This window comes from Solanum lycopersicum, chromosome 1 (genome assembly GCF_036512215.1).
Source record: "Solanum lycopersicum chromosome 1, SLM_r2.1".
Taxonomy (NCBI): domain Eukaryota; kingdom Viridiplantae; phylum Streptophyta; class Magnoliopsida; order Solanales; family Solanaceae; genus Solanum; species Solanum lycopersicum.
In genome coordinates, this window is record NC_090800.1 from 91,710,483 (window position 1) to 91,782,069 (window position 71,587).

At 30.7% G+C, this 71,587-nt stretch overlaps 7 protein-coding genes, 2 long non-coding RNA genes and 1 other non-coding gene across 11 annotated transcripts; 8 read left to right on the top strand and 2 right to left on the bottom strand.

Annotated features, from left to right (window-relative positions):
* Positions 1 to 6,297: 6,297 nt before the first annotated feature.
* Positions 6,298 to 8,987, top strand: LOC101243935 (Myb family transcription factor). 2 transcript variants are annotated; one of them, XM_004230748.5, is made up of 5 exons: positions 6,298 to 6,781; positions 7,143 to 7,387; positions 7,493 to 7,892; positions 8,264 to 8,340; positions 8,436 to 8,987. In XM_004230748.5, exons 1-5 carry the CDS (start codon positions 6,568 to 6,570, stop codon positions 8,718 to 8,720), a joined length of 1,221 nt encoding a protein of 406 aa, XP_004230796.1. In that variant the 5' UTR covers positions 6,298 to 6,567; the 3' UTR covers positions 8,721 to 8,987.
* Positions 8,988 to 14,033: 5,046 nt separating this feature from the next.
* LOC101261175 (la-related protein 6C) lies at positions 14,034 to 16,337 on the top strand. The gene is made up of 10 exons (XM_019213372.3): positions 14,034 to 14,462; positions 14,544 to 14,625; positions 14,729 to 14,823; positions 14,906 to 14,977; positions 15,056 to 15,135; positions 15,234 to 15,312; positions 15,406 to 15,453; positions 15,537 to 15,605; positions 15,688 to 15,780; positions 15,854 to 16,337. Exons 1-10 carry the CDS (start codon positions 14,127 to 14,129, stop codon positions 16,106 to 16,108), a joined length of 1,209 nt encoding a protein of 402 aa, XP_019068917.3. The 5' UTR covers positions 14,034 to 14,126; the 3' UTR covers positions 16,109 to 16,337.
* Positions 16,338 to 17,679: 1,342 nt separating this feature from the next.
* TRNAI-AAU (transfer RNA isoleucine (anticodon AAU)) lies at positions 17,680 to 17,753 on the top strand. Its single transcript has one exon. It is a non-coding gene; the product is annotated as a tRNA-Ile (tRNA).
* A 966-nt stretch (positions 17,754 to 18,719) lies between these two features.
* LOC101244233 (peroxidase 10) lies at positions 18,720 to 20,288 on the top strand. Its single transcript, NM_001317932.1, has 4 exons — positions 18,720 to 19,079; positions 19,187 to 19,378; positions 19,474 to 19,639; positions 19,762 to 20,288. Exons 1-4 carry the CDS (start codon positions 18,861 to 18,863, stop codon positions 20,175 to 20,177), a joined length of 993 nt encoding a protein of 330 aa, NP_001304861.1. The 5' UTR covers positions 18,720 to 18,860; the 3' UTR covers positions 20,178 to 20,288.
* Positions 20,289 to 24,657: 4,369 nt separating this feature from the next.
* LOC101244813 (uncharacterized) lies at positions 24,658 to 25,815 on the top strand. The gene has a single exon (XM_004230751.5). It carries the CDS (start codon positions 25,223 to 25,225, stop codon positions 25,670 to 25,672), a length of 450 nt encoding a protein of 149 aa, XP_004230799.1. The 5' UTR covers positions 24,658 to 25,222; the 3' UTR covers positions 25,673 to 25,815.
* Positions 25,816 to 32,275: 6,460 nt separating this feature from the next.
* LOC101244531 (peptidyl-prolyl cis-trans isomerase CYP40-like) lies at positions 32,276 to 36,998 on the top strand. Its single transcript, NM_001329878.1, has 8 exons — positions 32,276 to 32,637; positions 33,873 to 34,373; positions 34,497 to 34,584; positions 34,725 to 34,777; positions 35,213 to 35,317; positions 36,011 to 36,086; positions 36,359 to 36,396; positions 36,506 to 36,998. Exons 1-8 carry the CDS (start codon positions 32,467 to 32,469, stop codon positions 36,560 to 36,562), a joined length of 1,089 nt encoding a protein of 362 aa, NP_001316807.1. The 5' UTR covers positions 32,276 to 32,466; the 3' UTR covers positions 36,563 to 36,998.
* Positions 36,999 to 38,710: 1,712 nt separating this feature from the next.
* Positions 38,711 to 39,326, top strand: LOC101245101 (uncharacterized). The gene is made up of 2 exons (XM_069295309.1): positions 38,711 to 38,969; positions 39,064 to 39,326. Exons 1-2 carry the CDS (start codon positions 38,711 to 38,713, stop codon positions 39,324 to 39,326), a joined length of 522 nt encoding a protein of 173 aa, XP_069151410.1.
* A 1,006-nt stretch (positions 39,327 to 40,332) lies between these two features.
* LOC138339027 (glu S.griseus protease inhibitor-like) lies at positions 40,333 to 40,786 on the bottom strand. Its single transcript, XM_069290318.1, has 2 exons — positions 40,722 to 40,786; positions 40,333 to 40,630 (listed from the first exon to the last, which is right to left on the bottom strand). Exons 1-2 carry the CDS (start codon positions 40,759 to 40,761, stop codon positions 40,437 to 40,439), a joined length of 234 nt encoding a protein of 77 aa, XP_069146419.1. The 5' UTR covers positions 40,762 to 40,786; the 3' UTR covers positions 40,333 to 40,436.
* Positions 40,787 to 43,894: 3,108 nt separating this feature from the next.
* LOC138339028 (uncharacterized) lies at positions 43,895 to 44,732 on the top strand. The gene is made up of 2 exons (XR_011212040.1): positions 43,895 to 44,180; positions 44,279 to 44,732. It is a non-coding gene; the product is annotated as an uncharacterized lncRNA (long non-coding RNA).
* A 6,287-nt stretch (positions 44,733 to 51,019) lies between these two features.
* On the bottom strand, positions 51,020 to 51,507 carry LOC104645475 (uncharacterized). Its single transcript, XR_011213720.1, has 2 exons — positions 51,440 to 51,507; positions 51,020 to 51,348 (listed from the first exon to the last, which is right to left on the bottom strand). It is a non-coding gene; the product is annotated as an uncharacterized lncRNA (long non-coding RNA).
* Between the last annotated feature and the right edge of the window lie 20,080 nt (positions 51,508 to 71,587).

The following is a 71,587-nucleotide window of genomic DNA, read 5'->3' on the forward strand; positions in this document are numbered from 1 at the left end:
TATAATAATTTATAAACATCAAACTCTTAATCGATTTATAAATTTATGATAATCCTCATCTATGAGCTAATTTTTGTATTGAATTAGGTCCCAATATTTATTTCTTACCAAAATACTAAAGTTAAACTCATTTTAATTCTTACTTCATATATTAAAACGTTGATCGACCCAATATTATACTATCCACGCTCTTGTGATGTGTGTGTTAAAGTCTCACAACTGTTCTTAATAATAGGTTTTTGATCTTCTTATTTGATATTTGGTGTAATCCTCACTTCATACTTTATAAGCTAACGTTTAAGGGTTTTAGACTTTAAGTTAAGAAGATTTATTTCTTTACTAGTGTGATGAGAAGTTCCAATAATTTTGAGTCTCATAGAGATCAATAATTTTACCTTTAATAGTGTGTTTATTTATACAAATTCAAATTAATTTGAATCCATAATTTCCACCCAACCACTACTGGTGGTGGCGGCTTAATTAATTTAGTATAATCAAATGACAAGAAGACCCTCATGAGAAGACAAATACTAGGGATAAAGAATAGAATAGAATACTATATAATATAATAATAAAGTAAAAGGGAGGAATTAATGTAGCCAATGAGGATGAGATAGAGATGAGTCACAAACACATATAATGAATAAATAAATAAATAATAGTAATAATAATAAATATAGATGATGATAATGATAAAAATGGGAATGAATGATAAGCTTGTCATCACGTGAAAGATGCTTTGACATGATAAGGACTTAGTTGTTGTCCTCCTCTTCGTTTGCACCATTGAATAAGAGGGCATCTTATTCTTTCTACAAAAATTATAAATGTTTGCATTAAGACGTTTCCTTTACATGAATCTTGGGTAGCAAATTAATCCAACCAAACAAAACACTACATGTATACCAACCCTTTTCCACTTTTTTTCTTTCCTTCTTTTCGCTTTAGTCGTGAGAATCAGGATCGCGATAAAGTGATAAATATCTTTTTCATCTTTAGTTAAAAATTACACATTCAAGTTATAAATATGAAGTCAGATATCTCCTGATTTGAGTGTATATGTAACTGAATTTAATATAAGTAAAAGACACCAAATAAAAAAAAAAATTTACTTTTCCCACTTTCTATAATTTTCCTTCAATAGTTATTTAGTATTCGAAATTTATAAAGTATAAATCAGACCATACAACCATTAGTTTGATGATACTTTAAATGTGACAAGTTAATTATGATTTGAATTGTCTCAAAAACTTTGATATGTTTATGGATCGAATAATTGGATGATCTGTTGAGACTTAAAATTTCCTTTAGAAGAAAAAAAGAACCTCTAAAATGAATTTGTTTTGATCAATTGTTCCAAATTTAATTTCGAGATATTTTTTAACAGACAAAACCCTACTTTCTACAAGACCTCTTAGAATGAGTCATTGAATAGACCATCTAACAATTAAAAAAAAAATTATCTTTTAAAAAGTAGTATCAATTTTAATTTTTTTAAAAGTCAAGGTAAAATTGTAAAGAAAAAATAATCTGTCTTAGGTATGTTTTGTAATTTAGGATAATTATTTTTTAATAACGTGGACAATATACGACGGATGGAATAATATTCTCTCTTGAAATGTGTGCACACCAAACCCTTTTAAAAATATATTTTTTCAAAGTAGAAACAGAATGCTAATTTTAGTAGAAAAATTGTGAAGAATGGAGGGCGCTTAAGATAAGATACCATTTCTTAGATTCTAAAGGTATAATTGAGATGCCATTTTCTTCTTGGCATCTCCCCTTTTCTCTATTTTGATTGATACTTATATTAATTAATTATATTTTATATAGTATTAGTATACTCAATAGAGAAATGAAAATGTGGAATCACAAGTTTAATATAAAGTCTTTATTTAATTGTTGAGTTTTTTTTTTTTTTGCTTCTTGAATTGACTAAAATTAACAAGTTTGGTGGGTGACCTTTTGACGTGTGTTTTTTTTCCATCATTAGGCTTGTGCTGTTTGTGTGGAATGACAATATAATTAAATAGCACTGTAGCATAGTGGCAACTTTCAAAGGAATCTAATGCTCCCTTTGCTTGACCAATTTAATCTCATGACTTTATTGCCCCTCATTTCAGTATCCACAAAATTCAAAATATCTTTTTTCTTTTTTGAAAAATATTTCTTCATCAAATAAAATGAGTCTGCAATATGCTAATTCATGTGAAATTATGGTTGAGGACGATAAAGTTAAATTTAGAATTCATAAAGTTGAAATACGATAAATAAAAATAAATAAGTAAAAATCTATTCGTATCGAGTGTTTACATCAAATATATATATATATATATTTCAATTTGTAGTTCATTTTATTTTATTAAACTATATAATAAAAATAATTGTATTAAACTGATATAAACACTCGATGCGAATAAATTTTTTTCAAAATAAAATAGATAAATAAAAGTAAACTAGGAAGAATTAATATGAGATTACTTTTCAAGAAAGAAGGTGGTGTGGGATTCTCCTTTGTTGTATTAACTCATAGAATGGGAATCTAATTGGTGTAAAGATTTGTCATTAAAAGTTTATTTTTTTCAAAAAAAAAAAAACAGAAAAGGACGTGTCATTTAATATTAGACGTGCAAATTAATTTGAGCTAGGGTTAGGAAATGAAAATTTTATGGACATATGTGTCCCACCCTATAATTATTAATCTAAGATTCCTTATTCCCAGGCTGCACACTATTTATACTCACTTTTTTAAAAAAACAAAATTAATTATGATAGGTTAATTTTTATCATAAAATAAAGTAATTAATTAATAAAAAATATATCGGTAATTCTAACATTTAGTAGAAATAATCAACTAAGCAACTTGTGTAACTCTTTTTAATATGTATGCAATTTCTTCTAATCAAAATGCTGTTCTCACTTCTCCAAAGTTATAGCAATATAAGAATATAATAATCCTCCTCAAAATATTAAAATGGTCTAAGGGTTACTTATTTTGTTATTTATTTATGGGGGTGTCAGTGTAATTATATTATAAAGTATAGGTGTATGAATAAGATTCTTTGTGTACTACAACTAGAAATGTGTACTACTATATTCCCAAGAAAAATGGATGATTAAATAAAGAATAAAAACATGGAGTGATCTAAACGTCAACACATAATAAACGCCGTTACACTTAAACGTTAAACCCCACCTTCTTCCTTTTGAGGATCACCCCCTTAAACAAAATTCTTTTATCTTGAGAGAGTTAGACATGTTTGATATGGAGAAAAATATTTTTTTTTAAAATTATTTTTGTATATTTAGTATATAAGTAAAAAAAAAATTAAAAATATTTATGTGTAATTTAAATAAATAGAATGAAAGATAGAAGTGATGGAGTGATCGGATAGAGACTAAGAACATGAATTGAAGATAAGATGTGTTGTTATTTGACAATCAATATGAGATTGTTATTTGTAAAATTTATTTTTTTTACTCATACTGAGAAAATTATTTTCTTTATTTTAAAATTTTTCATTTCACTAAATATAATTGTGTTTCATAGTAAATTTTATGTTTGTTATGGAGTTTTTTATTTGTATAATTCGCTACAAACATTCAATCTTATACAAATTGTTTAGTTTTGTATAAATTCATTTATACATTGTAATTTATATAATAAGATCTGTGTAATTTATATAATTATAAGTGTATATGACGAACATATATGTATTTGTATTTGTATTTGTATATACGTTTTTCTCTCGCTTTCTACAAACATAAACACATTTTATACATTTTATACCAAAATATATAAAATGACTGATTGTATATCGAATCAAATGACAGAAAAAAAAATATTTGATGCAAATTACAATTAAAATAAACTTTGACTATAACATTTAATTTGAATTAATAGTTTGTTAATTCATATAATTTTCCCAATAAAAGGTTGTTAGTTGGATGGGGTAGCACACTAGGATTGTCATTAAAGGATGTAAATGGTTGTAGTAAAAATATAATTTATGAGACTAGTAAAACTAGAACGCAACCTTAAAATTTTTTTGTAATACCTTAACCACTAGATTAAACTTTTACGACTAGATTAAACTCGACAGCCCTTGGCTAAGGGTGAGTTCATCCTGCCTGTTGGAGGGTCCACGTCAGTAGTGTCTTGAGCCACATCCTAGATTCCATCCCTGAATAATAATATCACTAGAGATCTATTTTTAAAGTCATCTAATAAATTGAATTTGCTGTAAATCTATTTATTTGGACAGATAATTATTTGATTCAGCAGGTAATTGAATATAATTTGTAAAGAATAATTACACACTCCAATTCTCAGATAGAAGTTGTGTATTGCATGTAATTACCTTGTATAATTACAAGTTAATTGCTTTTCAATTTTATTTTTTTTGTTTTAATTTTTTTTAATTCTATTATTTTAAATTGTAGTTGTTATTATTATTAAAATTTTTTATTTTTTTATATTTCATTTCCTTCTCATATTCTCAATCTTTACTTCCCGTGGTTTGATGCAATTTTTAGTATTGTCTATTTTATGCCATATTTTTTTATTAGCATAAGTTTGTTTAGTATTTTAATTTTTAAATTAAAATAGAATTCATTATTGAGTAAGGATATAGACTTACATTTTACTTTTCTTCTAAATCATGTATGTTACGCTGAAATTTGACGTAAGACTAATTTATATTAAGAGCCTGTTTGGCTCAGCTTAAAAGCTGGTTAAATTGACTTAAAAATTGGTTTTTGACTTATTTAGCTGTTTGACAATACTCAAAACAGCTTATTTTAAGTTAAAAAAAACTTATTTTAAGCCAAAAGTTAAAAGCTGGGGTAGGGGTGCTTTTTTATTTTTAGCTTATAAGCTGTTTTAAGTTGACCACATTTTTATCTTTTTGTGCTTAATATTTTTATACAATCTCCAAATTACCCATATAACCCTAACATTTCTTTCTTCCATTTATCCCTTTTCACGTTTGACATAACAACTTCAGCACTTTTATCCAAACGCATAACTGCTTATTTTAAAAATAAGTTTCAGCACTTTTAAAAGTACTTTTTTAAAGCTGCTTTTATTAAGCCCATCCAAACAGGCCCTAAATTTAAAACTTATGTTATATTTTCAGTTTCGTTTGTTTTAGTAGTATTGACTTGAGACTTTCCATTGAAAGTCATTTATTTTTTTAGTTAGACTTGATTAGTTGTATTTTTGCCATGTATGTTAATAACTTATGACATTTTATTTATAATATAAATATTTTTTTTCAACATACATTTCATGGTGTTTATAAAAATATTGTACTTATAGTTTTTATGATTAAATCAATTGAAATATACTAATTTTCAAATATAAATCGATTATTTTTCACAATATTAGTTAGAATATATACTTATTAATCAATGTATTTCATATATATAAAATTTAGCATCATTTATAAAGTTTTTATATGTGTAATATAAATTTTAAATAATTAACTTTTATTTTTAAAATTTAATACAATCTTATTATCCAAACAATATATTTATAAACACATTGTAAACCAATTTGAGTTAATTATCATATTAATAATTATTATCCTACTAAATACACCAATTATAATTAAGACAACGTTTTCTAAATTCTCTCCAGAAATGTTAATTATTTGTTTTCCAAGAACAAACAAAACAGCTTTTCTTTCATCATTCTTTTTTGCTAGTTTATTAGTTAATTTATTCTTCGTATTGAAATTACGCGAAATTTTTGAATTAGACTTAGGTGTGCTTAGAATTATCCAAATTTTATTTTATTATAATAGAATTGGTAAATAGTCCAATAAATTCTGGGGAGAAAAATATAGATTATTAAAGTTTTTGTTTGAGGTTAAGAGTCCAAATTTTCAAAATATATTCTATATTTATCGGATAAAAATACGTATCGTAAAATTTTTTTATGCATAGTAATATTATATGATTTACTATATTTTATAAGAATGAAAAAAAATTAACTTCAAAATTCAAATTAACAAGATCTCATCCATTTATTTTAATATATCATCTTGATTTTTATTATCAAAAATCTTATTAACAATTATAAAAATTCAAATAATTTAATTTAAAGTTCTAAATTTTTTTTAAAAAAATGTCTATTTTTGAATAAAAGATTTAGTTTGGTTATGGTATATAAAAATAAAAAATTTAATTATAGTAACTCATATAATTAAGATACAATTTGGAGGGACAATTTAGACCATTGAAATTGGGGAATCTAAAGAGATAAAATATGCGACGACACGAAATATACCTTTCAGGTTATTTATATACGCATTTCTTTCTTTTCTGTCAAAACCCGGCGTTGTTTAACAGAATCTTCTCCTTCTTACCCTCCACCCCCCTACCCCTCCACTTTCCCTTCTTTTCTTTTCTCCACTCTTCTTTTCTCTCTTTATATATATATATATATAGAATTTATCCTTATAATTTCTTGGGGTTCCATTTTTATCCATTCTGAGTGCAACTGAAGCAAAAAGATTCAATTTTGTTGTTGTTGTAAAGATCTAATCTGGAAGATCTGGAGAAATGGGTTCGATCCCAGCCGAATTGAGCTTAGATTGTAGACCTAGTTTTATTCCCAAATCTATTACTGATTTTCTTCGACAACTTTCTTTGATCCGTAATGTTCCTGATAAACTATCACAGATTGACGATTATATCACCAGACTTGAAGATGAAATGAGGAAAATCGATGCCTTCAAACGAGAGCTTCCTCTTTCTGTTCTTCTTGTTAAAGATGGTTAGTTTCTAAATTTTTGTTTCATCAATTTTTAGTTATGGGTACGATGTTTACTGTGTTAATCAACTTCTAATGCTTTTGGGTATTGATTATTTTGTGGGTAATGTTTTATTTGTTGTGTTTCTCGTTATTTAGACTGTTTTTTCTTTGAGCTGAGGGTCTTGATAGTGTGTGTATACTTTGTGAGATTACGCTGGATATGTCGTTGCTGTTGTTTCATTTGTCAATTGTCATGTAGTTTGGGGGAAAATATTGAGGTTTGAAGGTTGTAATTGTGTTTTAGTACGTTGTTGTTTGCTATTGTGAATGGAGAGATTGGGGGTGTTAATTATTTTCCCCTTGGTGATGGTTGTTATTGCAGCTATTGTAGCTTTGAGAGAAGAATCAATGCAATATAGAAAATCGAGAACAGAACCAGTATTGGAAGAATTTATTCCACTGAAGAAGAGTTCCCGTGAAGATACTAAAGCTGAAATTACTAAAGATAAGGATAGTAGAGAAAAGATGAGCTGGATGAGCTCTGTGCAGCTTTGGAACAGTGAATCTCACTGCGAAAATACTGATGAAGCGATTAATAAACAACAGTCTAAATCAGAATTGAAGGTGGTGAGAACATAACTGACTTGCTTTTCTTATTATAGACAATGAAAATATCAGATTGTTTCGTGTTCATCTTTGCTGATCAGCTACTTGCGTTTAACTCTTTGTTAGGATACTCAGAGATCCCCTGAAGAAGGAAATAGTTCAGTAACTGAAGATCCATTCCAATCTTGTAAAACCATGAATGCAGCGAAGGCATTTTCAGTACCTTTCAAGGGGTATTCTGGTTTCTCAGTGACAGCAGTTAGGAAGGACAATAAAGATGAACTGCCAGGACTATCACTTCATACTCCTGGAATTACGAAGCTGAGGGAGGATACTGTGACTAGTGGTTTGAATTCGAAACACAGTGGTAGCAGAGGTGGATTATCTAGTGTAGCTGGTTGCCAATCAAATATGAGGACTGGATCATTGGCTCAGCAGCAGTCTTCGAGAAAGCAAAGAAGATGCTGGTCACCAGAATTGCATCGGCGATTTGTTGATGCATTACAACAACTTGGTGGTTCACAAGGTTAGAACTTTATGCAATTCTTCAAGTGCAGGAATACTACTATAGAAAATTATGATGATGTGACTTTGTTTGCAAGAATCTGAATCTTTTGTTTCCAAAATTGATGTTTTACATTTTTTGAGCATAGGAATCCATGGTGTTTAGCTTAGACTCAGTGGTTGATGACGGAGCCATGTGAACAGTTTAATGAATGCATGATATAGTGGAATTAGGAAATCGGTATCTTTACTATACTGAAAGTGTAGTCCTCTAGCGAAAATATGTATAAAATGATTCCCCATTCACTGCCAAAATCTTGAACTAAACTTTTCCAGCTTAATTGTTCCGCTAATTTTCAACTCTCGCTCATATTCATTTTGACTTCTTTGCAGTTGCAACTCCTAAGCAGATTAGAGAGCTCATGCAAGTGGATGGCCTAACCAATGATGAAGTAAAGAGTCATTTGCAGGTGAATTTAAACTCAGACTATCAAGTGAAGTAGTATAATTGTGTTGTTTGTTTATGAATCGACCATATTGATAAATGTGTTTCATATGATTACAGAAATACAGGCTTCATACACGAAGAATTCCAAATTCGCAGACTCAACCAGCAAATCAGTCTGGTGTGGCTCTAGGAAATTTATGGATGTCCCAAGGCCAATATGGGGAATCCTCAAAGCAGAGCAGTTCACAATCTGGTTCCCCTCAGGGTCCTCTACACTTGGCTGGGAGTTGCGGAGGTACTTCCACGACTGTGGGTGATAGCATGGACGAAGAAGATGATGTAAAATCCGAGAATCACAGCTGGAAAAATCATGTTCACACCTCTGGAAAGGTTGATGTATAGATCTCCACCATGAATTTTGCAGATAAGATTATACATTGGAGAAATTAATTACCATAAATCGATACCTTATATTATACTTATATATAAATCTTGAGAGAGATGTGAAATTTTGCAGGATTAGAGCTCCTTTTTTTTTTGCTTGTGCATTTCGAACCGTGTTCTAGTTATTTGTTGTTTCAGCATAAGGAACTTGAATTTAAGTCCCAGCACTTGAGAAATGAAAGAGCAGTGCCTCTGTGGTATCAAATACATCAACTACTATTACTACTTGTTTTATGTTTCTGTTGACAATTCTTATCATTGCACTTCAATTTCTTGATGTTTTGTTAATATCAGGTCTAGTTTACTTAATCTTCTCCAAAGACTTCTAACATATTCAATATTATCTTTGTGAATAGATTTCTTTGATCTAAAGAAATATTTTTTTTTCCTTTAAGAAAGTGGAACATAGATGCCTTCTAAGATTAGGCAAAGACCAAAATCACCAAACAATAGCTTTTGTCTTCCACAAGACAAGGTCTTGGTCTATATTAAAATCTTTGTTTAGACTCTGCTCGTGAGATTACGTTGTTGTTGTGTCTTCTAAAGTCTAAAGTGGGGTTTCAGTGTCTGTGAGTTGAGAAAATCAGACTAGTTACTCAATTCAAGAATCAAAAAAAGAAAGAGAAGCATCTTGTATTAGTTTAATGTCAAATTTTAAATATTGAAATTCATTTGTCAATCATGAATTCAGGGGGCAGTTTTATGTGGATCAAAAATTAATTTGTGTAGCAGGTATGACCTGTTAGGGATATTTCCAATTATATCTAACTAATATAATAATTATTAAATAAATATCTAGGTTCATGTTCTTGAAGAATCATCAGATATCTTGTGAAGAAAAATAGACAAGGCAAGATTTGGTCTTATCCTCTGTGAGATACTCCCTATTATAAATATATCTTAAATTAAGTATGCTGTCTGTTTTCTCATTTATTACAAACATTAGGTAGTTCCTTTATTTTCTATTCTTTTCTATTTAAAAAAATAAATAAATTATATGGACCACTTTTAGTCCTCCATGACAGGTGTAAAACAAACACATGTAGACATCAAGAAAGGAATCTAGCATTTTATTTTTTTTGAAATTCATCATGCAACTAAAAAAGAAGAGGAATCAAAGAGAAAAAGGACAATAAGAAAGAAGCAAATTGGTGTAGAAAAAAAGGAGAATCTATATACATACATATAAAAGCAAAGAAAGAATAGTCCAAATTAATTTGATGGAGTTTAGTTGAAGCATCTTTGATTCTATTAAATGTTCAACCAAATATCCTAAAAAGAACAATTTTTTCTTGGCTCGAAAATATTCCCTTCCTCGAGTCAGAGCAATCACATGAAATTAATGTGTGTTGTATGAAAAACAGGGAGGGTGATAATTACCCTTCTAGACATTTTTACTTCTATACTATTTTAAAATGTTAACTATATTTGTCTAGTTTATAAAATTAATAAATAATTTATCGCGTTCTGTCTTGGTATATTATTAAATATATTATTATTTATTTTTTAATATTTAAATAATTTATATCTAAAAAGGTGATTAGATAAAAATATTCTTATCATTTACGACTTCTTAATCTGTATGTCAAATTAAATTATTATTATTCGTTTCGTTTCGAATTAACCGTCACTTTCCAATGAAATTTCTTCGGTTAAAGTTTATCTCAAGCATATAAAATAAAAAAAATTCTCACTTTCCAATGAAATTTCTTTGGTTGAAGTTTATCTCAAACATATAAAAAAGAATCTCAAAAATAAAAAGAATTCGAAAACTAGGATGTGTGACAAAAAAAGGTCAGTTTCAACAGCAAAATAATAGAGAGAGAATCTTTATGTACAAGATTTGGTTAGTGTGCCCACATGGATTTTGTTAATTATTTACCACTGTTTGGTGAAAAAGATGCGAGTGAAAATATATAATCCTCTAATAAAATAACCGACTCTTATATACTTTATTAAAGTATAATTTACTATCATATTTATGTAATTTTTAATAAATAGTATAGTTGTTTTTCTTCAGAAATATCAAGAAAACGTTATATGGATTCTCACAATCAATTAAGAAGATGTATAAAGTAATCTATTTTTTAAGTGGATGAAAAAAATACGAATTTTTATTTACGAATTTTATCGACACGTGATTGTATCTGAACATTTCTGGATCATTAATTTCTCCAAAGATTATCAATGATCGCAGAATGAATGCATTCATTTAGTATTTACAGCAATATTAATTTCAAAATAATTAAATTATTAGGGTGTTGGCCTAATATTTTCACTAGTTTTTTAAATTTTATTTATTTAAAACAGCACACATGGAAGTACTTTTTTTTTAATATAAAGAAAATGATAGTTTAGATAAGTAAAAAAAATAATTGATAGTTAAATTATGAAATTTATATAAAAAATTATCTTTTAATATGGTGAATTTTTTTTTAGACACGTAAAGCCGAAAATTATCAGTATAGTGATTGGAATTCTTTCTGCCAACCAAAAATATTAAAATCAATTTAAGTTAGACAAGTAATCTCATGATCTCTTAACAACTCATATTAATCCAAACAATCTTTGAAATAATTATATATAGGGTACTTTACTTAAAATCTATCATTTTAATTCAACTTGCTCATACAAGATAGTTGGATTTAATTAATTAATGTCAAAATTGCTCTTCAACTTGTCAAATTCCTTTGCCTTTAAATATTACTAACATTTTTTAATTTTATTTTTTAGTGTCTGGTATTCATTTTAAATTTGATTGATTCATATTTTTAGAACAGAACACTTTTTATGAGTTCGGAGCCTAAAAAGTATAAAATGTTAACGAAAATTTTAAAACAGTATATAAATTTTTATTTTAACCAAAAGAGCAAAATCGCTGAAAGAGCAGCGATTTTGCTCACCGAAAAAATAAAATCGCTTCAATAGCAGCAATTTGCAAAATAATTTTTTAAGAAATCGCTGGTTAAGCAACAATTTCTTTAATTTTTTTAAAATTTAAAAAAAAAGAAATTTGTCTCCAATTTTTTTTTTAAAAGAAAATTATTTTAAAATTTTCAAAAGAAAATTTTAAATTTAAATTTTTTTTACTAATCATTCCAAAATTATTTTTTTTAATGTTTTTTAAAAATAAGTAGTAACCAAAAATTTTTAAAAAAATTGGAGACAAATCGCTGCACTCGCAACGATTTGCTCTTAATTTTTTTAAATTTTCAAATAAAAATTTTTAAAAAAATAAAAGAAATCGCTGCTTAAGTAATTTATTAAAAAAAAAATTTAGAAACTTATTTTGGAAATTGCTTCGATGCAGCGAAAAATCAAATTTTGCAAATCTCACAGCAATTTTGCTTTTTTCGGCAAGCGAAATCACTGCTTTTCTAATAATTTCTCCCTTTTAATTAAAATAAAAATTCATATACCATTTTAATTAACATTTTATATTCTTTAGGCTCCGAACTCTACTTTTTATAAATGACAAAGTCCCTTCTCATGACTCGAATACTTACCAACTCACAGTAATATTTGGTCGTAAAATTATTGAATTTTGAGATAATAAATAAATGAATAAACAACTCTTCCAGGAAGAAATGGGCAAAATATGGTTTAGTTATTATTTGTGCCTCTTCATCATTCTTGACCTCAATCCACCAAACAAGTCGTTATCGTACTTTCAGAATTGTTAAGAATATCCTTTTTATGTAGACTTATCACTTTATTATTTAATTCACATTTTTAAATATTAGCTTCAAATTAGGTGCAAACAAACTGGCATGTTACATCAACTTCACTATCTATTCGTTGTGAAAAAACTTAATTAACCAAAAAAAAAAAAGAATCAATAAATAAAGAAGGGCTGCTAGGCAACGTGACTTTATGATATTGATTAATCATAATATATAAAAGAAATGATTAATATATTTTTAAACATCTTTATGAAAGTCGAGAGGATATGTTATTTTGTCAACTTATTGCCGTTGATGTTAAAATAGCCATTTATTTTTTCGAATGGACAATCTTGATTTTTGAAACAAATGAAGAATGGGATTTGACAAACATATTATTCTATTTTTTTTCTACTCAAAATATGCCAGCAGCATTATTGTTTAGAGTAACAAAGTGTATCCCATATTGTTTCAATAAACATACTTTTGTTTTCCTTAGGACTTTTTTATTTTGTATTTTACCTAAAGGAGAAGAATTTGATTTATTGTGCTTCATTTTATATATCTTTTCCGATATTACAATCTTCTAAAAACATTTTTGGCGTAATTCCACGAGACTTTACTTGATGATTGGGGCGGGCAATGTCTATGCTTGCCCGACCTTATAAAAATAGAGAGGTTTCTAAGGACTCTCGGCTCCAGTTATACATAAATATTATTATAATAACAATCAAATAATAAAATAATATGATAACGGAATATACACACTCGTACTAAATGGAAGGAAATGGGCTTAAAATGTCATTCTAAGTGATCAGAAAAAGACTCTGAAATGATCTTGGACTTGCATATGGGCTTTCACAAAGAAAAAAAAGAGCCCATAAGAATATCTACTTGAATCCCAACTCTAAAACATAGTAAGTACGTTTTGCGTAGATGAGACCTAACTCCAATGCATTCCACTATTCGTTTCCAAAATTAGAGATGATAAAATCAAATTTATTTTAAATAATTCGTCCAACTTGCTTATGTTTAAATGGATTGAATGCAAAAAAAAGTCATCCAATGGAGACTCCTCTTATGAAATCACACCGTATTATCGTTACATATGTAAAAATGAATTACAGTGAATCATGCTAATTTGGAATCAATTCTCTATACAATTTGGATTAATTATATTCACATTTTTTTCTTTAAAATTACTATTTAAAATTGTCAAAATGAATTGGGCTATAACCCGTTATCTACTCATTTTTAACAAAAAGCAAATTATGCATATGCTATAAATCACAAATCTATTTACACACTTTAACGTGGCTAATTTTGACTCAATCTTTGGACATTCTTTCTTCTAATAATAACAAATTACTATTACTAAAAAAAAAAGTCAATTTTAATTTTATTTCTAAAATAGATGTATTTTTTATTGGTTTTATTTAACCAAATTTATGAATAAGTGGCTATAGGATGGTCAAGGATCAATAATAAAGGAATGCAGTTAGCAAAGGTCGGAACAAATGTTAGTTAACTTGTGGAGAGAGTGTACCAATTTTGTCGCTCCACCATTCAACTAGATCAATGGAAAGAGAAAAAAGACACTATGATATGAATGAATATACTTTGTTCATAAATCATCTAAGAAAATTAATTGATTCTAAGTTAGTAGAACCCAAAAAAAGAAAAAGGAAAAAAAAAAAGAATTATGGCACAATTGCAACCTGAAAGATCAGTAGTTGAAGAAAGTAGTACAACACCACATTTACATAAGGAGAATAGTGCATCTTTCAAATTTAATGTTCAAGCACCTGAATTTGTACCAAGATCTCATACTACTACTACTAATACTACAACAACAACAACTCCAATTTCAAGTTATTTTTACCCATATTTTCAGTATCTTTCTGGGGGTAATACTACTTCTGATTGGTTATATGTTGCTGATCAAGACACTCTTTCTTATCTACCTAATCAAAATTTCTCTGCATTGCTTCAAAAAGATGTTCTTCCTGAAGATGTCAAGAACAAGATCATCAAACAGGTCATTCACATTATTATTTTTTGATATACATTAATCCGCTCTTTATCTACTAACGTACCTGATGGTTGATATATTTTATAGGTTGAATATCAACTTAGTGACATGAGCTTGTTGGCAAATGAAAACTTATTGAGGCAGATGAATAAGGACCTTGAAGGCTTTGGTTAGTATTAAAAACTTTACTCCTATTTCTCTTTTTTTTTTTTTTTTTTTTAAAATTTTGAATGTCTTTTGATTTGAAATTATGATTGTATGTACTACTTCAGTCCCAATTTCCTCTGTTTCCGCTACGAAGAAAATCAAGTCCCTCATAACTAACCAGCAGACACTTGCTCATGCCCTCCTGTCGTCTACAAAACTGGTACATTGATAAACTTTTTGAATTTGAATTTATAAACATCGATTGATAAACGAACTCAATTTTTGTATACTTTGTTATGAAGATTGTAAGCAATGATGGCAAGAAGGTTAAAAGAAGAATTCCATTTACTGATAAGGATAAAGAGGAATTGCAGGTAAACTATATAGTTTTTTATTGAAATTTTCATATTTTTATGGTGCTAATATTATGTTTTGCGGCTTCCTACTTTTAGTTACGCACAGTTGTTGCTGAGAATTTACCAGATGATCACTCACATCACAACATTGAGAAAATATTCAAGGTAGCTGGAAGGTGATATTTTTGCCCCTTACTTTAGATATTTTTCATCTACTTAAACTCTGTTTCTTCTACAGCAAATTGAACTAACTTGTTATATTTGTCAATTCAAGTGTCAAAACCATCCGTGTATGTCATCCCCAGGATCCAAACTTGTCGCGTGCTAGAGGAGACATTGGCATTAGCAACAAGGTATTTTAAAGACTAACTCATTCAGTCATTAACAGCTAAGTCTGATTCATTAGGAAGAAGTTCTCATTCTTTTTTTTTTTGTTAATATTGAAGCTCCATGCACTGATTGAGTTTGAGAATCCTGAAGCAGCTGAGAGAGCAGTATGTGGATACATTTTTAAGATTAATTTTAAGTTCTTGCGTTTACTTTTAATTTAAATCGATTTCACTTTGAATTTGATCAGGTTGAGAAGTTAAATGACGAAAGGAATTGGAGAAAGGGCCTACGAGTGAGGTTGCTCCTCAGACGTTCAGTAAGTCTTATTTACTGTCTCATCCTATCGATATCACTTAACAGATTAATATTTGTTATGAAATGTTTCGTTGAATTTGCAGCCAAAGTCTATACTAAAGATCAGGAAGTGTGAGTTTGAAGGATGTTTTGATGATGAAGATGGTGTGCCCTCTGAAGACTCTGATAACAACAATGTAAGTGATGTCATTGTTATTATTAACGATTTAACTTATATACATTGTCAGTATATTAATAATAGTTCTATAGGTTGAAGACGGTGTAGGATCAGCTAAGAAAGCATGGAACAAAGGACGTGGGAAATTAAGAATGCGTCCTCAAATTCATGGTGGTCGAGGCCTACTTGCTGCACTTCCACAAAGCAGCAGCAGCTCAGGTGTAGGTGAAGGAGCAGTGAGACAAGTTACGAAAGGGCCAAGAATGCCCGATGGAACGCGAGGTTTCACCATGGGAAGGGGGAAGCCTCTCACAGCTACAATTATATCCGGAGTACATGTTGCCTAATTGGAAATTTCCCCTTTTGGTTAGTCACAGAAAAGAAAGATTTTGGATTTCAGAGTTTTTGAGAGTTAAGGAAATAATGTTATGTTCTACTTTTATGCAGTGTTTTTTGAGCATTCATTCAGTTAACAAAAGTGTATACTAGTAGTATATAAGTTTTGCTTTGAGACTATTTATAACTTGTTTTTGTCCTGGAATCAGAGATTTGATTCTACTTATTAATTTTGCAGTATTGACAGACTTATCCACCACTTGTATTCTTCTAGTTTAATATATAATTGTTGGCATAAATTATGATTATTGATTCTTGTTCCTGTTTAAGGAACTTAGAAAGAGATCGAGCAACGAGACCATTTTGCCTTTTATCAACGTGCATTAGCATGTTGCGGTAATTGAACTATAGTATAACTTTCTATAACAATATTATTTGTTTAGATATTTTTTAGTCCATATATACATAGCGAAGATATTTTTATTATTAACATATAACATTGATTTCACAAGAAAACATAATTATTATAGAAAGCAACAGTTGTATATAGAGAAATGTATGTAATACATATGTATTATAATTATTTAAAAATATATTATGCTTGTTTGATAAAAATTAACACATTATATTAAAATGTGTGATAAATATATTATCTATTAATAAAATTTATATCACGTGTGTATTAAAATTTATTTTCTGAAATATGCATTAAAAATGATTAAAAGTGATTAAGTGAAAAGAAAATATTATTGCTATAAATGGTAAATATTTTTTCAAAAATGACAAAAATCCCACATTTAAGTTCTCTTATTACCATTATCCCCTGTTAGTTTTACAAATTTCCAAAATAACTCATTTTGAGATTAATGTATCAGTGCATTAAATTAATGTATCGTGCGCATCACTACTGTATCATATATAAAAGTATACATTTATGTTTCATATATAAAATATAACATATCTTATTTAACGATTAATGTATCTCGTGCATCATATTAATGTATCAGCGCCTAGTATTATTGTATCAGTTTAAGAAATTTATGTAATTATAAACTTATAAGGAACAAATGATAATTTTAACTTAAAAGCATGTAATTAATATATGTACGTAAGTTTATAAAAGAAAATGTACCAAGCCCATAAGTTGTTTAGCGTCTTTAAAGAATTATAATCGATTCATTATTTCTAAGGATTTGAGTTGTTTCCTTCCTTCAAGAATAGGACAAAATAATATCTCTATAACATCGACCATATAAATTACAAACAATTCGTAGTTTATTAATTTGATGTTTAAGGATATTTTATATATTTTTGTATGAATTATGATTTGTTTTTTTTGATAAGTTTGTATAAATTTCGATAATCAGGAATTTATAATTTTTACAAGTTAAACGATATTTATGTTAATAATAAAAAATTACTTTAACTTTAAAAATCTAAATAACATATCTGAACTAAATTTTAACTCTAAATACCTGATCAAAATCACTTATTTGAAATCATTTCCAAACGGTTTAGGGGCCTTATGAAAAGGGTCCGGCAGATCAATATGTGTCGAATCAGCTATTAATAGTACAACAATGGCCCATTAGCTCAGTTGGTTAGAGCGTCGTGCTAATAACGCGAAGGTCGCAGGTTCGAGACCTGCATGGGCCATTCTTTTTTTGTTTGATTCTGTTTTAGGGCAAAAAAAATGACTTTATTTTGTGTTAGGTTTAGATTTCTTGAATAGTCACGATTTCAATTTTCTTCAACAAAAAAAATGACTTTCTATTGTGTTAGGTTTAGATTTCTTGAATAGTTTATATATTTTTTTAAAAAAACTTTCGATTATATTACAGTTTTCTTCAACAACAACAAAAGAATATTTGAGAAATCAATTATATTATTTATAGATGCTTATCAGCTAATTTTTGTATTCCAGGGATAAGTACATATGTAAACGTTTGTTCTGAGATTCATTGTTCTAATAATCCCTTTAACCGGCACTCCAATAGAATATGACATCTTGGTGAAGAATTGCACTCAGAATTAAACTATAAAAAGTGGTGTACACACACGCTTTGTCTATAATATGTTAATGCATATATACAATACCAACAGATACTTGTCTTCTCCACTATTTATATTAAAGAATTATATAATACAATGGCAATGACAGTATCCTGCATTATTTGCAACTATTTCTATTGAATGGAATTTTCAGCACATGTTCAAATCCCTTATTTTAGTTTCTGTCTCATTTCAAAAGTGGACATTCATGTTAATTCTGTCTTATTCTCAACTATATACTTTTCTAGTGATCACCACTTCTGTTACTTGCTCTCATTCAATTTTATCATCAGTAACTCAAAAGTTTTAACACTGTTTTATTATCCAGACTGTTCTTGTTATTTCGCGGATATGCACTGTTCCATTGAAATGATCGATAAGTGCTTTGATTGACATGCACTTTCATCTCTCAGTGGTTGGATGCAACGTCGAAACTCTATTAAATATCTTTGCTGCATTTTGTCCTTAACTAATGTACTTGAGTTTAATAAATGTCAAAGTGGATAACTTCATCAGCACTGAACTTTAGTAAAATATACTGTTTTTCATATAAAATTGTAACACTTACATGTCCATTAAGCTCACATGTACATAGTGGCATTCCCACTCTTAAGTCCACTAATGTAGCTTAGTTTTATAAATTGCTCTATGTAGCTCCAACACAAGTGAACAAGAATCAGAATTGCTCAAACCTTTTAATACTTGAAAGTTATGGCGAGTCGTAGTTTGCTCCCCTGCCTTACTGTTTTGTTCTGTATGATTAGTATTATGGCTCCTTTAACTTTTGGTCAGCTTGATTACAGTTACTATGATAGAGCATGCCCCGTCTTGCCTAGGATCATTCGTTGGAACGTTTGGTCGGCTCTTCGTAATGATTCCAGAATAGCTGCATCCCTCCTCCGTTTGCACTTCCACGACTGTTTTGTAAATGTAATTTCTCTAATAGTCGTTTTATTGTGTACTACTCATCCCAGTTTAATTGCATACTCTTAGGGTAATACTTTATTTATTCGTCAGTTTATGCTTATGTTTGACAGGGTTGTGATGGATCTGTGCTTCTTGATGACACAAATGATTTCAAGGGTGAGAAGAATGCTGCACCAAATCGCAATTCAGTTCGAGGATTTGAGACAATCGATAACATAAAAGCAGACCTTGAAAGAGCTTGTCCATTTACTGTATCTTGTGTGGATATATTAACTCTTGCTGCTAGAGAAGTTGTCGTCATGGTAAGTATCAACATATTTGACGTGCAGACAAGTATTGTAATAATGCCTGAATATGAACAGAAGACTATATGTTAATTTCCTTTCTTCCTTTACAGTCAGGAGGACCATTTTGGCCAGTTTTACTTGGTCGACGAGATGGTCTAACTGCAAGTGAAAAAGCAGCAAATGAACAATTACCTTCACCCTTTGAGCCCCTGGATAAAATCGCGGCCAAGTTTACTGATAAGGGCCTTAATCTAAGGGATGTAGTAGTTCTTTCAGGTACCTAGCTTCTATCCCCCAGTATCATATTTTTGTATACAAAGAATCCCTTTCAAAGTTTCCAGTGTAACAACATTTTAAGTATGGTTCTAATGAAATTTCTGACTCTACGACTAATATAGGAGCGCACACAATTGGTTTTGCTCAATGTTTCACATTCAAGAGGAGACTTTTCAACTATCAAGACTCTGGAAAGCCAGATCCACTTCTTGATTATTCAATGTTGTTAAATTTACAAAGCACTTGTCCTGAAGAGGGACCAAACTCCAAAATTACTCCTCTAGATAACCAATCCGTTACGCGATTCGACAATGCATATTACAGAAACCTTATGAACAACACAGGACTACTTGAATCTGATCAAGCTCTAATGTCAAATTCTGAGACAGCTGATATGGTTAAAGCCTACAGTTTGTACCCTTATCTTTTCTACCAAGACTTTGCTGCATCAATGGTAAAATTAGGAAATATTGGGGTCCTTACTGGAGAAAGTGGACAAATTAGAAAAGTATGTGGCTCTGTAAATTACTACTATTAAAGTGTTTATGTTAAGTATGTGTAGTTTAATTATTAGACAAAGTTTATCAAGTGTGTTTGCTTCAATATGTATTTTTGTACTAATAATATCAAATGATATCGTTCAAGTAGATATTTTCGTAGTTCGGTATAATTAATTTATTTATTTTGGATCATAAAAAAGTTTCGATTTTTTTTAAAAAAAATATTGTAACGAAGGAAGAAAATGGACAACGGGATCCCACTTTAGTAGGAAAACTTTGGTCTATTAGAATATATAATTTAAAGAAGGAAAAAAGGGTCCATCCATATGCTTGACTTTCGATGTGCTAAAAGAAAATATTGTACTCTTTTGTTCTTTATGCTCAACGCCCCTTCAATTTTATGTTGTCACTGATTCTATGTTCTCTAAATTCCCTTTTAATTATTCTATAGTTCGAATTTTATGTAGTATATTGTTTTTTTTTCTTTTTCTTTATATTTTTCATATGCCGTCTAATTTCTATATTAAAATCCTGATTAAATTCGTATCATGCATTATAGGACTTATTCAAAAGAGACTCTCTCAACATAAATATTCTTCATATACATATTTTAAACCCAAAACCTTTGATTTTACAAAGTTATGGAAAGATAAGGAAAGAAAGGGACAAGAAAATGATAGATTCGGAAAAATAAATTAAATTAAATTATTTTCTCTCTTATTTTACCGAATATAGTCACTTGATATGTATTTTTGTTAACGAGAAACGATGTGTTATCTATGAAATCAGTGGAAGCAAACATAAGCTAATCTAATCATAATCACATATTTAATATAATTTCATAAGTAAAACTCGGACTAAATAAAGTATTACATTTAACTCACGAAGAGACTTTTAACTACAAAGATAAAAAGATTGTTTCTAAAAAAAAAAAAATTAGCAGGGTGGGGTGAGGCTGACTAAACCTATGTGTTATATATCAACATCAACCTATCAAGCTTTTAATTTATCCTTTGTCATCTCCTGCAAAAAAAGCATCTTAAAACTTGTGTGTTTGTGTTTCTTCTGTAGTATTATCAGTCATCACTATCCCCAAGAAACACAGATATTCCTCTCTCACCACTGATTCTTTTCATGAGTATGTTTCTACTCAATTGCACTTCCCCACTAAATCACCAATAAATAAATCTCATTTTTATGACCTGTTTGCCTCAACAATATTTTGAGAAATGGTAATTGCTCATATAATTTGACAAATATATCAAGTTTTCAAGTATTAGAAAAAGTCAAGGATTTCGCTTTTTTAATATTTTTACAATCCATTATATTTTTCTCTAAAAATATATTTTTAAGAAAATCTTTACTGCCCTGCGTATATATATATAAAACCTCTACTAAATATAATAAACTATTAAAAGCTACAATGTCTATTGGACTCTATTTAGGAGGAAGAAAATATTTAAAGTCGAGTGACAAAATTTATTTTACTCCTAAAATTAGAAAAAAAAGATAAGGTTACGATTTTTAATTTTTTATTTGGTAAATATTATTTGAGAAATGACAAATGTCGGGGGAAAAAGTAATAGCAATAATAAATTACTCAAGTAATTAAGAAAAAAGATCATTTAAATATATTTAGGAAAAATATAATATAATATAGGATTGTCGGATTACAAAAATATTTAAGAAATAAATATACGAAAGTAAACAAGTGTGATTAGAACTTTGCTTTAATTAATTAAATCTCTACTATTAATTCTAAATTATGACATGTGTCTTCAATCTAGATCAAAACTTGGAAAAAATAGAGAGAATAGAAATTGAGATGAGCCGGATCCAAAAAGTATTATCCGGGTCAAGTTCTACTATTTGAAAATATAAAAATTCTAAAAATTATCCCAAACTTTTATAATCTATAAAAAATACTCATTATTTATTAAGTATAACTAATCTTTGTTACAATCTCGTTCGGAAAAGTTGAATTTTAATTTGAATTATAAAATTGAGAAAAAAGAACAATTTGTGTTTAATCTGTTTATAATTATAACTGAATCACTGACAAATTTTTGAATCTGTGATTAATATATTGTCTTGCCTATATTGTTATTTTGTTCTTTTAGATTGTTATCAATTATATTATAAGGTTATCTTTTAACGAAATATATTCATTATAAAATGATAATGTAAGTTTATACGTATTTTTGATAACTTTTAAAACTTATTAGTATAAAACATATCTTTGAATTATGAATTTGAATCATCAAATGAGTAAAAAAGTGAAAATAAATTATTTATCTTATACTTGTTTGTAGTTTTTAAATTTTAATTTTTCATATAATATATTTGATATTATGATATTAAAAAATATTTTAATATTTTTTATTTTTTAATTGAAAATTGTAAATTGTATATATGTTAAATATAGAAAACCTAAACTCGCGAATATGTGCTTCAATCTTGCCTCGTCTTCTCCTCGCGAAAAGGATTAAAATTTCCATGTCTAACATAATTTTACCAAATGAAAACATTATACTTCATAGATAAGATATCAGTAAGTCGTTGCATTAATAAATTATATTTTTAAATTTTTTATAAATAAATACTTATAATAATACGCTATTATAAATTTTTAAGTATACATGATCTTTAAAAGATTATCGATTAATATAATATTTTTCTCACGGTACTTAGAATTTCACGTGATATCAAATGGATCTTTTCTTCGCAAATGTAAAATAATTTTTTAAAAAAATATAAACTATGAACTTATATTTCTAATTTTATAATTTAACAACTTAGGGTTCAAAGTCATAATTTGAAATTATGAAGATAATTAGAATCGTCAATATAGACTAGATCTGTTGGACCGGCTGGCCTAGCCCTGGATTTAATAGTATTTGGCTAAAATTTTTGAAGCACATTTAAAAAATGATTTTTTACCAATAAATCTATTGATTTGTGAGATTTGAGAAATATCGATAGAGTCGGCCCGTGGACCAATAATAATTAATTAAAAATATAATATAATATTAAAATTTAAAATTAAAGAGAGTCAAACTCAAAATAATTAGGTATGAACTTTTGACTTGGATAAATGTTGAAGTCACTAAACATTATTGGATCAGTAAAGAAACATTTTAAAATGCAAAATGGGTGAACTTTGCCAAGGAAATTGAGGATGATTGCTGGCCTTTTTGACTTTGTTAACTAAAGCAAACTTATCTGTAATACTTAAAAAAATTAAAATATTAAGGTTATATAAAATTTGATCAGAAATTTGATAAGTATAGAATAGCACTTTTATTTTAAAATGAATTAATATTTCTTCGTTAAAATTTATTAAAATTAAAAAGATAAAAAATCAAAAAAGTAAAATAATATAGGTAATATGGGGAGCCTGGTTTAACGAGCCGAATTCATCATTTGAAAAATTTGGGTGAATTAATCTAAATTTGAGATTAAACAAATAAAAATAAACATGGCTTTAGGTTCAAACCTTAGTCTCAATTTGATATATTTTGTACAAGAATCATAGTTGACAACATTTAGGTGGAAAAATTAGTCTTATATGGCTTGTCATAATTAAAAATTTGAGATGTTAACTTGTGAGGATATTAATGATCTCTTAGAATAACAAAAAGAATATTTTCTATTTCAAAATATAACGAAATATAGAAATAATCTATTTCGTATAATTAGGGATAATTTTGACACTTTTCCATCGAAAGAATATGAGAGCCGCTAATTTTCGTTTCTCAGGTCTCTTTAAGACATTTCAGCTGTTAATACATGTACAAAAATAAATAAATTAGAGAATAGAGAGAGCCAGTTGATGTAGAGCCAGTTAAATATATATGAGCCCAGAGATTCAACATTTGAGACTTTTTTCAAGTACAATTTATGAATTATTCCGAGCGTGACTAGCCCATTTTGTGCAGTACGAAGATGCCTATACAGGATTTCTTGCAGATTTGTTGTTACCACTCTCTTTTTGTACCTTCAAACTTCATTCAATTCTCACGCTTGTAACTCTCAACCAATGGTCCAATATATCCATTAAAATTTAAAGGTGTGAATAGAAAATGAACGGTTGTGACTTTGTTGAAGGATCGTGACCTTTCTGAAAGATTGTTTTATTTTTTAAAATTTATGAACTTTTACCCTTTTTTGAATATAAATAAAAAGGTTTTCTCTCGTATTTCTGCATCAAATTCTTCCCTTCTTATACATACACTTCTTACAATCTATAACTTTGGATGCTTGAGGGGATTGAATTTCTTAAAGACACAATAAATTATGTGGACTCGGATAATTTTTTATGTTTTTTCATTTGCTTTACTAATCCTGAATATAGGAAATAACAATTTTTTATATTGTTTGTTTTTCTTCACTCATTATCAGGACTTAGAAAATGTAATTAAAGCAAATAAAAGTTCAAAAGTGAGAAGAAACAGAACCACATCAGTCCTAAATTCAAACTACTAATAATAATAAGTTAAAAGAGTTGTGATATTTTTTGGTGGTCCATAAATAATTCCTGAGATTTTTTAAATATATTAACAGAACCAGAACAGAAGAGAAACAGAACAAATTTGAGGAAGTTTTTTGCTTTTCTGCTGTAACAGACTTCTCTTCTTTCTAATTTCAAGATTTCATATCATATCAAGAACCAGTGAACACAGCTTCTATCTCTACCAAGAGAAAAAAAAAACAGTTGTTTAAAGAAAATGAAACAAAAAAAAGTAGCTCACCCCACCCCTACCCACACCACCCCTGTTTTGCTCATTTTTGTATAATAAAGTTAGGCTAAAAAGGCATTTTTCTTGGGCTTTGTTCTGTTTCACTCTCACATAAACATAAACCTAAATTGTTAAACACTCCCCATTCAGCCATTCTTGCCCTTTTTTACTTTTTTTCTCTTTTCATTTCAATCACAAAATCTCATCTTCTTCGTTGGGCATTTTCCCCTTCCAAGATTACAACTTTATTGATTAATATTATCTAATGTGATAATATTTTCAAATCGGAGAACGACAAGAACACAAAGTCATTTGAAATTTTTAGTTTTGGGTATTCTGCGAAAATGTCTTCTACACCAGCTGAATATCCTTTACAGCAACAGCTACCACCGCCCATGTTTATGAGCCAACAAGCTTATTCGGGTCGTCCGGGTCACGGGTCGGTTGGACCCGTAATCGCTGTTCTTGCTGTTATAGCTGTATTGGGAGCCATCGCTGTAATGATAGGCAGATTGTGTTCGGGTCGGAAGATAATGGGTCGTGGTCAGTACGATTTTGAAGGTTGGGTTGAGACCAAGTGCGCGTCTTGTATTGATGGCCGGGTCGACCCGATACCACGACCGGTAGCTATGGCGCCGCCGCCGGTGGTGGTTGCTGAGAGCAGTAGCAACGGTAGTCCCGGCGGTTCTGCGCCGGTGTCGGTGCCGGAGACGGTGGAGACGAGAGAGGAAGAAGCATCAAATCAACAAAGTAATTTACATGAGCATCATTCACATGAAAGAACAGAGTCTTGAAATGCTTTTTTTCTTTTTCTTTTTGAGCTTTTTGAGAGAAAAAAAATCGTGTTTAATGTTTTAATTAATCTGAGTATTTTCCAATAGTGGAATTTATAAATATCGTAGCAATTCTTTCTATATAATTTCATTTTCTACTCTTTTGACATTTTGGAAAAACTAATATTTAATTATATAACTTTGCACTATATTATATTAATATGATAAATCCAATAATTCGTTAACATTCTCACATGTGAAATGAAAAGTATTTGTGTGGCTTCTTATTGTTATAATTATTATAGAATTAGAAAAAGGTCCAAAAGGAATCAACTAATTTGGTCATTCATTTTTAACATAAGCTATTTTCGAAACTTTATATTGAAAAGCTAAATAATTGAAAAAGGAGGACCCTTGATGTTGAAGTTTTAACGAATGACGTGTTCTTTTGCAATCAACTGTCTTCCAAAGACAATAGAATAAAAATAATGATGGGATATATTTTTTGTATTATTTAATTATTGTGTTTGGAATAATTTATTCTATTATTTATGTCGTAACATTAAAATAATTTGTTTCTAATCAAACGATTCCTATATCCCAATCAATTAAGATTCTTACAATGTATCTTGATTCTTGATTTTAAAAGAAATCACTTTTTATCATAGATTTATGGATTTAATAATTTGCTCCAACAAAATTTAAATATCATTAGTGCATTTAAATTGAGAGCATTCTGGTCCCAAACCAACTGTGGGTTTGGTTTGGTCATTTATGGCCTGTGGTCTCTGGGCTTTCTTTATTCGATCTTTTCGTAACTCTACCAACATATTATCCGACTAACTTGCTTACCCAACATAATAAATGTTTTTGTCTTTCGTAAAAATGTCATAAATGCTAAGGGATAAAATTAGCGTTTTGACAGGTGATTTCACGTTAATTTTATATCATGAGATGAAATTTTAAATATTATAATAAATGCATAAGTTTATATTTTGTATAAAGTACAACTCACATTTATATCTACTGATAGTTTATTTCATATTTGAATAAAATTTATAATTTATAATTTTTATTACTTATTATCAAATTTATTTACCAAGTAATGTCTATAAGTAACGATGTTTGTTTGTCTTATTGGGCATATGATCGAGAAATGCAATTTCAACGTGATTTTTTTTTTAATATGTAAGAGGATTATATTAAAGATTGATACATTAGGTTCAATATAATTTTATTTTTTATTGAATGAAAGTTTGATCAATGAATGTTGTATTTTTAATAGATAACTTTGTAATAGTATATAATGTGCTTTTATAAACTTTTGCTTATTTAGTATGATGGCATTACGAATCGAGACTATTTTATTAGTTTTACATTTTTAAGGTTTTTATGTTTATGAGAAATATACAACATAAAAAGTCAAATTACATATTCGAATAAAACTTTAATTTCATCTCATTATTTCATATCGCGTCGCCAAACGGGCCTTTAGTTTAATTCCGCTACATATGCTTGAGCTTTAGAAATATGAAACTCCAATGAGTAACTTCTAGAAATTTTACTAGTTTAAGAGCTAATTACTTATGCATACGCTGGTTTGGTATATTTCGTTTCTCATCCATTTTTGGTCCGTTTAGATATGTCCAAATATATGTACTTCGGGAGAAGAGCTAGTTGCCTAGTTTGCAATATTACGAATCTCATCAAATTTTCGTGCGTTCAAATATGTCTAGATAGATGTACATCGGGATAAAAGCTAATTGCTTGGACACACGCTAGTTTGCAATATTATATATCTTATAATTTTGGTGCGTTTAGATACTCTAGATTGATGTATCTTGGGATACAATAGGTTAAAAATATGTGTGATTTGTTCTACATACATTGTATCCAAGTGCATTCACATGAGGCCGAAAGAAAAATCTCACTTCTATCTCGCCGCTTCTCTCTTATCTTTCTCATGTATATGGTATTCCAAATACATATATATATAGTGTGATTCATATGTATCCGAAAAAATAGACAAATTTCATTCGCTTTTCTCCTTATTTTCATGTATTTGATAGCAAAAAATATATTTCTAAATGTATTCAACTTTAAATTTGATATAATCTTATATTTTTATTAATTAATGAGATAGAGTATAATTATTTCAATCTATAGAAAAATTAATAAACAAGCAAAAATATATATGTTATTAGATAGTCATTAAATCAGGTACATGTGTAACTCTGAATGGGTTGAACTGTATATTGGGCTTTATTTCATGACCCGGGTCCAATTACCCCAAAATATATTCAGTCCTTTATTTTGGTAATATAAATGATTTTTATATAATTATACAATTTAACTTGCTCTAAAAAAACATACGTGTTTTACTCTTTAGATTAAGCATCTCCACTAAGTGGACACTACTTATCTTTTATTATCTTTACACAATTAGCTTACTAAAATATTATGAAGTGTTAAAAAGAAAAGTTTTTTTAAACGGTAATTCTTTATTAGTTAAAGTCAAATTATTTTTACTTCTGCAGGCACTAATTCATTATTTATGTCCCTCAATTAGATAGAAAGTTCCAAATCAATTAAAATTACTTAAATTTACTTAAATTGTATAATTTTAATTCGATCCAATCCACTTAATCATAAAAAATATAAGTGGTTTAAGTGGAGGCAGTGATAGTGGAAAACAAAGTTGATTTGAGTAAGAGAAATGAATTGTATGATTAAGTGAGTCAGATCATATTAAAATTGGATAATTTAAGTTGATTTGGGGCTATCCATTCAATTGAGCAGCACAAATGATGAAATTAGTAATAACATGAATAAAAATAACTTTATTTTAACGATAAAAAAATATAATTATCTAATAAAATAAAATTGAAGGTTATTTTTTATTCTACCCCTATATAAAATATATTATTGAAGTTAAAAGGGGGTAAATTATAGAAAATCCAACGTTTGGTGGATTAGTTGTTACATGTCGTTGTCGTTGTATATGTAATTTGTGTAATAGACAAAATAAAGAAACATCAATTTCATATTAATAGCCACTAAAATCTAAATTGTTTTGTTTTGTTCGAATATCTATTGATTAAAACTAAACAAAACCAATCAAGATCTACAGCTACAACACAAAATGTTTCCACATATATATATACAAAATAAAATCGTACTGATCATCTACATATCTACACACTATCAGTTGTTTGCAATTATGCTATGCATTGTCAATTTATTTTTTTAAAAAAATATGAAATGATGTGATACGGTAAATAAAGTTATTTTTTCTTTAATTAGAAATTTCGAGTTTAAATTTTAAGTATAAAAAAAAAACTTAAAAAAAGCGATATTTCAAACGAAATTCCATTTGACACTAATTTATATTGATCAAACTCTCATATAAGTTGGATAATAAGAAATCAAGAAGCAATTATTCGAAAAACTATTTTTCTTTAGCACAAATAATATTTCAATATTTGTCAAAACTAAATGCCTACATACTCATTATTAAATGCAAAAGTTTACAATTTGTTATTATATTCAATATATATTTTTTGACAAATGATATGTGATTAATCACCATTTGCTCGGCTTCTCCACCGCCATATAATTTATTGAATTTCGATATATTTCAGGTAAAATAATAAGTCAAAAATTTTGAATTTTATATTTCAAATTAATATAGGTTGTTTCAAACAATACAAGTAAAAAAAATAGCTCTAAATTCAAATAATTTATCAAATATCAGATATCATAGTCCTCATTTTAAAAACCACACGTTAATCTCATAATAAGTCATATATGTGATGATTAGTTCGCGTAGCAATACAAATAATACAATATTAATTTTCCAAATTGTTTTACCGAAATGATTTTATTAAAATAAATAGGGTTTTACGTAATTTCTTAATTTTTTATTAATTGAGTGTTCCAAATACAATCATATCCAATTTTATTGGGAGTGGGTCATGTCAGCCTTTTTTATAAAATATTTTTTTAGCCCTAAGTTAGGTGTCCCCAATTTCTTCATTAAAAATTATCGGTTTGTAATATTATATATCCATCTTTTTGCCAATTAATTTACAATAAAGTCGTTCTTCTTTAATAGCTAAAAAAAAATAATGGTTGTCGTGCTGATATATGCACTACAAACATGTAAATTTAATACTTTTTTTTATATAGTAATAAACAACGATAGGCTAGCTAGCTATTATATTGCCATCCAATTGTACTTAATTAACTTGATGTTTTCTTTAATTTACTAATTAATCCTCACTGGCTCACTTTACTTATTTCTTTAATTTATGTAACTAGTTGACAACGACATTAATCACAAATGCTATTTTTTTAAATAAAAGTGTCAGAGAAAATGGTATTGTCATTCAAGTAACTTTAGATAATATAATACACACTTATATAAGCACGCATGACAATGATTAGTAATATAATACTCATATTTTTGCTTTTAATAATCACTAACTTTACGTGATATAATAATCAAGCATTTATAGAAAGTTGTTATGATAAAACATGTAAAATGTAAATATATATTTAAAAATTGATAAGTTAATTGAGGAAGCGTTCGACTATTTTCTTTCTCTTTTTAAACCAAACGATACTTAAGATAAATAAATTGCTGAAAGATTCGTTTCATTAAGTTAAATTTTAGCATATATATATAATGTTGGGAAAATTATAAATAATAGCAAATTAATAACCTAAAATAAATGGAGTAGCTAGGGTTTGATTTAATTGTACTCCATAGCAAACGTTAGCTAAAGTTTGCTAGTGTCTCTCTCCTAAAAATCTCGCTCTCCACTCTCCATTCTCGCTCGCCTCTCGTTTTATACACAGAAGTGTATAAATTCTGTTTCTGTTTTGAGAGAAAATTGTATATACACATGCAAAAATATATATCTTCGTGTTATACACTTAATTATACAATTTACAAACATTTTACTTCAAATATTGCAGAGAAAAAGGCCAACAAATTATACAATTGCGAATTATACAATTGCAGCGAAATACAATTTTCTCTAGCTTTATACATCAGAAGTGTATATATTGTGTTTATGTTTTTGTATAGAGCGAGAGAAAAACATATATCTTCTTGCTATACACTTATAATTATACAATATACATACATTTTAATTCGATTCAACTGTATGCAAAACAAATTTTATAAAAATATTGCAGCGAAATAGGCAGCGAATTATACAATTGTGCATTATACAATCGCAGTGAAATAAGATAACGAATTATACTATTGCAGCGAAATAGACCAGAAAATTATACAATTTAGCCCAATGAATTATACAATTGTATATGTATAGCGAATTATACAATTTTATGTTTGCTATGGAGCACAATTATGCAAACTTTGCTATAACATACAAATATTAATTTTTTATTTGCTATATGTGAAAATAGCTGTTTTGGGTCGAAGTTGGAATATTGCAGGGACATGAATAAATCAATACTTGCTTTTCATAGAGATGAGTGGGACTAAATTTCAATAAAAAAATGTTGATTTTAACTAGAAATAAATATATATCGAAATAACTCATCTAGATTAGGTATAATAATATATTATATATGTGTTTATGTTGCTGTGAACATTATTCTATATAAAAGAATAGAGTAAAGTTGAGTGCAGTCTAATTTTCGACATTAAGTATTTTCTTTTTCTTTTTTACTATTTTTGTTTTTCAATTTTATTATTACATGTTATTTTCAATTTTCATATTATTTATTGTTGCTATAATTTTTTTTTATTATTTTCAATACTCTTATACGATTTCGTCTTATTGTGCTTTGTTTGATTTATTAAAAATAATATCTTTATCTTAACAAAATATATGTAAAGTTGCCATGCATACATATCACTCTTTAAAGTCTCATTTATGAAATTACAATGTATATGTTATGTAAATAACCTGTCATGTCCATTGAATCGAAGACCTTTCAGGAAATAATAGTTGTTTGCGTGATTGAAAATAGTTATTTCAATTTATTTATTATTTTACGAAATCAATATAGTATTCATTTTATTCTCATAATTTATTTACGTTTAAGTGCAACTAAATTTGTATAATTCTAATTTTTTTCTCGAAAATCAAATAATAAAACTATTAATCCATAGTCAATAAGGCTTCCTAAATCGATCTACTAAATTAACTTATTTCAAAGGTTCAAAATGATTAGTTATTAATGAAAATTTCATCTACTCTTTGTAAATATTCTTTGGTTGCCAGTTTCTAACTCGAGTTGCAGACCGTAACTAATTTGCATGAGCCAAAATCAATGGTCACTCATATGGCGGTAAATATGTTCTTGAACCTTGTATACACCACTCGTCACACAATAATAATTAAACTTACCTAAAGTCATTACCTTAATCGCAAGGAGGGAAATGCCAAAGGCCGACCTAACGACAAAAGTAAGGTTTAGTAGTTTTTATTAACAAGAAATTTGCTTACATGTCATTTATATATAATTTATTATAAATAAGTCTAAACAGAAGAAATTTAATCAGAATTTGTCATATAGTAAAATGGAAGGACGAAAGTAACGTTTTTCCCAAGAATATATTTTCTTTTATTTCATCGAAAATCACTCGCACTCTTTTATTTATTTCTTTATATATAAAAATAGCGGAGAAGAGAGTTTTGAATACTGTGAGGAGAGGTTGAAGAATTTCGAAATTATATATAGCGGGACTCCTCTAGGGTTTTGTTTCATCTTCAGCTTCTTCTCTGATAACTGTTTTCTCTTTTTTATTATATTTATTTTGGCAGAGACAAGAAAGAATGACAAGACCACGATGTTACTTGGACATAAGCATAGGAGGAGAACTTGAAGGAAGAATTGTTGTGGAACTTTACAATGATGTTGTTCCTAAAACTGCTGAGAATTTTAGGGCTCTTTGTACCGGTGAAAAGGGTATTGGTCCAAATACTGGTGTACCCCTTCATTACAAGGTTCTTTTCTTTTCTTTTTAGATTCTTGGGTCGTTAATGGGTATGAAATTAGACATACCCTTTTGAAGTTTTGCTACTAATAACAAGTTTTAATTTGTGGGATTTTGTTGGGTCTGTCTTGTTTCTTGTTTTGGAGGGTAAGAAGTATTTATTCTGTGTAAAATCTTGTTTCTTGATTTCAACAGATTAAGAAATTGTTGGTGAAATCTTTCAAGATTCTTGGTAAGATGAAATTGGATACACTGTTTGAAGTTCAAGTAACAATGACTAATTTTAATTCAAGTGAATTTGTTGGATCAGTGTTCTTTTGCTTGTCAAAAGTGTATATAAAGAATGAATTTTGAGGGTTAGTTGTGTTGTGTAAAGCTGGTGTGTAAAGGCGATGAATAGAATAAGAAACCATGACACAATTTCTTTTCTATCATTGGCTAATTCTGTTGTGTAAAAATTTTCTTGTACAAAAGTTCACTCTTTTTTTAATGTTTACTTTATTGTCCTTTCATTTGCTCCTCCAAGCAGATTGTCAGTTATTCTGTGCTTTTGAGATTGATGCTTTATCTTGATAAAAATTTTATTCCCCTTTCGACACTCTGACATTATTGTCTATTTTAGATCTCAATGCCGCTTTTTTATTGATCTCCTGCAGTGCTAACAAATAAAACCTTCTATTCATACTAAGTGAAGTTAGTCATTTTGGTTTCAAATAAAATGATTTTATACAATTCCCTGCTAGGAAGGATGAGATATTATTTGATTTCTATTTGTTGCTGGCTTCTCCCAGAATGGTCTTCTAATTGCTCTGTATGGTCAGGCGAGGGGAGATTATCGAATTCACTTGAATCTCTCAAGAAAATCACTTTTGCAAGGTTTTTGAATTTTGACTGTGAATGCTCTTCAGGTCTTGGTACTGTAGAATCCCTTTCTTCAAGTACATTTACTATTAAGTAGGCAGTCAAGGTGGATTCATTTGTGCTGTGATGATTGCTTGTATATATTCAAGGAGACTTGGTGTATAGAATGCGAGAGTGTTTGCCTTTGGCAGCTGCTCTGTTCTTGTTATCTTTGAGTATAAAAGGAAATGCTTGGATAAATGATTTCACTATTTTATTGTTTGTGATCAACCCTCTGTATTCCTTTTTCTTTTTAGCTGAACTCTTGAAAAAAATTGTGCTCGTCATTCCTAGCAATATAATCTTCTTTAGTTTGTCCCTAAATGTTGTTTTGATCCATTGTAGGGAAATTGTTTTCATCGTGTGATTAAGAGCTTCATGGTGCAAGGTGGTGATATTTCTGCTGGAGATGGTACTGGGGGAGAATCCATCTATGGGCTAAAATTTGAGGATGAAAATTTTGAATTGAAGCATGAAAGGAAGGGGATGTTATCTATGGCCAATTCTGGACCTAACACAAATGGATCTCAGTTTTTCATCACAACTACTCGAACTTCTCATTTAGATGGAAAACATGTGGTTTTTGCAAGAGTAATCAAAGGAATGGGGGTTGTCCGCTCTATGGAACATGTGACTACTGGTGATAATGATTGCCCAACTGTAGATGTTAGTATTGCGGATTGTGGAGAAATTCCTGAGGGGGCTGATGACGGGATCACAAATTTTTTCAAAGACGGTGATCTATATCCTGATTGGCCTGCTGATCTTGACAATAATACTGATGATCTCCCTTGGTGGGTCACCGCTCTAGAGTCGATTAAGGCATTTGGTAATGAAAATTTTAAGGTATTAATTTTAAAACAGCATCAGAATTATTAACTTCTTAATCCCTTTGCTAATTTTTCTCGTTGACATTTGACTCTATCTCTTTTAGCTATCTTTCTAACGTATGCTTGCTTATTCCCATAGAAACAAGATTACAAGATGGCTCTTAGGAAATATCGAAAAGCTTTGCGCTATTTGGATATCTGCTGGGAGAAAGAAGGGATAGATGAAGGTAGGAATTGTAAAATCTTTTGTAACATAAATGGCTCTGAAATATATCTGTTTCTACGAACATATAAATTGCGCTGGAATTTGGATTTGTCTGTAAAATATGTGTCATGTGAATTACAACTCTGCTTGTTCATCTTGCAGATAGGAGCGCATATTTGAGAAGGATGAAATCGCAGATATTTACCAACAGTTCTGTGAGTTTCCTTTCTGCCGCTTTAGTTTGTTGCACTACTGAGTTCACATTATAGAGAATAATCATCTTACGATTTCCCTTCTTGGTAACAATACACTTACTCTGCTTTTTGTTACTAATGGTCGCAAATGTTTTTACTACATCTAGATCATTTCAGGATAGTGCAGGGACTGAACAGCGTTTTTAGACATTATTACGATAAATGTAGTACAATATTTTTTAATTGCACTTTCCTCTTCATCTAGGCCCCTTTTTGTTTTGATGTCTTATATTTGCTGATTGTGCAATTGTTTTCGATTGAAACCTCATAATTTTATCACGTCTCTTGAGTTTGGCACTTGCCTTCATAACTCAGTTCTCATGCGTTCTTAAATTCATGTTTGTTTGCCTATTAACCAACCAAACAAAATAATTGATATGTGTTATGTATAACCAGGCTTCTAAACTAAAACTAGGAGATCTGAAGGGAGCACTCCTAGATGCTGACTTTGCAATGCGGGATGGAGAAAACAATGCAAAAGCTCTATTTCGTCAGGGTCAGGTTGGTATCTATCAAGGGCTTTCTTATTCTGCAGCAGCTTTGACCATCTTGACTGTTGAATAACCTGCGTGTTAATTAGGGTTTTGTAATATTGACAGCAACAACTGTACCCAGTGTAATCCCAAAAATGGGGTTTGGGGAGGGTGGTGTGTACACAAAAAGCTTTCTAAAGGTCAATAAGGTTGAACACCATGATATTTTCTCGGTGTTTTGTGTTTCCAACGGATGGTTCTATAACTCAAGAGGAGTTGTGTAGGACATGTCTATACTATTCTCTTGGCATCAGAAGGTGTAGCTATGTGTAGTTCACCATAAAGTTGAAGTGGTTAAAGGGAAAAATAGGATGGCCATTCTAATTTACTTCTGAAGTTCAATTTACATGGTAAAGTATTTAGTTTCTGTGGGTTCCTGGTGCTAATTTGAGATATTATTTTGTTATAAAACTTTTTTACAATGTAATCCTGCTTTTGATGTATATGTTCATCAATGGTTACGTTTTTACTTTTTTCTGTGTGTGGGTTGGGTGGGTGGGTGGGTTGGGGGTAAGTATGGTTAGTGTTAAGTTGTACGTGCTTGCTGTGTAATACCTGATATGATAGCTGCTTTTATATGTCAATACTGTCATTATGGCTAATGTTTACTCTTAGCTATCTTCTATACTCCTACAATAACGTTTGTCTGTTTATTAATCAGGCACACATGGCTCTTAATGACATAGATGCTGCAGTAGAAAGTTTCAAGAAAGCTTTGGAGCTTGAGCCAAATGATGGTTAGTGATAGTTCATTTAGTAGTTAATTTGTTGTGCTTTTTTGCCTTTAAAGGTTTTTGACACCCAACTAAAATTAACATTTATTGGAACAGTAATGAACAGAAAATTTTAAACTGTGATGTGAGATCTTTACTTAGGTGAATTTAGGGATGTGTATGCTGTAATATGATAAGAAGAATTATTTAATTATACCATCGGTGGTGTGATAGCTGCATAAGAATAGTAGGCTATTTTTACTGAAGGTGACACTAGTTTGGTGATGAATTTTCAGGAGGTATCAAAAACCAGCTTGCTGCTGCTAAAAAGAAGGTTAGTACTTGGCAGGAAGACTCCGTACGAGTTTAACAAAAAATAAAATTAGTTTTTTCCCAGACTGTCTATTGTCATACTTATTTGTTTTCTTTCTTTTTCCTTGTAGATTGCTGATAGACGTGACAAGGAGAGAAAAGCATTTTCCAGGATGTTCCAAAATTAGTTTTGGTTCTCATTTGGCACCAGTGCTGGCAATTAATACTCTTTATCAATTGCCATCATTCATGGAGTTCCTTCTGCTTTCAGAAACAGGATAGTTTATTGCCTTGTTTCGAGACATCGATCCTGATCTATGAACTAAATTAAACTTTAAATGAACTGCTCAGGCTATTCTTGGTTATAACTTGTATGCACCAAATAGCAGAAGGAATTTTAGGTGTCTATGCACCCTTGTTGTTATTAATCAGCTATTAATAAGCTGCACGGATGAAAAAAAAATTAATCATGGGAAATCGTTATCCAATGTTCTTTTATAATTGTGCTGACTTGCAAGGTGACTTCCTTGCAATCTCTGTAGCCTAATATTTCCACATTGAGATGGAAGTAACTTGTATGTATTATGTAACTCAACTGTAATGGTAAGGGCGTATGATGGGAAATTTCGTTGGTTTTTATATTCCATTAGCGTATGTTAATTGTAGTTATTGACTTATGTTCCTTCTCACAGGAAATCGGTAAATATTAGCACATGAGATGTGTTAATAACAGGTGATCTTTGTGGAGTGATGTTCTTCTATTCAAATTGTAAGCTGGCATGATCATTTCCTCGCTTTTGACCTTGCATTTTTCCGTGTGTTGAAAATCTCGACTCAGTGCATAGTGGTTTTGTTGTCTCATCTCAATTTTCTTGTGATTGTTGCATCCCTAGTGTTCTGGTCCAGCATTTTTGTGTCCTGTGTATGTTTTAACTTGCTTTTAGTAACCAAATCCTCTCTTGTTATGACCATAAAAAGAACCAAAAGTGACTGAACAAAATCTACAATGGGAACTTCCTTTTTTGTCTTGTACAGTTGTACTGTAATCTTGTGCACATGAGAGAGAAAAAAAAAAGAACCAAAATAAGATGCTTCTGTGCCCACCTTTTCGTTGGAAAAATAAGCACAGTAACAAAATTGAGGTCCCATTTCAACAGTGATGTTTTCTTGTAAAAGGAACAGGTAAATGTAACTTGTTTGAACTGACTTTACCATTTGAAATTGAAAATAAAGTTTTCATACGTGAACAATGTGAGTTTTCTATATGAATTATCATTAATTATTTGTCAAATAGTTGTTCAATTATTACTTGTTCTATTTTCTTACCTGAAGTATCACTATCATTTGGGGAGGAAAAACTCTTATTTTCTCTCTAACAAACGTCTACGTCTAGTAGGTACACAAATACATGTGTAATATATATGGGTTAAGTGTACGTAACATGTTCAAACTCAATATAACAATGTCAATGTGAAGAATGATAGATGGACATGCTTGTTATTTATCGTATATTCTGAATGCGTTTGTAAAATCATTTCATATTCACTCTTATAACTAAAATTCGAGATTTTTGATTAAACATCAACGGTCTGCATGATGTCATTATTACATCAATGTGTCGTCTCCAAAAAATAAATCCTCCTTTTGTCTATTTTCCCAGCTGACGACTTTTATTCAGTTCCAAAAGCCCGCTACTAGCGCATAAAATGATGGATTATAACTTTTTCTTGATCAATATTCCACTAAATAAAAAATGATTAGACACTTAACTTTTGACTTCTAAATGCCTTGTATATTGTGACAGTCAAAGTCAAATCGCTTACATGGTTTTTCATAAGTAATTTTTTTTTTAATTAGAAAGTGTTAAAAGTAGACGAAAATAAGTTTGATCTAGAAGATTAATTTCGACGATAATTGTATAATGACTATCGACTATTGTAAACTATACATACAGCAATGACCATTCGTACTATATACTGATACTGTAATTTTTCAACCTCTTTAATATAGAACCATTAGTTAAACCTGTAAAGCATGTTTAATTGAAAAATATATGAACCCCTTAAGATATCTCAAGTGTAGAAGCGACCAGCAGAAATGCTAATTAGTTGATAAGTGTGTAACAATTTCGGTTTAGGTCAGTAACCATTTTGAAAATGGCAATTAAAGTGTTTTTTGTACTAATTTTCTTGTCTCACCAACCAATTACTTCAAGAAAATGTTGACTCATTTTTGTTCTCATTAGTCATATTTTTACTATATATAGCCCATCATTTTGGCTCTCTAATCACCCCAATCAATTCCAATTCTCTTCTATCTTCATTGGAAAAATAAAAATGGCTTTGGCTAACGCACAATCTTTTTTGTTTCTTGTAGTGTTTTCTTTCATGTTTGTCCTTAGTATGGCCAACTTTAACTACGGTCGGGGACAAGGAAAGTTGAACAAAACCAATTGTCCCTATGGCAATAATCACCCAAATGCTACTCAAACTTCAAATAAATTCAACGTTGGTGGTTCTGAAAATTGGCGTTATGGATTCGACTACATGGATTGGGCTCGCAAAAGTGGCCCTTTCTTTGTCAATGACACTTTAGGTACATACGATCTTCTTTCATTTTAAAAATTGAAAGGAATATAATCGCTATCTTGCTTTAAATTTCTGAATTCATTTATGTATGTAACATGCAGTTTTCAAGTATGATGCACCAAACGCAAATGGAGGATTTCCACACAGTGTATACTTATTACCAAACTATTGGAGCTTTATCAAGTGCGACTTAAGAAGAGCTAAGAGGATAGCAAATCCAAACCAAGGTGTGGGTGAAGGATTCGAGTTTGTGTTGAAGAAATCACAACCCTACTTTTTTGCTTGTGGAGAGCATGGAGGAATACATTGCAACAATGGCACCATGAAGTTTGTTGTCATGCCACTCAAACGTTGGACTTTCTGAGTCTATAATTATGGCACCAAATACAATACTTAGTAACCTTTTGCATTTTTGTTTTGTTTGGACCAAAATAACGTGTCTTAATTTGTTTTGTTTTGTTTGGAACAATACTTGGATATTGGAATTTAACTTTGTATTTATATGTTGTGATGGAAAATTTGACCAAAAAAAAAAGATTGATAATGATATATTATAACGTTTCAAAATGTGTTTCGAAGTGAAATTTGTTATAAATAAAATTAAGAGTAATTATGGGAAAGCCAGAAAGAGGCCAATGTTCATTGTATTGTTTTTTCCGTTAGATCAAAATAAAAGACTATATTACAATTTATAGGGAACCAAAATAAATTTAAAAAATAGTAGTAACATAATAATATGTTATTTTCTTCTAAACTAAAGAAAATTATATATTTTCAACCAATATAAATTTAGACTTGAAAGAAAAATAATTTATATTGTAGAATACTTTTAAACTAGAAAGGCAAATATATATCTCACAATGCAGGTAATATAGTATAAGAAAAGTAAAAATTTAGATAGAAAGTGTAGCAACACATCGATACAACGAATAACGTGACATTACTTTAACATTGAAAATTCGTCCTTTCGATTATTTCTTAAGTCTTGAGGTACTTACTAATTTTATTTGTAATAAAATATTTTATTTTGTGACTTTGTTGAATAAAATCTTACTAATTAACCAATAAAGCATATGCGTAAAAACAGATGTTGTCGACATATATGCTGAAAATATTTATAATATTTAATTAGTTTCATTTTGGTTCTACTTTATAATTAAGACTACCAGGTATAAGCCAAATTAAAATTAAAATGAATTCTCTTCTGTATCGTTATTATAACGAAGCTAACCAACAAATCATCAGAAGTTTGATCACATTAAACAAATTATACTTTCATGAATTAAATCTGCCACACTTAATAAAAAACATAACAATATAGAGATTATATCTTAATTTATACCACTAGATAACACACTAGTGGTCTTTTATTACTAATAATATAAAAATTCTCTATTAGGATGAGTACAAGCAAAGACGTTAGACCTTACCTTACCTATCCTAATAAAATTTCAATTGAAATTACTAATGTTGTTCAACAAATAACAGGTGGGAGAGCAACCTTGTTGGTGTCATCAACAAAGACAATAACACGAGCACAATCCACTGGCAATGGAATTGACTTAGACATGTTCAACACCTTAACATGAACACTTGGGTTCTCATTCTGAATTACACTCACTGCTTTAGCCACATTGGTTCCCATTAGCTCCGGCCACGATGACTTACCTACATGCATTAGCAAATACAGTCAAATCTCTCTATAACAATCAATCGTTATAAAAACAAAAAGCACAACGATATTTTAAATTTAACTTACCAGTAACCTTGCATGCGGAAGAACAACCAGCGGTACTCATATTTGGCTAATTAACTCTATTATAAATGTGCAAATGGTTTGTAGAAAATCAGTCTAGGGGTGTCTATATTTATAGGTGTAATTTGTCTTTGGTTTTAATTTTTTTTCTATATTTGAAGATTTACTTAGGAGTTCAATAATATACTACTTAAGGTTAGTTATTTAACTTATTAACATATATAGAGTAGAGATATCATACACATCATTATATTGGGAAAATAAATAAATTATATTCTAAATTTGTCCCAAAAAATTATTTACACTCTCCAAATACGTGGGGAGATTCTTACATTTATTTTTTTTCCCAAATTGTATCTCAATTTTCCTACTAAGAATTGCGTGACATGGAAAGTGCTTTTGCCAAAAAACTGTTAAAATCGTAAGGAGATTTTACTTTGACTAATGCGCATATGTGAGTTACAAATATAATAGAGTAATAGAATTAATTATTTAATTTTATAATTAATTTTCCTTAATTATTAAGTTGAGGCATAAAATGAATAATACATATAATTATATCCATAAAGTAAGAAAAAAATCTTTATGTATTATCCTAACAAATGTAGCTAATTATTTCAAAATGCCACGTTCTAAGTAATTGAGAATTTTATCTTATTTTTTTTCCCTATTGTGTGGTTACCAATTCCAACTTTCATTAGTCATTCTAGAAGAAAACTAAAATAGTTTGTAAAAATTAGTATTTTGTTAGCCACATAGTTCTTGCAATACTTGTTCATGTGATTTAATCGAAAATCATGATTCATTCCCATCCTGCATTATATTATTTTTAACATTTTGATTTTGATTTGAGTACTGAGATGAATATTAATGGTTTCTTTGGGATTATATAATTTTGATTCAAGTACTTTAAATTTGATTATTATTTAGATAGTGTAGGTTTTATTTGAATGTTTGTGGTTTTGAATATCGAAACTTTTATTTAATACATATCATTGTATATGTATAATATAAATAATTAGTATTGTATATTTTCTATAAATAATTAGTATTGTATATTTTCTATATATAGAATTGAGAGTCTTTCGCCAAAAACATCATTAAACTATACCTCAAACTTAAATTACATTTTTAAAGTATCATTCTTAGCAGTAAACATTCTTCTTAGCAGTAAACATTCTTCAAGTATTTAAAAGTGAACAATTTTCACCCTTCTGTTAGATATTATCAAAACACTAAGGATTCCTACAAAACATGAGCCTGCATAATTTCATTACATGCTATAAGAAGTTCTTGAAAAAAATATTTAAAATCTTAGACAACTATTACTTACTGAAACAAAAAATGTTTGAAAAGGAATGAGGATACATGATCTACTCTTTTTCTACTTTAGAAACGGAACGAAACTGGAGCTTAAAAATCTTTACTTTTTTCATAGCCAATTTGTATTTAGATCAATAAATTTTTGGGCAATCTGATATAGAATGATCAAAATATTGATCATGTCTTGCATTTGATTTTGATTCTACATTATTGGAAGAGGAAGTCTCCAATAAACGTCGCTTCTAGCATATTCAATTAAGTTTAAACATATTTCAACTAATAATATTCTTAATATAAAATTACATGAAAAATAAATTTCAAAAACTACAAATTAAAAGATTTTGCATAATGCTAAACTCAATTCCAAGTTCATTGTAGTATTTTGATGTATCTAAGAATATTAATTACGAGTGGGTGACTTGACTTTTGTGGGATTTGTTAATTTTCTAATAAATTCAAATAGAAGGATGAAAATTGTTTACTTTTAAATACTTGAAGAATGTGTTCTTTTAAGAATGATACTTTAAGAATATCAATCAAGTTTGACGTATAGTTGAAAGATGATTTTCGCCCGAAAACTCAATTTTATAAATATATAAAAGGTTATATAGCAGACATTTCTAATTTAAATAAAAAGGGACGAGGGTTTTTGATCGGCAAGCAGCACATAAAGAGAAAATGTGATATATTTTTATTGTATTTTACTTTTCTTTTGTGTATGTACTTTTTCATTTTGTAGACCAAAAATTCCATGTATTAGTAATTATTTACTTGAGGGTATTTTTTGAAATTTAATAAAATATATTTTTCTATCCTAATTTGTTGTCATATTAATATAATAATTTAAAATGCGTAAAAAACTAAATAAAGAATTTGTTGATTCACCAAATTTCACCTGTGATCGTGTTACATAAATTGGAGTTTGAACATATAGAATAACATATATTATTTAAAAATTACATACAATTAAGTATTATAAATCACAAAAATTAACAATTTAAAATATTTAAAAATTCTACAAAAAATTTAAAACTATATGAAAAAATTAATGTCATATGAATTAGAACAAGGAGAGTAACATATATTATCTTAAAATTAACAACATAAAAGTATTGTATAAATCACAATAATCAACAACTTAGAATATTTAAAAACCATACAAAATTCGAAACTATATGAAAAATTGATTGACTATCAAAATTTCATCAGTGCCATATATATTAAAACGACAAGAGCAACATATATTATCATAAAATTATTATATATCACTAATTAACTATTTAAAATATTTTTAAATCATACAAAATTTAATTGACTCTTCTATTCGTATCACATAAGTTAATTTTTTTTTAAAGAAATCATAGCTGTATATACATTTGATAGTGTAATTTTAATTTTATCCACGCTGCTGCAAACCTATCATGAACAGTGAAAACTTACGTTAAACCTGTAAAACTTGTTTAATATATGAACCCCTAATTAGGATATCTCAAGTATAGAACCGATCTGCAGCAAAAGTGCTAATTAGTACGTCGAAATTAACAGTGTGTTCGGTCAGTAACCATTCATATTCTTAAAGTTTATTTTAAAGAAAAAGCCCTTAATTACCAAGTCTGACTTTGGAAGAGAAAAAAAAAAAAAAAGAGAATTTTGAAAAAGGCAATAAAGTGTTTTTTGCACTAATTTTATTGTATCACCAACCAACTTCAAGAAAATGTTGACTCATTTTTGTTTTCTCATTAGTCATAATTTTTGTATTTGCCTTGCTATATATAGCCCATCATTTTGTATCTCTCATCACCACAATCACTTCCATTTCTCTTTGTATCTTCATTGGCTAAACAAGAAGGTAGAGCTATTAATTCGTGGGAAAATATATAATGGCTTTGGCTAATGCACAAACATTTTTGTTTCTTGTAGTATTTTCTTTCATGTTTGTTGTTAGTATGGCAAACTTTAACTACACTTGGGCCGGAGGAAAGTGGAACAGAACCAATTGTCCCTATGGCAATAATCACCCAAATGCTACTCAAACTTCAAATAAATTCAACGTTGGTGGTTCTGAAAATTGGCGTTATGGATTCGACTACATGGATTGGGCTCGCAAGAGTGGCCCTTTCTTTGTCAATGACACATTAGGTACGTACTTACGATTTTCTTTCATTTTAAAAATTGAAAGGATTATAATCGCTATCTTGCTTTAAATTTCGGAATTCATTTATGTATGTAACATGCAGTTTTCAAGTATGATGCACCAAACGCAAATGGAGGATTTCCACACAGTGTATACTTATTACCAAACTATTGGAGCTTTATCAAGTGCGACTTAAGAAGAGCTAAGAGGATAGCAAATCCAAACCAAGGTGTGGGTGAAGGATTCGAGTTTGTGTTGAAGAAATCACAACCCTACTTTTTTGCTTGTGGAGAGCATGGAGGAATACATTGCAACAATGGTACTATGAAGTTTGTTGTCATGCCACTCAAACGTTGGACTTTCTGAGTCCATTATAGTATGGTACCAAATAAAATAGTGGTTATAAACTTTTTGCATTTTACTTCTGTTTGGAACAAATTTAAATAATGAGTCTTAAACTTATTTATTATTTATTGTAATTTTACTTCAATTTGGAGTTGCATTGTATTTGGAGTTTTGACAAAAAAAATAATGAGATATACCACTAATTGTTACTAGGATGGTGTATTTGATTTGTTGACAAAATTAACATTCTACGCAGATTATTATTATTTTAACAATAATAATCATAATAAGCGACAGTAAATAGCTATTCATTAATATATACATAATCTTCCCAACTTAATATTCGAACCATCTCTTCACTGCTAGTATACATTTTCAGGTTACCAAAAGAAAAAGGAACATTGTTACTTTGAAGGGTTCAATATTAGTTGAACACGTAATTGATAGAATTTTTTTATATATAAAAATATAAAATTTTGGGATAAATTTTAGAATTTTAAAAGAACTACGCAAAGTATATATTTTAACCAAAAAAAAAATCACCTTGTTCTTCATTTTTCTACATCTTGTTTTTTTACTTAAATTTTTTGATCTTAGCAATATTTAATTAATTTCATTTTGGTTTTTCTTTACACTCATCTTTGAAAAAGTTAACAATATTTATATTTTGTTTCACTCACGGCCTTGTCCACAATTTGTCCTGTTAACACCGTTCACTTTAAGTCATTCGTTATGACAATAGTGTTACAATTAAATTAGGTGATAAAATTTTAACAAAAAATTAACTAATCGGTAATCTTGCACGGTTCAAACGGACACCTAGCAGTACTCATATTTGGATAATTAGTTCTCTAATTATATTATATTATATATAGATGTCTAATGCTTTGTAGAAAATAATTCTGGGGTGTCTATATTTATAGGTAAAATTTGTCTTTGGTTTTAACAAATTTTTCCATATTTGAAAATTTAATTAGGACTAGAGAAATAGAGAACTTAAGGTTAGTTATTTAATTTATTAACCTATATGTTATATAGAGATATCAATACATAATTATTTTGGAAAAATGCATAAACTGTATTCTAAATTCGTCACAAAAAAATATTTACACCCTCCAAATATTATTTTCCCTAACTGTATCAATTTGTACTTGCTTGCGCTAAAAGAATTTCATAACAAATTAAAATGTATGTTTTTTTAAGTACATTTTATTTTTACTAGTATATTTGACCACATTTCTCACAGATTTATTTTTTGAAAAATAATATAATTTTTGTTTGGGGATTGCCTTTCTCTTTTTGTTTCAAAGTCAAGTGTAACCTTAATTAGTTTTTACTTTTTTTTGAAAGGAAATAATACTACTCTCTCTCTCTCTCTATATATATAAAATGTTCACTGTCATTTTCCGTAAATATTTTAGTTAAATCGACGAGAAAAGAAAAGAAAATTACATTTTCATAAAAGAAAATTCAGGAAGTTTATCACTATTTTAGTAAATATTTGTTCTCCATGATGCATTTTATCATATTAAGCATTTATTGCTATTTTAATGAAAAATTATATATAATAATAAACTATTAATTTAAATTAAATGATATAAACATAGTTTAATTTAAACGTACCCCTTAGCAAACTGTTGTTATTTCGCCTCTCACTGATGAATTTCGCTCGCCACTCTCGTTCTCGCTGGGCAATCTCGATTTCCTCTCTCACTTTTATACAAACACAAATATATAAAATGTATGTTTTTTTAAGTACATTTTATTTTTACTAGTATATTTGACCACATTTCTCACAGATTTATTTTTTGAAAAATAATATAATTTTTGTTTGGGGATTGCCTTTCTCTTTTTGTTTCAAAGTCAAGTGTAACCTTAATTAGTTTTTACTTTTTTTTGAAAGGAAATAATACTACTCTCTCTCTCTCTATATATATATATAAAATGTTCACTGTCATTTTCCGTAAATATTTTAGTTAAATCGACGAGAAAAGAAAAGAAAATTACATTTTCATAAAAGAAAATTCAGGAAGTTTATCACTATTTTAGTAAATATTTGTTCTCCATGATGCATTTTATCATATTAAGCATTTATTGCTATTTTAATGAAAAATTATATATAATAATAAACTATTAATTTAAATTAAATGATATAAACATAGTTTAATTTAAACGTACCCCTTAGCAAACTGTTGTTATTTCGCCTCTCACTGATGAATTTCGCTCGCCACTCTCGTTCTCACTGGGCAATCTCGCTTTCCTCTCTCACTTTTATACAAACACAAATATATAAAATGTGTTTGTGTTGGTATAAAGTGAGAGAAAATTGTTTACATTCATATATTTTCTTTCTCCTCTCTCTCCTCTCCCAGATCCCACTTGCCACTTTCACTTCATACAAATACAAATGTTTGTATAAAGTGAGAGAAAATTACAAATACAAATGCATATATTGTCGTTCCATACACTTACCGAAAACAGATTGTGCAGTTGTTTTTTTGTATATATATATAGCGAACATAGTTAGTTTGTTTTTGGAACATAATTATTCAAACTATAATTATAACATACAAATGTGATTTTTGTGTTGACTATATGTGAAAGTAGCTATTTCTTTTTACACATAAATTTATGCTCTGTGCCAAAAGTATGATATAATGAACCCGATGCCGACGAGCTGCATCCGTGTCTCTATTTAATTGATACTCCCTTCGTTTCGAAAAGAATATCCCTATTTTCTTTTTAGTTTGTTCCAAAAAGAATGATCGATTTCCTTTTTCGGCAATACTTTAACTTTTCACGTAGCATGTTTAAGACCACAAGATTAAAGGGCATTTTGTTACATTTGACATAATTTTAATTTAGAACCACAAGATTAAAAAATCTTTTTTCTTTTCTTAAATTTCATTCCAAATCAAACTAAAAACGGAGGGAGTAGTAAACTATACGTGCAACCACCGATTAAAGTCATGGTATAATTTTTATCATAGCCACTGCTCTATTGTGCAAACCTATGAACAGAGAAAAATAAGTTGAACTCGTAAAACATGTTTAATAGAGAAATAATATATGAACCCCTAATTATTTAGGATATATATTTTTCAATTCTCAAATGTAGAAGCAAATGCTCTAAATTCTAATTTATACGTCGAAAAGTGTCTAACAACTCAGTAAATTCGGTCTATAACCACTTAGATATTCTTAAAAAGGAATTTTGGGTGCAGTGGTGGACTTAGTGATAGTTAATTACCAAGTCTCACTTTGAATAGAAAAAAAAGAGAGAGAGAGAAATTTGAAAAAAGCAATCAAGTGTTTTTTGCACTAATTATCTTGTCTCACCAACCAACTTCAAGAAAATGTTGACTCATTTTTGTTCTCATTAGTCATATTTTTACTATATATAGCCCATCAATTTGGCTCCCTCATCACCACAATCAATTCCATTTCTCTTCTATCTTCATTTGCTAAACAAGAAGCTACCTATTTATTTGTGGCAAAAAATATAATGGCTTTGGCTAATGCACAATCATTTTTGTTTCTTATAGTGTTTTCTTTCATGTTTGTTGTTAGTATGGCAAACTTTAACTACACTTGGGCCGGAGGAATGAAGTGGAACAAAACCAATTGCCCTTATGCTAATAATCACCCAAATGCTACTCAAACTTCAAATAAATTCAACGTGGGTGGTTCCGAAAATTGGCATTATGGCTTCGATTATATGGATTGGGCTCGCAAGAATGGCCCTTTCTTCGTAAATGATACATTAGGTACATACATATGTCTTCTTTCATTTTAAAAATTGAAAGGATTATAATCGCTATCTTGCTTTAAATTTCTGAATTCATTTATGTATGTAACATGTAGTTTTCAAGTATGATGCACCAAACGCAAATGGAGGATTTCCACACAGTGTATACTTATTACCAAACTATTGGAGCTTTATCAAGTGCGACTTAAGAAGAGCTAAGAGGATAGCAAATCCAAACCAAGGTGTGGGTGAAGGATTCGAGTTTGTGTTGAAGAAATCACAACCCTACTTTTTTGCTTGTGGAGAGCATGGAGGAATACATTGCAACAATGGTACTATGAAGTTTGTTGTCATGCCACTCAAACGTTGGACTTTCTAAGTTACGTTGACTGTTTCTAAGCTTGTCGAATAATTACGGCACCAAATACAACATTTTTAGTAACTTTTTGCATTTTAGTTTTGTCTGGATCAAAATAACGAGTCTTAACGTTGAGTTACACTTATTAGATACTCCTATATTGAAATTTTATTATGGATTTATTGTGATTGAAGTTTTCACCGAAAAAATAAAGTGATAATGATATATATATATATATATATATGTAACTATTTCATGTTCAGATATTTGAATTGTTGACATGTCTTTCAGATAATTAATCTTGATATGTTTGCACGTTTTAACTACTTCCTCCGTATCTTTTTATTTGTCAAATTACATTTTTTCAAAGTTAAAATTACTAATTTTTAAAGTTAAAATAAATTATATTAATTAAATATTTTAAACAAAAATATTAAATATTCAAAAATTATGTAAAAGATACTATAAACTGATAATATCATAAAATGTTAAACAAACTTTTCATAATTGACTCCTACAAAAATTATGATAAATTAATGATAAAGACGAATGTAGTATAATATAGTATAAATTATAGGAACCACATATTATAAATACAAAATAACCTTTTATCCCTTTTAGAGTTGAAAATTACGAAAATCCCTTAAAACACAAGTTAGCTGGATACATCCAGAGAGCACGGGATACATAAATTGTGATACATCGTAGGTTACATCTGTTGCGGTTAATTAGGAAGATTTAACGTGATTTCTGTTATTATTAACTGAAATCACATAATTATTGCTCTACAGCTTGCGTAACTGGATAGTAAATTCAAATTTTAAATCAGAGTAGCTTCCTTAATCAAAATTATTCCTGTAAAAGTTGATCTGCATTCTATGAAATCAAAAAAAAAAAAAACAGGTTTGAAGATGAATATCTCAATTCTGTTGCGGCATTCTGGAATTTGGGTAAGCGATGTTAATTATGAAGGTTACAAAGTTGATGGAATTGTTGTTGGCCATTCCATTTCATTTGTGAATCTGAAAACGTTGATTTTATCAGAGCTTGAGATCGACACTGTTACAAAGGATATTGAAATCCGATACATTGTTGAGGGAAGCTCATATTCATTGAAAATCAAGAATGACATGGGTGTGAAACTTTATTTTGAAGTAAAAAAGAATGCATCTGGAATCGACATGTATCCACTTTATATTGATACAATTGATAAAATTGTTGGATAGATACGTAATTTTGATTGTTCATCAGATGAAGTCATATACGTGGAAGGTACCGAATGAGATACTAAAACTCTTGCTCTGATCGAGTCGAGAATTTGTGACATTGATCATATGTATTATTTTAAAATGTCTTTTAACTTAGACATTTGAAATAGAAAGAATCAGAGAAACTAGAGAATGTGTTGATGAGCTGACTCATTGCATTCTTTCTTCATTTCTTGTATTAAATTAAAGTTAGACTAAATCACTATTTATAGAGAATTATAAAATAAATAAAATAGAAGGGGTAATATGGGAATATGCTATTTTCTTTATTAGAAAAATGAAATATTCCGGAATTTTCCTAAGTTAAAAATTAATAAATATATTTTATCATTAATGTAAATCACAGAATAGAAGGAAAGACAGACGCAAAATTACCGTAATTTTTGAGGTATTAACTATAGTTAGAGTGATTTTATTGTGTTAAAAATATAAATATTATAACTTTATTGGAATTTGAATATGTAAAATTACCCTTCCAATTTGTAATTTTTGAGGTATTAACTATAGTTAGAGTGATTTTATTGCGTTAAAAATATAAATGTTATAACTTTATTGGAATTTCAGTACACAAAATTACCCTTCCAATTTGTAATTTTTGAGATATTAACTATAGTTAGAGTAATTTTATTGCGTTAAAAATATAAATGTTATAACTTTATTGGAATTTCAGTAACCATATGTGAAATAAACAAATACAATAAATTATTTGAGTCATAATAATTTAAAAGTTCAAAAAGATTGATTTAATAAACGTTTTTAAGTCATATTAATCCGTTTAAAATTTATTTCAAAATTTATGCAAACTAATTTTGAACTTAATAGTGAGCTATACATCAACAAATTCCCCTTATTGTTTACTAACCAAATCAAATTTTTTTATTAAAAAAATTCATGACTCATAAGTCGTGATCATATACATATCTAAACAACAAAAATCGTACGTTTTGCTACGATTTTTGTTTGAATCGATTTGATTTACATGCACGATTGACATTGCAAAAGTTTTTAGACTCAACAATAAATATATGTTCAATTCAACTTATTTAAATTAAACGAGTTATGTTTTCATAAATTAAATCTGCCACATCAAATAATAATAACGAGAGATATAGTAGTAAACATAGGTCTAAACTGAAAACAACTTTATTGATAATAAAACTCCATTGAGTTAAGGATAGAATTTGCAAAACATATATGGAATTAAAGAGACATAAATTGAAATAGATACTCAATGGAATTTAAGCATGAGACTAATGTTGTTCAACAAATAACAGGTGGGAGAGCAACCTTGTTGGTGTCATCAACAAAGACAATGACACGAGCACAATCCACTGGCAATGGAATTGACTTAGACATGTTCAACACCTTAACATGAACACTTGGGTTCTCTGTCTGAATTACACTCACTGCTTTAGCCACATTGGTTCCCATTAGCTCCGGCCACGATGACTTACCTACATGCATTAGCAAATACAGTCAAATCTCTCTATAACAATCAATCGTTATAAAAACAAAAAGCACAACGATATTTTAAATTTAACTTACCAGTAACCTTGCATGCGGAAGAACAACCAGCGGTACTCATATTTGGCTAATTAACTCTATTATAAATGTGCAAATGGTTTGTAGAAAATCAGTCTAGGGGTGTCTATATTTATAGGTGTAATTTGTCTTTGGTTTTAATTTTTTTTCTATATTTGAAGATTTACTTAGGAGTTGTTTAATTTATTTAACATTTATAGAGATATAAAACACATAACTATATTGGGAAAATACATAAATTGCATTCTAAATTTGTCCCAAAAAAAATACTTTCTCTCCAAATATGTGTGGAGATTTCCTTACTATATCAATTTTCTAAGAGTTACGTGACATAGGTTAGTCTTACGCTAAAATAATTTTAAAACGGCTTTTAAAGTATGTGTTTTTTTAATTAAAAAAAAGGATTATCTTTTTTTTAAGTACATTTTATTTTAATCAGTGTATTTGTCCACATTTCTCATGGATTTATTTTGTGAAGAAAATCACATTTCGTTAATATTTTGCCTTTTAAAAAAAAATCATATTTGTGTTTCGCTTTTATTTTGAATGAAATATTTATATTGAAAGTCAAAATATTATCTTAATTATTTATACTCCTTTAAAAGGAAAATATTAAATCTTTTTCATATTTGACAATTTCTTGTTTTGGAGAAAAAACATTTAGACATATATAAATTGAAGGCCGCAAAGAATTGCAATTATTAAAATCCCAACATTTTAATTATTTGTATATAAATATATATAGTATAAATTTAAGGAATCCCATAATACAATAATTATATTCTGTCCTGACAAATTTAGTATTTACTAATAATTCTTTAAAATTGTTGTGGCGTGATACATTAGTATGTTGTGATACATGGTAAATGATACAAAGTAACTTAAAACTGTTAAGATTAAAAGGGGGGGAAACGGAATATTTAAATTTGTTATCTAAATCAGCTTAAATTACTGTAACAGTTCATTAATAAGCATTAATTCAGCACGTAATTGGATAACAATTTCAAATTTTGAAAATTCAAGATTATATCATCTAGTTTGAAGACATTTTTATGAACATCCAGTTATTAAACTTATTGACTTATACATGATAACAATTTTCAAAAACTCGTGATACATAGAAAATCATATGATACACATCAAATTAATGTATCAATGCATCGTCTAAACACTATAACACACTGAATCGATATGTATCAGCAAACACACTTGATGGCGCAGTTATTAAACTTGTTGACTGATACATGATAACAATTTTCAAAAACTCTTGATACATAGGAAATCATATGATACACATCTAATTCATGTATCAATGCATCGACTAACACATTGAGTACTTATGTATTAAACTTATTGTCTGATACATGATAACAATTTTCAAAAATTCATGATATACATATGGGATTCCTTTACTAAAATTTTTACTAATTTCAACAACAACGGTTGTTGCTTCTTTTCTCTTTTTTTTGGTGTATTTTGTCAACCTTTGATTTAGATGATTCGCCAAAATCTTTGTTTGAATCCTTCTAAACATTCATAGGATCATGCAAAGACTTTTTCTATTTTCTTTTCAATTTTCATCGTCCGAATTATAAATCCTTCTATTAGTAAAAGGATCCATTAATATGATGTAATAGAACAATGAACGGAAAAAAAAAAGAACGAATGATGAAGTAAGAAGAAAAAAAAGACTTAGAGACGGCTGATGTAATATAACAATGAAGAAGAAAAAAAAAAGAAAATAAGAACAAATGATGGATTAAGAAGAAGAAGAAGAACTATAGATGGATGATAGAGTAAGAAGAAGAAGAAGAACCAGAGAACAATGGTCCGATTTTCAGAAATTTCAATTTTTTTGAATTTTGAAATTCAAAATTTCATATTAAATGTTGTGAAACGTTTTTAATTAAAATTAATAATTCAAAATTCAAAAAGTGATTCAGAAGATTGACTGTTTTAGTGAAAAAAAAATAGGCATGATATTGGGAAAGTGTGTGTTATAGGAGAGAGAAGGCTATGTATCTCTAAACTTCTACTAAAATTAAAAAAAAGAAAAAAAATTATGTAATATTTAAAAAAAGAAGAGAAAATTAGAAAATACTAAATTTATAGTTGTGTATTTAAGTTATTTTTCCATATAATATATGTATGCCCAAAACAGAATAGATCATTAGATTTCAAGTTTTAATCGATTTTAAAGTTGATGTCTAGATGAGCAAATTTCTAACAACTTTTAAAATTTGAGATAATTTTATTTTTATAACATGTAATATAATTTTTCAAACAGAAATTTTCTTACAGTTACTTCTGAGTTATGATTTCTAAATAGTTTGTATGTATATTGCAACAGAAAACATAAAGTCAAATCATTAACACGATTTTATTAAGTATTTTTTTCTTTTTTAAAAAAGAGTTAAAAGTAGATGAAGAACTTTAGCCCAAACAAGTTTTATTCTAGAATATTAATTTGCAACGTTAAGTGGTAACTAACATATAATTGATTAATTTGCTAATGAAAATGGACATATGAGTATCATATGAAAACCTGCATTGCAAGTATTAACAGTCCAAAATTTTTGTTTGAAATGTTTATGTTCCAGTTCAGTTTATGTGTTCAAAATTAAACAGATAAATATTTTAGAAGGTCATTTAACTATAATTTATAAGTTGAGTGACTTTGTAAGTAACACATTTAGTTGAGTGATTTACGGTGAAAAAATTTATAATTGAATGACTTTTTGGTTAATCGAGTTATTTTCTTTTAATAGTTCATAGTTAAATGACTTTTGAGGGTTTCTTTTTTTTTTTTTAAAAAAAAAGTCTATATTTGAGCGAGCATCATATTATTTCGTAATTTAAACTCTATGGGTTTAACTTTTAAAGTTTCAAGCACTAAACCTATTGTTTTTTCAAAGTTATATAGGTCTATTTTTATTATATTATTCTCTCTGTCTCATTTTATACAACACTATTTCTTTCTTAGTTCATCCCAAAAAGAATGTAAACTCTATAATTAAAAATAATTTTATCTTAAAATATAATGATTTACAACTGCACAATTAGCTAATAATTGTTGTAGACCACAAATTTTTTTAGATATTATATCAAGTTAAAAAGTGTCATATAAAATAAAAAAAAATACAATTTTAATAAGTTTTTATGAATCACCTCATGCCACATCCGCACCGTTCCCCTATGAGATAACTATTTAATTGATCGTAAATTATGTATTCAGCTATCAATTTAAATTCTATATATTGATAGTATAATTTTTTAACATGTGAACACAAAAACCTAGGTTAGTAGGTCGAAATTAAAAGTGTGTAAGCAACTCGGTGTAAGAAACTTCATATTCGATCCTGGTTAAATTTGTTTGATTGCTTCTAGTTTATGAATTCTAGATTATTTTTTTTTGTAAGCTTATGTAACAAGGAGCAACCCTCCTCTTTTTTTTCTTTCCTTTTATTTTGATAAGTTAGAGAGTAAGGATGTCCCTCACTCCTAGTGTTGTAATACGGAGGTCAGGTTTCACTCCCCTCCATATTCCTTTGACTTATCTATTGAAGCCCCTTGAGGGAACCTTTGAAAAAAAAAAAAACTCGGTGAATTCAGTCAGTAACCATTTTCATATTCTTAAAGTTTATTTTAAAGGAAAAACCCTTATTTACCAAGTCTCACTTTGAAAAAAAAAAAAATTTGAAAAAGGCAATCAAATGTTTTTTGTACTAATTTTGTCGTCTCACCAACCAACTTCAAGAAAATGTTGACTCATTTTTGTTTTCTTATTAGTCATAATTTTTGTATTTGCCTTGCTATATATAGCTCATCATTTTGTATCTCTCTTCACCACAATCAATTCCATTTTTATTTGTATCTTCATTGACTAAACAAGAAGGTAGAGCTATTTATTTGTGGGAAAATATATAAAGGTGTTGGTGAAGGATTCGAGTTTGTGCTGAAGAAATCATAAACCCTACTATTTTGCTTGTGGAGAACATGGAGGGACACATTGCAACAATTATACTATAAAGTTTGTTATCATGCCACTCAAACGTTGGACTTTCTGAATTGATAAAATGTCGTTTAGTACTTTAAAAGACATTTAGATTTAACAAATAATGAGTGTTATACTTAGTTTGATTTTTGAATTTCATTTTAAATTACTTGTGACTAGAGTAGTTGTTATTAATAAAGTTATACTTATCGAATTTCAAGCATTAAAATTATAATAAACTTTTATACGATTTTAAACGATCCTCCTCCTCGCATCTTCAAACTTTTGAAAAACAGTTGAAGCGTTACAAAGGTTGGCACATGCAATAGCAAACTGACATATTCAATTATTGACACGTGGATAAAAATTGACAGGCACTTTTTAAAAAAAAAAATTCCATTGGAATAAAGACAATGTGAATAAGGTTATAAACCAAAGACAAAAAGGAAGAGAAATTGTTCATAGACTTTAAAAAAGACATTACATTACAATAAAGTCCCACTTTACTAGTTGAAAAGCTACTATGAATTTAATTAAACTGCAAAAATAGAGATCTCATTAGATATTCATAACGTTAACGAACAATAGGTACCAGAGCAACCTGGTTGTTGTCATTGATAAATACAAGAACACGAGTACAATCCACCGGATCTGGAACATTCTGAGAAATGTTTAACACGACGGGGCGAAGAGTTGGATTCTCTTTCTCTATTACACTCAATGCTTTGTCAACATTTTGCCCTAATAGCTCTGGCCAAGCGGTCTTACCTATACACGTTTTCAAAATAATATCGTATGAACATTTGAAAAAAGATTATGAAATAATATAATGAAGTTGTTTACGGAAAAAAGAATATATTGTAATAAGAACATATGTAAGAAGTAAAGCTTACCTTGAACTGTACAACTCATATTTACCTAATAATAGACCATGTAGATATGTGGATGTGCAATGTTATGGTTTGGAGAAGATAGATAGATAGATATCTTCTTTGGTGTGCCTTATATTTATAGGTGCCCACCTCTTTGAATTTTTTTAATACGTACTCTCTCTGTCCAGTATTATTTGTCGTGGTTTCTATGTTTAGAATTAAACTATAAAAACTTTGGCTAAGATATATTTTTTCATCATATTAATATGCAAAAATTATAATTTATAGTACTTTCCATATAGTTTTAGAATATTTAATTTTTTTTGTTTAAAATATCAGATTAATGTAATCTAATTTATCTTTAAAAATTAGTCAAACCGACTTTCGATAAGCGCAACATCACAAATAATTTCGAACATAGTATTTAATTGGTCCTAGTATCAGTTTGAAATTTTACTTGGACCATGAAAAGTTGAGATTTTTGAGATTTTATTCGTGAGAATCCATATGCCGACATTAACTTTTTAGTGTTGTTTAATCTAATTTTTGTGGTAGAGTTAGATTTAATATTTATTTATTTATAATGTCTCTTATATGTTATATTCGGTAATATTTACTTATTATATTTGACTTGATATATTTCTTAAGAACCAATAAAAAAAAGTAATTTTATTATATTATTCTTATTAATTATAAATCATTTAAATATTGGAGAATGCTCATAATTATTTGATAAATAAATATAAAATGATGAACTGTCTCTTAAAAAGGAATGATAAGACAAAATTAATTTGTACACTCGTCAAATTTAAAAGTAAAATCCTCTTTTTTTATATCTCATTTTACTTCTTTTTTTTTCTCATTTCTTTCTTTACTTTCTTTTTTTAATTAAAAAAATCTCGATTTTTCATAATTGTCTAGGTAACATAATGAGTGGTTCCAAAATAAAAAAGCAAGTCTTTTGAAATTAAATCGAGACATTTATTCCTATAATCTCAATGTATTAAAATATTCCAAGAGTTTTAATATAATAGTGATTACATATTGCTTTTCTCGAGTTTGAATATAATAATCACAAAATTTTCTAATCGATTCCACTTATCAATAATAATCCATTTTAGAACATTTTCTTATTGGGATTTGGTTCAAATATATCTCATCCAAGACATTATAGTTTATACTCATGAATTGCTAATTAATAGAATCACATTTGATAGATCAGTTCTCAAGGAACTTGAATTCATGCTCTATTTGAAGTTGTAATTTTTACGCAATAAACTCTCTCAGTAGTAATGAAAATAACAATTTTGTTAAGAGTAAATCTGAAATATATCTATGAAAAATAATTTTTGATCTATATACTTTCATATATATAATTTTTTAATAAAAAGTGTTCAATTAACCAGCCGAATACAACGGGCTTAATTTCTTAAAATCCAACAAAAAAAAATGTCAAATTGAAGAGAGCTGCAAAATCTCCATGGATGAAGGCTTGATTAAAGAGGAAGAAGAAGAGGCATCGAAAATGTGTGAACAATTCTTATTCAGTTGTGTAACAGAAAATGTGAGTAGCTGTGGTTATATAACCACCAAAAACAGAAGCTAACCAAAACAGAAAACTTGTAACTAACTTCCTGAAAACTAAACTAACTAATTGTAATTGAATTAACAACTAATTAATTACATTAACAGCTATGTGTAATGACTAATTTAACCTCAATACCCCCCCTCAAATTGGAGCAGAGGTGATCGAAACCAATTTGTCTAGAATTGTAGAATGCTTAATCCCAGTAAGTGCTTTTGTAAGAACATCTGCCAACTGATTAGTAGTGTCAACATGATGTAATGAAATGAGCCCTTCTTGGAGTTTTGATCTCACAAAATGACAATCCACTTCTATATGTTTCGTACGTTCATGAAAAACAGGATTTTTAGCAATATGTATGGCTGCTTGGCTATCACAAAACACAGGAAATGGTGCAGTCTGATATATATTCAGCTCTTCAAACAACCTTTGCAACCAGGTTAATTCACCTACTACTTTTCTCAATGATATGTACTCTGCTTCAGCTGAAGAGAGTGAAATTGTTTCTTGTTTCTTGGACTTCCAGCTAATAGGACTGTCGCCTAACAATACAATGTAACCACTAACAGATTTCCTTGAATCAGGACAAGCAGCTCAATCAGAATCGCAATATGCTTGTACATCAAAGTTTGCAGCAGACGACATGAATACACCTAGAGTAGGATCTTTCTTGAGGTATCTTAACATATGAAAAGCAGCATGTAGATGAGGCTCTCTAGGATCTTGCATGTACTGACTGAGAAGTTGCACACCATAAGCGAGATCAAGCCTAGTATGTGTGAGGAAATTCAACTTGCCAATTAGTTTTCTGTAATAAGTAGGGTCATCCAGAACTTTCCCTTCATGGGATCTTAGCTTGATATTTGGATCTAGTGGAGAAGATAAAGGAGTCATGTGATCACAATTGAACTCCTTGAGAAGATCCAACACAAACTTTCTCTGAGAAACCAGAATCCCATCATCTTTGTACACGACTTCTAAGCCTAGAAAATAATGTAGTCTGCCAAGATCTTTGATCTTAAACTGATTGTCAAGGAACCTCTTTAGCTCATCAATCTCATTAGTGTCTGTTCCTGTCAGTAAGATATCATCCACATAAACACCTAGAAAGACATTAGATGCACCTCTTTTCTTGTAAAACAGTGAATAGTCATGAGGAGAATGTCCATATCCTCTTGTGTGTAATGCCTCAGTCAGCTTTTCATACCACTGCCTACTAGCCTGCTTTAAACCATACAATGACTTGTTTAATTTGCAAACTAAATCCTTGTGAGGAGTGGCCAAACCTGGTGGAATGTCCATATACACTTCTTCATGTAAATCTCCATGTAGGAAGGCATTGTTCACATCAAGCTGATGTATGTTCCACTATTTCTTTGCAGCAACAGCAATAAGTGTTCTCACAGTGGTCATCTTGACCACAGGTGAGAAGGTTTCTGTATAGTCTATGCCATGATGTTGAGTATATCCCTTTACTACAAGTCTTGCTTTATACCTTTCTACACTTCCATCAGCCTTGTGTTTAACCTTGTAAACCCACCTACAACCAACAGACTTTTTATCCTTTGGCAGGTTTGTGAGAGTCAAAGTATTGTTGTCATGCAGGGCAAGAAACTCTTGTGTCATAGCCTTTTGCCATGCAGGATCCATAGATGCTTCCTCATATGAATTAGGTTCATTCATTACAAAGGACTGACTATCAGAACTAAAGACATCAGGAGACACATGATGTTTAAGAGTGAAAAGAGCATTCAAGGGTAAAGAATGTGGTTGTGAATTTGAAGCAGTTGAGGATGGTACATTGTGAACATAGTCAGTCAAGTATGTAGGAGTCTTATGTAGCCTTTGAGATCTTCTAAGTTGTGGTATGGATGTGGGATTTTCATGTGTGATGTGAGTAGGTGAAGTGGAGTTTTCAGGTGTGATGTGAGTAGGTGAAGTGGAATTTTCAGGTGTGATATGAGTAGGTGATGTGGTTGTTTCTTTACTGGGGTAGTCTTGTGTAACGATTCAAAAAAAAAGAGAATTATGTAAATAAGAATAAATAGGTATTTAAGGGCATAATTGTCCTTTCACGTTTTAAATGAATAAATAAATAAATAAATAAAACAGATTTGTATTTATTTATTTTAATGTTATTTGACTAATTCTTGAATTAGTCTCCTAATCCAATTAGCCCTCTCTCTCTCACGCTTCTAAACTCCCTCTCTCACGTTCTCCATCTTCCTCACATTATTTCTGCCAAAATATCAATAATTTTCATGCTTGAAGAACTCACAAAAAAATTTTTTAAGCAAAAGAAAAAGTAATCAAAACGTCAAGGCTAAGAGAGGTATACTTTGAAGTGAATTGGGAGTGGTTTGGAGGAGTTTTCCGGGCAGCAACATTAAAGTTTGAACATCGATTAAGGTATGAGTTTCTCTCATGGAATTCTTTCTCCAAGAGTACTTTCTTTCGGACGTTTCTTAAACTCTTGAAACTAAGGTTGTTCCCCTTCGTATGTCCTTGTCCTTAGCTCCCTAATGAATTTGTAGGATGGGTATGTTGTGCTGCTAGATTTTTGCATGAATGATGTGTTTAAATTAAATATGAGTGTGTTTATGTGCGGGAAATCGCGATAATGATCATCAGAATATGACCGGAAAAAGTTGATGTATGGGTGTGTATAGGGCAGTGTTTTAGGCATTGTTTTGGGGTATATAAGTTGTTTATTTATCATGTATTTTATGTGTGAAATGGGTGTGCAATGTGATGTTCATTTTGATGAAGCATAGTGAAGTGAATGAACCATGAAATCTCCCTAAGAACTAATGTGAAACTTGATGAAAAAGTGCAGAAAAAATAGTGGAATAAATTTCCAAAAACATAGAAATAGGTTTAAAAAGAATCTGGAAATTTTTGGATGTCAAAGAATTAAAAAAAAAATAGAGGGGCTGTGGGGGTTCGAACCCACCACCTCACAGCCTCCTCTTCAGCGAAAATGAGAGGAAAAATAAGGGGGCTGTGGGGGTTCGAACCCACAACCTCCCTATTCAAGCGAATTTAATTAAAAATAATAATAATAGTAAATTAAAATTCTAATTAAAGTTGGAAAATTAATTCTCTTATGTAAACATTGAGATTTAATTTAGAATTTTAATTAAAAATAGAATATTAATTCTTTTATGTAAATATTGAGATTTAAATTGGAATTCTAATTAAATTAGAAAATTATTCTTTCATGTAAATGATTGAAATTTAATTTAGAATTCTAATTAAAATAGAAAATTTATTATTTCACGAAAATGTTGAGACTTAACTTAGAGTTCTAAATTTATGAATATTAGAACAAAAATCAATGAAAAATATAAATGATATCCAAATAATTCAAAATTTGGGTTCTCGTGTCCAAACCTCCGTATTGATACATAAGTCATACGTGAGTGAAATATTCAAGAATAATGTCATCTACGTAGATCAAAAATCAAAGATCTTGGCATATATACGAGATACATAAGTCTTGTAATACATAATCTTAGAAAAACAAGAATTCACTTAACGAACTATAAATGAAGCCTCATGGCTTGTATGTATAGATATATAAGTTTAACATACGTTCAAGAATAAGTGAACCTAAGATATACGTAATGAAATGAAGAATGTGGTGACAATCATGATGTGAGGTTAATGCGTATGATGAGAGCAATCTTAAATGAGCTTAAGTAAATGTTACCGATACATACTCACCAATGAGAGTGTAAGATAATGAAGAGACCAGTCTCTATGAATACTCTAATAAAAATATTGAGTTTAAAACACTTAATACTAATGATGAGATGAGAAATCATCTATTGAGCTATGATGTCTTCATACTAGAAGCAAACTTCTATGATGTATGAGTTGCATGTAATGGAACTTTATACCGAGCACCGATAGGCTAGCTATGAGTGGTGATGCCTTCTTTCGGGAAGGGCGGAGGTTCACGTAATTCTCATGAGATGAGACTGTCCGGCTTGCCGGGTATGGGTCTCCACACATCTCCTAGTCTTTGAACCTATATTGCCACTATAGGGATCTGGCGGGGTTAAATTCCCATATACGCTAGCATGTTATTTGAATCGCTTTGGCCGGTGATTCCACCTCTTTTCGGTGTGGGGAAGACACTGGATTTCATGATGCTCACATGATCTATGTCGGTTAAAGTTAAAGTTCCCAATGAATGAATGAGGCCAGCCTCAAATGAATCATATAAAGAAATGAATGATACCGAAGGTGTTAGGATAGGATAATCAAGAGGTGAGCTAGATTCAGGTAATGCCATTAGGTCATTCCTGATCATTGCACAGCAAACCCGATGAAAGTCTTAAACTACATCCTAGGTATAGCTGGTGTTCGCACTGGCCTATGAATGAATTGAAATGAAATACGAATGAATGAGTGAAGCAGACTCTGTGTTTGCTAAAGAAGGCTCCCTAGTTGAGGTCCCATATGTTGAGCCCTCATTTTGGAAAGTCTTAAAGTTAAGTCTATGATAATAAGGTCTCATGGTATACGAATGAATAATATGAAAGAAAGTATGTGTTATATGTTATGTGTTATATGAATATGTTATGTTTTGTGTGCTATACGATAATTATAATGATGCATGTCACTCTCATGGCATAACTTTCCCAATCTCAATTTGGCAAGTCCACTGACTTGACTTCCAAAAATCATGTTGTTAGGAAAGAGCTATTCTTCCTCATGCATGTCCCTGGTGTGTACTTGCATATACTCATACTTAGTACAAGTGTGTACTAATTCCATACGAACATCTATTTTTAGGTGCAGGCACAGGTGGACGCTAGAGCTACAGGTTCGTTGTTGCAGCTATTCGGACATCAGTATTCATCCGGAGTTTGGTAGGTCCTCATGCTTTCGAGGATGCTACTGTTTTACATTCTAGCGTAGTTTTAGAGTTGAGCTAGCGGAACATGTTCCACTAGCGTTTCTTTCCTGTTTTGGTTCAAACTTTGTATTGGTGCTATTTTGGCCGATATACAATTAATACTTAATGAATTATTTCTTTCAGTTGCTTATCTCTTAAATGTTAGATGGTTGATGATGAACGATTACGAAATGTTAAGAATGTTCAGCAAGTATGATTAAAGAATCAAAAATTTTAAATTTTCCGCTAAAATTAATCTATGTAAAGTAAGAATGACGTAAGCAGGCTTGTCTGCGACCTCTGAGAGGTCAACGACGCCGGTCTCGTCTGGGGTCTAGATTCCGGTCGTGACAAAGTTGGTATCAGAGCGCTAGGTTAAATTCCTCGAATAATGAGTTCACATCAACCACATTGAGTAGTTTCTAAGTCATGGTAGTGAAGTGCACCACTATCCTGGATTAGAGACTGCATGATGCGTAGGAAAGACTTCCCTTCTTCTTATCTTATTGTGCTCTTCCTAATGTTTAAATTCTTGGTGTTACGAACGTGTCTAACATCAACCTTGCTGTTTTCAGAGAATGAATACCTGGGGAACTAAGGGTCTGAGGACGGGAGCAGCAGCAGCTAGGGGTAATCAGAATCCACCCCAGGCTCCAGCTGAAGGAGTGGCCATGCCAGTGAACCCAGCTGGGTTGACTGATGCGGAGGTGAGGGCATCTCTAGCCCAGATGGCACAGGCCATCACGATGCAGGCCCAAGCTATGACTGCCCAAGTCAATCGGCAGGATGTTCTAAGGGAAAACCCACCGGCTCGCAGCATAGCTGACAGACTGCGAGACTTCACGAGGATGAATCCTCCAATTTTCACAGGGGCTAAGACTTCAGAAGATCCCCAGGAATTTATAGACGAGTTGCATAAGATACTGGTGGCCATGGGGGCCACTGATATTGAGAAGGCTGAGTTGGCTTCCTACCAGCTCAAAGATGTTGCACAGACTTGGTGCAAAATGTGGCGAGATAGCCGTGTCCTAGGAGGGGTGCCAGTCACCTGGGAGCTGTTCAAGACAGCATTTTTGGAAAGGTTCTTCCCTAGAGAGATGAAAGAGGCCAAGGTTGAGGAGTTCATCAACCTCAAGCAAGGATCCATGATTGTCAGGGAGTATTCCCTGAAGTTTGTGAAGTTATCAAGGTATGTACTTCCCTTAGTATTTGATAACAAGAATGATGAGAGTACTTAACTTTGTTGAAATCATCCAGGTATGCTACTCCCTTGGTTTCTACCAGCAGGGAGGAGATGAGCAGATTCCTCACAGGAATCAATGGAGACCTGGAGGAAGATTGTCGGGCTGCGATGCTCCATGATAATATGGACCTTTCTAGATTAATGATGCATGTCCAGCAGGTAGAGGACAGCCGAAAGAGGAGAGGTGTACGTGATGTTAGGAGGCCTAGGCCTCAAGATCAGGCAGGTCCCAGTCATGGAGGCCATAGAAACAATTTTAGCGTCCGCGAGCAGCCCAAATTCAAGAAGGGGCAACAGAGTGCTGGAAATTCTGACCCTCAGAGAAATACAACGCCTAGAGGAGGCAGACCCGAACCCAAGAGGGGCAATGGAGGTGAGATGCAGCGTCCAAGGAAGACTTGTACTAAGTGTGGCCGAATGCACCTTGGAGAATGTAGACAGGGCACTAATGCCTGTTTCGGTTGTGGTAAGAGTGGACACATGGTCATAGACTGTCCCCAGAACAGAGGTCAGGCTGGGGGTAATACTCAGCCTAGGCCTACCCCACATAATGCAGCAGCAGCCGAACCTCCGAAGAGGAAAAGATTTTATGCCTTGAAAGGTAGGGAGGAGCAGGAGAAGTCCGCTGATGTGGTCACAGGTATGCTGCAAGTATTCTCAACTTCTGTTTATGCTTTACTTGATCCAGGGTCTACGCTTTCCTTTGTAACTCCTCTGCTTGCCCTTACCTTTGAAATACTACCTGAAGTTCTGCATGATCCTATAGTGGTTAGTACGCCTTTAGGAGAAAATGTGAGAACCGAAAGGGTATACAAGAATTGCCCAATAGTTGTGAGTGGCAAGGCTATGTGTGCAAACTTGATTGAGTTACCCATGCATGATTTTGATATTATTCTTGGCATTGACTGGCTTCACAGCCATTATGCTTGCTTGGACTGTCGTAGTAGAGTGGTGAGGTTTCGTTTCCCTAATGAAGAAGAGTTAGTCTGGGAGGGGTACAATCCGATTCGTCCTAACCCCTTGATTTCAAATCTTAAGGCCAATAAAATGATGGCCAAAGGGTTATTATGTCATCTAGTGAGTGTTAATGATTTAGATCATGATGTTCCTTCCATAGACTCGGTGCCTGTAGTAAATGAATTCCTAGATGTGTTTCCTGAAGATTTGCCTGGAGTCCCTCCCCTTCGAGAGATTGACTTTGGTATCGACTTAGAACCTGATACTAAACCAATCTCAATTCCTCCTTATAGAATGGCTCCAGCAGAACTCAAGGAGTTGAAGCTGCAGTTAAAAGATCTCACGGATAAGGGTTTCATTCAGCCGAGCATATCCCCTTGGGGCGCTCCAGTGTTGTTTGTAAAGAAAAAGGATGGGACCCTTAGAATGTGTATCGATTATCGGCAGCTCAACAAAGTCACTATAAAGAATAAGTACCCACTTCCTAGAATTGATGATTTGTTCGATCAGCTCCAAGGGTCTAGTTTCTTCTCTAAGATTGATCTTCGTTCAGGGTATCATCAGCTTAGAGTTAGGGATAGGGATGTCCCAAAAACAGCTTTTCGTACCCGTTATGGTCATTATGAGTTCTTGGTTATGTCATTCGGCCTCATGAACAGAGTTTTCCGTGAATACCTTGACTCTTTCGTCATAGTATTCATTGATGACATTCTCATCTACTCTAAGACCAAGGAAGAGCATGAACAGCATTTGAGACTAACCTTGCAGGTACTTAGACAGCATCAGCTGTATGCCAAATTCAGCAAGTGTGAATTCTGGCTGAGATCAGTGACCTTCCTGGGCCATGTTGTGTCCGATCAAGGTGTAGAAGTGGACCCCAGAAAGACTGAAGCAGTTAAGAAATGGCCAAAGCCTCTTACACCCACCGATATCCGTAGCTTTCTGGGATTGGCTGGTTACTACCGCAGGTTCGTGGAGGGATTTTCTTCCATTGCTGCCCCACTTACAACCTTGACAAAGAAGAAATCCAAGTTTGAATGGACGGACACTTGTGAGAAGAGTTTCCAGGAGCTCAAGGACAGACTCACTTCAGCCTCGGTGCTTACTCTGCCTAAGAGTGGCGAGAATTACACTGTCTATTGCGATGCATCTAGGGTCGGTTTGGGATGTGTTCTTATGCAGGCTGGTAAGGTGATAGCTTATGCTTCCAGACAGCTCAAGGTTCATGAAAAGAATTATCCCACTCATGACTTGGAGTTGGCAGCTGTGGTGTTTGCGTTGAAGTTATGGAGGCATTATCTATATGGAGTACACGTGGATGTGTTCACGGATCATAAGAGTCTCCAGTACGTGTTCACGCAGAGGGAGCTGAATCTACGGCAACGCAGATGGTTGGAGCTGTTGAAGGATTATGACATGAATGTGCACTATCATCCAGGTAAGGCTAATGTTGTGGCTGATGCTTTGAGCAGGATGAGCATGGGGAGTACAGCCCACGTTGAGGATGAGAAGAAGGAGCTAGTGAAAGAGGTACACAGACTGGCCAGGCTGGGTGTACGGTTGGTTGACTCTACTAGTGGAGGTGTATCAGTTCACCCTAGTTCTGAATCATCCCTGATAGTGGAAGTCAAGAAGGGTCAGCATCTCGATCCTGTGTTGATGGAGATGAAGGACTCAGTGTTGTTAAAAATGAATGAGTCTTTTGCTTTGGGAGATGATGGCATACTTAGATACCAGAACCGGTTGTGCGTACCAGATGTAGATGATTTACGGACCAAGATTGTTACAGAGGCCCATGGTTCCAGATATTCCATACATCCAGGTTCCACAAAAATGTATCATGATCTTAAGCAGATTTATTGGTGGAATGGCATGAAGAAGGATATTGCAGACTATGTGGCTAAGTGTCCTAATTGTCAGCAGGTTAAGGCAGAGCATCTTAAGCCTGGTGGTCTGACTCAGATTGTTGAGGTTCCGACTTGGAAATGGGAGGCCATTAATATGGACTTCGTTGTTGGTCTTCCGAGGACTAGGAGGCAGCATGATTCTATATGGGTTATTGTGGACAGACTGACTAAGTCTGCCCACTTTATCCCTGTGAAGTCCACTTACAGGGCCGAGGATTACACGAGACTCTACATTGATGAGATTGTGAGATGGCATGGGATTCCTTTGTCTATTATTTCAGATAGAGGAGCTCAGTTTACTTCGCATTTTTGGAGATCTTTCCAGAAAAGCTTAGGCACGCAGGTGAAACTTAGCACTGCCTTTCATCCTCAAACAGATGGGCAGGCAGAGCGCACTATTCAGACATTGGAGGACATGTTGAGAGCGTGTGTGATTGACTTTAGAGGTAATTGGGATGACCATCTACCTTTGATAGAGTTCTCGTATAATAATAGCTACCACTCCAGCATTGGGATGGCACCATTTGAGGCATTGTATGGTAGGAGGTGTAGATCTCCAGTTGGGTGGTTCGAGGTTGGAGAGTCATCTATTTTGGGTCCAGAGATCATTCATGAGGCCTTGGAGAAAGTTAGAATGATTAGAGACAGGTTGGCTACCGCTTACAGCCGACAAAAGTCATATGCAGACAACAGAAAGTGACCCTTAGAATTTAACGTTGGTGACCAGGTTTACTTGAAGATATCGCCTATGAAAGGTGTGATGCGATTTGGTAGAAAAGGGAAGCTTAGTCCGAGGTATGTGGGGCCATATGAGATCCTACAGCGCGTGGGTGAGGTGGCCTATGAGTTAGCATTGCCTGCGGAGCTAGCTTCTGTTCATCCAGTCTTTCATGTCTCTATGTTGAAGAAGTGCCTAGGTGATCCAGCATCAATCCTACCTGTAGAAGGTTTGGGGGTTGGTGAAGACTTGTCCTATGAGGAAGTACCTGTCGAGATCTTAGACAGACAGGTCAAGCGGCTGAGGAACAAGGAGATTGCCACAGTGAAGGTATTGTGGAGAAACCATCTTGTTGAGGGTGCTACGTGGGAGGCTGAGGCCGACATGAGATCCCGATATCCACATCTTTTCAACTCTTGAGGTTAGGCTTCCTACTCGTAAGGCTATAGTTCCTTATCTCTTCATATTTGTTGCTATTGGCTGATTGTACATAGCAATTAAGTTATGATCTCATTGGCATTATGAGGTGAAATGGTAGTGTCATTCGGGGACGAATGTTCCTAAGGGGGGGATAATGTAACGATTCAAAAAAAAAAAGAGAATTATGTAAATAAGAATAAATAGGTATTTAAGGGCATAATTGTCCTTTCACGTTTTAAATAAATAAATAAATAAATAAATAAAACAGATTTGTATTTATTTATTTTAATGTTATTTGACTAATTCTTGAATTAGTCTCCTAATCCAATTAGCCCTCTCTCTCTCTCACGCTTCTAAACTCCCTCTCTCACGTTCTCCATCTTCCTCACATTATTTCTGCCAAAATATCAATAATTTTCATGCTTGAAGAACTCACAAAAAAATTTTTTAAGCAAAAGAAAAAGTAATCAAAACGTCAAGGCTAAGAGAGGTATACTTTGAAGTGAATTGGGAGTGGTTTGGAGGAGTTTTCCGGGCAGCAACATTAAAGTTTGAACATCGATTAAGGTATGAGTTTCTCTCATGGAATTCTTTCTCCAAGAGTACTTTCTTTCGGACGTTTCTTAAACTCTTGAAACTAAGGTTGTTCCCCTTCGTATGTCCTTGTCCTTAGCTCCCTAATGAATTTGTAGGATGGGTATGTTGTGCTGCTAGATTTTTGCATGAATGATGTGTTTAAATTAAATATGAGTGTGTTTATGTGCGGGAAATCGCGATAATGATCATCAGAATATGACCGGAAAAAGTTGATGTATGGGTGTGTATAGGGCAGTGTTTTAGGCATTGTTTTGGGGTATATAAGTTGTTTATTTATCATGTATTTTATGTGTGAAATGGGTGTGCAATGTGATGTTCATTTTGATGAAGCATAGTGAAGTGAATGAACCATGAAATCTCCCTAAGAACTAATGTGAAACTTGATGAAAAAGTGCAGAAAAAATAGTGGAATAAATTTCCAAAAACATAGAAATAGGTTTAAAAAGAATCTGGAAATTTTTGGATGTCAAAGAATTAAAAAAAAAATAGAGGGGCTGTGGGGGTTCGAACCCACCACCTCACAGCCTCCTCTTCAGCGAAAATGAGAGGAAAAATAAGGGGGCTGTGGGGGTTCGAACCCACAACCTCCCTATTCAAGCGAATTTAATTAAAAATAATAATAATAGTAAATTAAAATTCTAATTAAAGTTGGAAAATTAATTCTCTTATGTAAACATTGAGATTTAATTTAGAATTTTAATTAAAAATAGAATATTAATTCTTTTATGTAAATATTGAGATTTAAATTGGAATTCTAATTAAATTAGAAAATTATTCTTTCATGTAAATGATTGAAATTTAATTTAGAATTCTAATTAAAATAGAAAATTTATTATTTCACGAAAATGTTGAGACTTAACTTAGAGTTCTAAATTTATGAATATTAGAACAAAAATCAATGAAAAATATAAATGATATCCAAATAATTCAAAATTTGGGTTCTCGTGTCCAAACCTCCGTATTGATACATAAGTCATACGTGAGTGAAATATTCAAGAATAATGTCATCTACGTAGATCAAAAATCAAAGATCTTGGCATATATACGAGATACATAAGTCTTGTAATACATAATCTTAGAAAAACAAGAATTCACTTAACGAACTATAAATGAAGCCTCATGGCTTGTATGTATAGATATATAAGTTTAACATACGTTCAAGAATAAGTGAACCTAAGATATACGTAATGAAATGAAGAATGTGGTGACAATCATGATGTGAGGTTAATGCGTATGATGAGAGCAATCTTAAATGAGCTTAAGTAAATGTTACCGATACATACTCACCAATGAGAGTGTAAGATAATGAAGAGACCAGTCTCTATGAATACTCTAATAAAAATATTGAGTTTAAAACACTTAATACTAATGATGAGATGAGAAATCATCTATTGAGCTATGATGTCTTCATACTAGAAGCAAACTTCTATGATGTATGAGTTGCATGTAATGGAACTTTATACCGAGCACCGATAGGCTAGCTATGAGTGGTGATGCCTTCTTTCGGGAAGGGCGGAGGTTCACGTAATTCTCATGAGATGAGACTGTCCGGCTTGCCGGGTATGGGTCTCCACACATCTCCTAGTCTTTGAACCTATATTGCCACTATAGGGATCTGGCGGGGTTAAATTCCCATATACGCTAGCATGTTATTTGAATCGCTTTGGCCGGTGATTCCACCTCTTTTCGGTGTGGGGAAGACACTGGATTTCATGATGCTCACATGATCTATGTCGGTTAAAGTTAAAGTTCCCAATGAATGAATGAGGCCAGCCTCAAATGAATCATATAAAGAAATGAATGATACCGAAGGTGTTAGGATAGGATAATCAAGAGGTGAGCTAGATTCAGGTAATGCCATTAGGTCATTCCTGATCATTGCACAGCAAACCCGATGAAAGTCTTAAACTACATCCTAGGTATAGCTGGTGTTCGCACTGGCCTATGAATGAATTGAAATGAAATACGAATGAATGAGTGAAGCAGACTCTGTGTTTGCTAAAGAAGGCTCCCTAGTTGAGGTCCCATATGTTGAGCCCTCATTTTGGAAAGTCTTAAAGTTAAGTCTATGATAATAAGGTCTCATGGTATACGAATGAATAATATGAAAGAAAGTATGTGTTATATGTTATGTGTTATATGAATATGTTATGTTTTGTGTGCTATACGATAATTATAATGATGCATGTCACTCTCATGGCATAACTTTCCCAATCTCAATTTGGCAAGTCCACTGACTTGACTTCCAAAAATCATGTTGTTAGGAAAGAGCTATTCTTCCTCATGCATGTCCCTGGTGTGTACTTGCATATACTCATACTTAGTACAAGTGTGTACTAATTCCATACGAACATCTATTTTTAGGTGCAGGCACAGGTGGACGCTAGAGCTACAGGTTCGTTGTTGCAGCTATTCGGACATCAGTATTCATCCGGAGTTTGGTAGGTCCTCATGCTTTCGAGGATGCTACTGTTTTACATTCTAGCGTAGTTTTAGAGTTGAGCTAGCGGAACATGTTCCACTAGCGTTTCTTTCCTGTTTTGGTTCAAACTTTGTATTGGTGCTATTTTGGCCGATATACAATTAATACTTAATGAATTATTTCTTTCAGTTGCTTATCTCTTAAATGTTAGATGGTTGATGATGAACGATTACGAAATGTTAAGAATGTTCAGCAAGTATGATTAAAGAATCAAAAATTTCAAATTTTCTGCTAAAATTAATCTATGTAAAGTAAGAATGACGTAAGCAGGCTTGTCTGCGACCTCTGAGAGGTCAACGACGCCGGTCTCGTCTGGGGTCTAGATTCCGGTCGTGACAAAGTTGGTATCAGAGCGCTAGGTTAAATTCCTCGAATAATGAGTTCACATCAACCACATTGAGTAGTTTCTAAGTCATGGTAGTGAAGTGCACCACTATCCTGGATTAGAGACTGCATGATGCGTAGGAAAG

What these genes read in the sequence shown, in the direction of transcription:
- LOC101243935 (XM_004230748.5), top strand. Translation starts at nt 6,568, where the DNA reads ATGGGTTCGATCCCAGCCGAATTGAGCTTAGATTGTAGACCTAGTTTT. An exon ending in TGTTCTTCTTGTTAAAGATG is followed by an intron (nt 6,782 to 7,142) that starts GTTAGTTTCTAA and finishes TTGTTATTGCAG; the next exon opens with CTATTGTAGCTTTGAGAGAA. An exon ending in ACAACTTGGTGGTTCACAAG is followed by an intron (nt 7,893 to 8,263) that starts GTTAGAACTTTA and finishes ACTTCTTTGCAG; the next exon opens with TTGCAACTCCTAAGCAGATT.
- LOC101261175 (XM_019213372.3), top strand. Translation starts at nt 14,127, where the DNA reads ATGGCACAATTGCAACCTGAAAGATCAGTAGTTGAAGAAAGTAGTACA. An exon ending in TAAGGACCTTGAAGGCTTTG is followed by an intron (nt 14,626 to 14,728) that starts GTTAGTATTAAA and finishes GTACTACTTCAG; the next exon opens with TCCCAATTTCCTCTGTTTCC. An exon ending in TCCTGTCGTCTACAAAACTG is followed by an intron (nt 14,824 to 14,905) that starts GTACATTGATAA and finishes TTTGTTATGAAG; the next exon opens with ATTGTAAGCAATGATGGCAA.
- LOC101244233 (NM_001317932.1), top strand. Translation starts at nt 18,861, where the DNA reads ATGGCGAGTCGTAGTTTGCTCCCCTGCCTTACTGTTTTGTTCTGTATG. An exon ending in CTAGAGAAGTTGTCGTCATG is followed by an intron (nt 19,379 to 19,473) that starts GTAAGTATCAAC and finishes CTTCCTTTACAG; the next exon opens with TCAGGAGGACCATTTTGGCC. An exon ending in GGATGTAGTAGTTCTTTCAG is followed by an intron (nt 19,640 to 19,761) that starts GTACCTAGCTTC and finishes CGACTAATATAG; the next exon opens with GAGCGCACACAATTGGTTTT.
- LOC101244813 (XM_004230751.5), top strand. Translation starts at nt 25,223, where the DNA reads ATGTCTTCTACACCAGCTGAATATCCTTTACAGCAACAGCTACCACCG.
- LOC101244531 (NM_001329878.1), top strand. Translation starts at nt 32,467, where the DNA reads ATGACAAGACCACGATGTTACTTGGACATAAGCATAGGAGGAGAACTT. An exon ending in AGATATTTACCAACAGTTCT is followed by an intron (nt 34,778 to 35,212) that starts GTGAGTTTCCTT and finishes ATGTATAACCAG; the next exon opens with GCTTCTAAACTAAAACTAGG. An exon ending in TTGCTGCTGCTAAAAAGAAG is followed by an intron (nt 36,397 to 36,505) that starts GTTAGTACTTGG and finishes TTTTCCTTGTAG; the next exon opens with ATTGCTGATAGACGTGACAA.
- LOC101245101 (XM_069295309.1), top strand. Translation starts at nt 38,711, where the DNA reads ATGGCTTTGGCTAACGCACAATCTTTTTTGTTTCTTGTAGTGTTTTCT. An exon ending in CTTTGTCAATGACACTTTAG is followed by an intron (nt 38,970 to 39,063) that starts GTACATACGATC and finishes TGTAACATGCAG; the next exon opens with TTTTCAAGTATGATGCACCA.
- LOC138339027 (XM_069290318.1), bottom strand. Translation starts at nt 40,761, where the DNA reads ATGAGTACCGCTGGTTGTTCTTCCGCATGCAAGGTTACTG. An exon ending in TTCCGCATGCAAGGTTACTG is followed by an intron (nt 40,631 to 40,721) that starts GTAAGTTAAATT and finishes TAATGCATGTAG; the next exon opens with GTAAGTCATCGTGGCCGGAG.